Consider the following 72089-nt stretch of genomic DNA (forward strand, 5'->3'; position numbering starts at 1 on the left):
CAGAATCCCTAAACGTGTAGGACAACACAACATTTTTAGTCATAAACCTTCTCTGTCTTGCAAAGAAAACAGATCACAAATTCTGCTGTCGCTCTCACAACGCTTTAAACTTTGGACTTCCAGCTCTTGATGGAACAACAGTGGAGCATGTCCCGTCCCTCCTCCCCAGGGCTGAAGCCAATTTCTCTTGTTTCGAGAGCTTCTGGACCTTCAGTGGCCATCACACACGTCCATCCATCTGCCGGCGATGACTGATCTCATCCACCAAACTATCAATTTGTAACCGCCTCTCCGCCACTTCATTCTCTGGCTATTTTGTTGATGAGTGGAATATGATGAAAAAGTGTGTGTGGTTCACACTTGACACGGCGACGTGTGAGAGCAACAACACAATCAGTGTTTAACCTCTGAGGACGTTTAACTCAGACGCTCATCTGTCTGAGCGTTTGACGCCTGAAACTTGTCACCTTCAACAACAAACACGTTATTTGTCTCATTCATGTGTAGTGCAGCCGTTTGTATTTGCAAGCCGTTTCTTTTTCTTTGTTGTGGCGACGTGAAACTATTTAACTGAGCCAATGCTGATCTGTTCAACAAGCTCATCCTTCATCTCATGAACCTTCGACAACCCACCTCCTCCCCTGCCCCTCTCGTGCTCTTGTCAATCTAACACAGGCAACCCACTCCTGCTTTCAAAAAGCTTTTCTTGTTCCGTCCGTCAACTCAAGACTATTTATGAATTCTGTTGGCAGTAGTGAAGATGACATTAAATACATTTCTAGATTCCCTGCTGTATATTAAACGCACATAAATTCCACATAAATTGTCTTGGCTTCCCAGAATCAGCCAAATAATTATGAGAATAATTGCATAATATTTCTGTACATGGCCAAAGGTCATTTGAAAAAAATTTGTTGCTCTACTTTCCGTCAAACTCACTGACACCTGCTGCCAAGTTGAAGAGTGTATGAAACTATTGTGCATGTGTTGAACACTGAATATCAGACACCAGTCCATTTCTTTCACCTCATCCATCCATCAATAATATTTTGATTTTTTTGGATGTTCCAAATTCATTCTTAACATGCCAAAAATGTATTTAAAGCTCTTGAGGACGACGCATGAGCCCTTATTTGGCCCCTGGGCCCTCAGGTTGACGGTGGTTGACAACTTTAATATGAAAAAAACATGTATGTATAATTCCGTTAGCGGCTAACCACTAAATGTTTTACGCAGTATAAAATATTCATTGTAAACAGGTCATTTTGTTGTGAACACCTCGACTTTAGGAAGAGTCTTATAAATACTAATAACAAGCTCAGTATTTTATTGATATCACTCATGCCATTTGTCATCAAAACATGCACCTAACACTTTTTCAAAACCCCTAGCATTGTGAGTGCGAAAGCGTTTTTGTTGAAAAAATGGTAAGCCGTTTGTGGTCCCTGCTTGTTTTGAATGAGCGCTGTCATCTTCACAGGTGTTGAAGATTGCCTTTAACCAAGGTGATAATAGCACAGAGGAGTAACTTCCAGGATGCCGCCGCACTTGTGTGTGCTCAGTGCTCTCTTTGTGTCATTCATTAAGCTGTAATTGGACATGATTCTGGTTCAGGAGAGACGGCGGCGGCGTCAGATTCCTCCAAGGCGCACGAGGTGATGATGGCAGCGTTAGAAAGAGCCGTTAATCTATCTTGTAATTGCAGCGAGCAGACGGCAGGGCTGCGTCTGTGAACACAGGAACATTAGTCACCAGACGTGAACAATGGGAGACACGTTGTGTTTGTGCGCCGCATCCATCTGCATGTGCACTGAGAGGTTTTGTATGTTGGTGAGGGAAGTATGTTTGTGCATATGTGTGCCCACGGATCTCCATGCTAATGTCGCGCTGACGCGCGCGCGCGCGTGTGTGTGTGTGTGTGTGTGAGATGGCCCTTCTTCTCTTTGCTATTCAGAGACAATTTGTAAGGCCGGCTGTTGAAGACAGGCCGAGGCCTGTGGAACAGCTGGAGCCCCTCCGTGATTGATAAACGCGGCAGCAAGAACTTCATCTCCCCCTGAATGAAGACAAAGACCCCACAGCCAGCGTGTTACGCCCGCCTGTCGTTAAGTGTGGACCGCAGAGCCGCTCCGGTCCTCAGCTGGGGGAGTCGCGCTGCCAAGAGGGGAGGTCAGGACCCAAACTCATTACCATTTTATGACAAAACGCTTCTTTTGTTGCTGTTATATAATTGATTTACCTTTCAGGGGGAGATCATTATGAAGTGGCTGTGAGAGGCTGCGAATAAAAGAGGTGAAGGGGGATCAGCGGTCCACTTTCTCTGTGACACGAGGTGAGAACCAGCGCACGTGTATGACGTATGGATAAAGACTCCATCCGGGCTTCTTTCAACTCATTTCAAGGTGATTCTTTTTCCTATGAATTCAGTTTACAGTGACACACGTGAATCCCTTTGATGAAGATGATGACTTTCAATAGAATCCCTGGTGGATATGTAGCCTCTGGCACATTCACTCGAGAATGTTGTCGTCTTGGTTTATCTGGATTCAACTAAATGATCGGGAAAATAATCTGGTATTTTTTCTGTCATATAAGGTAAATATATTAGGTAACATTCACTGTATTGATTGAACAACAGCTTTCAAATTATTTATTTGTTATGAAGTGAGAGGCCTGTGAGCAACTTCCATTGTCCCTGAAGAGGAAATATTAAAATGATTGAGGAAAATAAATAAATAAATGAGTTCAATTTACATTACTTCATAATGTAATTTATAAAATTGTGCAGAAAAAAAAACAGAGAAAAAAGAAAAAAACTAAATAATTTCAAAAAGAAGTAGTGTTATTTTATTTTACAGGACATATTAAGGCAAATTTGTATTTTTTTATTTATTTATAATTTTAGTTATGTTATAGTCATTACAATTAATAATCTATGAATGTGTCTGTGAATGTAAACTGAGAAATCAATAAAAGATCCATGATGTAGTCAAAATAACATATGGATGTAGTTTGTCAATTCATTTTCAAAAATCCATTTCATATGATTTTTTTTCAACTAATAACACACACAATATCCGACAAAACTAATTTAAAACAACTACTTTAAAAATCAAAAGTCAGCAACATACATTGTATAAGAGTCCAGTATATTGCCGGGCGGGTATCAGGGACCCTGTGGAGCGGCGTGTGATCTTTGGGCAACTAAGCGCATCCACCATGAAAACGGCTCTGAAGTCATCATCAATTGCAGATGCTTAAGAGTAGATCACTACATGGTATCGATCACCGACTGATATCATCACGGTTCCCACACACAGATTCTAACAGAGACACATTTAGGGGTCCGTTGCCTCCGTGTCATAAACTTTTGCTTAGTTTGTGACCCATGCAGGAGCAGGTCAGTGAGTCACATCAGGGCCAGCTCTGTCAAAGTCACCAAGGGGGCCATAATCGTAATATTTGCTGGTGATGAAGCCCACCCAGAGTTTCCACTGGCTACACACCAACCTGGAATCAATATGGATTCACCTCATATTGCACTGAAATAATGATAGCTTGATGAATATTGCTTGGGGCGAGCCAGTCAATTTTCATATTATTTATTGATGCAACACCAAAAAGAAAAAAGAAAAGGAATCATATGGTTTATGTCATCATTTTTAGTCCAGAATAAAATATGCCGCTATTTTTTTTGCAATTCTTGCTGGGAAAATACTTTTTTTGTTCAAGTACAAGCATGATATTTTCTTATGAATCATGAGATCAAATAAATTGTGAGCTACTGAGCGGCTCATTTTGTTTTGTGTTTTGTACTTCACTTATTTCTTTCCTTTTTCCTGGTTATGATGTTTATTCTCATGTGACCCCATTTATCGCCCCCCTATACTTGATAATGGAACAGCTCAAAATGAAATTTCTGATACTTTACAAACAACTACATTAAAGTAAATCACTGGTTAATGTGGCTCAGATCTGAACAGTGAGATTGTCCTTGGAAGAAACTTTGCTTGTCCTAGCCTTGTAGCTTTAGGCACATCCATCCTTGACCTATTTAATGGCTGGCTTCTGTTGAAGACCCTGCGCTCAAATTGAAAAGTTTTCAGTCACTAAGTGAAATATATGGCTCTGCCTTCAGTCCAGAAAAAAACGGCTATTGTTCTATTTTAATTCCAAACTCAACCCCAGACATCCTCCTCCGTGCGACAAAGTGGTCCATCCATTGCAGCGAGCTCTCGGAGATTTCATCTGCCAGCACAGACGATGAATGAGTGAATATTGATGAACACAAAAGATGTTCCCGGGCCATTTTTTTCTGTTATTGTTGGCGTGGAGGTGGGGAGAAGAGAAGAGAGGAGGCGCCGTTCGGATCCCCAGGGGAGTGAGGAGCCCCTCTCCATATTCAGAATGTGCCCTGTGAAGTTCACAGAGAGATATCAATCTCACTTTGAGACTCTGGGCCTTCATTTGTTTGTGAGAGATGCGCAGCGCTGCTCACATGACTGTGGCGATTCTTCAAATCCTACTTACAGTAGGAGTTTACACAGACGCTCACACACACACACACAGACACACACACGACTGTCTGATCAGCTGCTCTTTCTGGGTCTGAATCCACAGCTCAAAGAAGCAGAGGTCTGAACTTTCCATTAGAGGAGGTGAAAAATATTGCCTTAAAGTAGCAAAGACTTTCAGGGGGAAAAAGTGAGAATTTGAGGCTTATAAAAAGTAACTGACATAAATGATCAGCTTTAGTTTGAAGACTGGAGGGAAACCTTCTTCACTCTAGGCCTGAAGTGGGAGGCCAGGTGGGATTCTGAAAAACTCCCACTTTTTTCAACCATGGCCGTCTGGTACTCTGCTGCAACCACCTCAAACAAGACCACATTTTCACAGGGAAGTTTCATCCCACCATATCAGCACATCTACATAGCGAAAGGAGGAGGAGGAAAATCCTCGTCGTCTCATGAGAAGCTGCCTGCACGTCTCTTCCCACTTGATTTGCTGGGTTCCTGCTTTGGAGGTCAGATGTGATAATCATGATCAGATGTAAGAGAGCAATTTGAGGCAAACACATGTTCAATTGCCACAGTGGAACATTACACTGCTGCTGCTGTGTGTGTGTGTGTCGGTTCTCAGCTGCTGACAGAACAGCGACCGACCCGGTAATGACTGTAAGACGCGAAATAATTACACGCGGCATCCACTCCAACACGACTATTCTTCACCACGATGAGCTTCTCCTCTTGCTCTCTATCTCTCTCTCCCGATAGAGCGTAAAATCTTGATCCAGGTTTTCAACCAAGTCAACAGTTCAAGCCGGTCTTCCTCCCTGTTGTGGACCTCAGTGAGTAGCTGTTGCCCAGGCACACGTCCGGTTGGACCTGCTTTACCAACACTATCGATCGCTGGTGATGTTCTGGCCCCTATCCAGGCGACCCCGGGGCCAGACTCAGATGCATCATTGTCTGTGCAGGAACCTCCCGAGAGCCAACAGAAGCTCCACACGTGTTCAACAGCATGACTTCATCCCACCGCTGCACCTGTCAACAGGCGGTTTCGGAGGAAACCAACTTGTCCGATCGACGCTCCGCAGAAGTATAAGGCTTGCTGTCGACAAACACCCGCAACCAGGCTTCATCCCTTCACCTCTGCCGGCTCATTAGAAACCCTAATCTGCAGTCATGTTAACACTGAGCTCTAATTTGTGCATCTTTGTTTCTTACACAGCTCACAGCGGTTGATGGATATCCAATAAGAGTTCCCGCTCCTTGGTACGTGACACGTCGCCCAGGCTGGCGGGGAAGTACGCCTTAAATTAATTAGCAGCGGACCTCTTGTAGCGGCTCACTTCTGTAAACAAACATTTTAATATGAAGTAATTAATTCAATCTGCCAGGCTGGGCCCCTCCTCTAGATCCTCCTTCCACCGCTCCCTCTCCTTCTTGTTGGAGAGTTGAGGAGAGCATTGCAGCGAGAGACCAGACGCTCACAACTGGCAAAGACAAGTGCGCTTCACTGCAATGCTAAAATGCTTCAAGGCTTAGCCTCAAGTCTAAAGTCAAGGTTGTCTAAAAACACCTGACTGACATTTTGCAAGTATTAGGTCGGAAATATATATTTTTTAATTTCCACAATACACAATAGTTTGAGACGGGCCATAAATTATGGAAAAACAATGGGAAAACAAATGTCAGTTGTTTTTGGGGCATCACTATTTGTTGTTATGATTACAAAAAGTAGTAATTTTGTTTGCTTGTGATATAGCCACATAGTGATGGCAATAAAAAAAAATAAAATATCAGTATTTTATGTACAATATAGATATTGCCACAACACAATATATTCAATACAGCACACATCTCATGGAATAAATGTACTTGATTATTGTATAGATCAAGGCAAATATTCCAAGGGAAATACAAATTGATGAATACCGACCATATATATATATATATATATATATATATATATATATATATATATATATATATATATATATATATATATATATATATATATATAATTTTTTTTTTTTTTTTTTTTTTTTTTTTTAATATATAAAAAAATATATATTACAAATCATCGCGTCCACAGTTTGGCACTAACCTTGAAAGACCCAGATTAATAGGGGCACAGGTCCACATGTAACCTCCGTGCCGTATTTGCCAAGTCTCAAAGGGTCTCCAGAAAGTACTGGAACTCCTCTTTCTATCCGTTTGTTATTATTGTTGGGCCTCAACTCAGTCCTTTTGGCACGTGCCTCCAGAATGACTTGAATTTAGTGTTTGACCAGATGAAAATGACTCAAACATTTTCAAACCTGAAACATATGTGTCAGTATGTGTACAGGCTTCTGCAATCTAATAATTTTCAAGTCTGAATCACTAGCTTTTATATTTCATACAAGGTGAACGATATAAGCAGCAAATGTAACTTGGCACTTGTGAGGAATGGACCAATAAATGGCACGTTGCTCCGGCCCTGCCTGCTCTAATAGCTTCTGGGTTCTGGCGGTGAGGGAACAAAAAGGTACCGGAGCCTCTTGGGCTTCTTTTGAGCAGCTGCAATGAATAATGTTTGCTCTGACAGATAGTGACAAATGTGTGTTTTTGACACCCAATATACTACATTTGTCCACTGTATGTGTGTTTTTGCCACTGATTCCACGCTACTAGACGGTGTTGTTATCGGTCATGCTGTTTTTCTTTCACTTGTCCCTTGTTTTTATTTCTACTTTTGGGAGTTTTCATTTCATCATGTGCTGTCAGGATCAAATTCCGACCGCAAAAGCTTGCAGTGAATTATGAAATGTATATGTTAAGTATTGAATGTTAGAGCATCATATATGTATGTTACAGCATGGGTGGGAAATTATTTTAATAGGACTTGTGTATGTTAGAGTTTTAAAGTCATTCTTAACACAAACATTAATGTGACAGAATACTGGATACTGAGTGTGAATAATGAACAAGCATTAAAATGCTAGAAAATAGAATTTTAGGGATAATATTTTGTGGGCGGGAACAGCTCAGAAATATGGTACCATTGCATGACAGATGGAGGTGATATAAGTGTATTTTAAAAACACAGATTTTGCGAACAGTTCATGAATTAAACATTCAAAATAGTAAAATATTTTTTAGAAAACACAAAGCAAATGCAGTGGTGAAGATTATGGCTGTAAAAGCATGGCATTGCCATGTAAATATTCATGCATCGGAATACATATTTAAACATTTTTTTATTTCAATGGGAGGCCATACAGGGAACAGGAAGCACCGGCATATTTAAAAGTTATTCTCTATGCAATAGTTTAAAAAAATGACACAGTACCTGCTTCATTTTTTATAGTGTTTGGGATGAGTTGGCTGTCAGTTTCCTTTAGTTTATACACTGATTCATATTGCTGCAGTAAATTGTGCTTCGAACATGAAGTGGAAATTGTCCTGCTATTTCCTGCCTTGTAATATCACAGCTGATATTAAAGACTAGTGCCACAAAATTTCTTATTCACGTAAAATATATTCTAATAAATCCCCCAAATTATCTACAGTGGGTAGTTTCGCCTTTATCAGAGATGGGGAAAAGGTTGCATGAGTTTATGGAAATCCACATCAGCAGGGACGGGATTCGGGCTCAAGGGGCATCACTGCACAGGTAAGCTGCTTTTGGAGGGTTCATGTAAATCCGAAAGTCCAAAAGTCAATTACTGGGGCATCTCAAGCGTGTGTTACTGAAAGACTCTGATGTTTTATTGAAGAGAGGCTTTAATTCATCAGGCTTTCTCAGCTCCTTTTCATGCAGCGCTGAGAGGGGGAGCGAGGCACCTCCTTCAGATGGCCAGTGTCATATATCACACAAACATACAGAGGAGAGAGAGAGAGAGAGAGAGATGCCCAAAAACAACTCTCAGGTGGTCTGCTTCACTTCACTGACCAGACCATTACCCGCTACACACACGTACACATGCACGCTCCTCAACACGGACCACACAGACTAAACAGGAAAGTCTGGGCCAAAGACGCACTGAATAATAGCAAATCACACCAGTGTCGGCCTCTGATGATCTGTTGCTGTTTTCTCTGAGCAGATTGTAGTAGTGTGTTTCCTGGTCTAGGACAGGGAGGACAGGCAGGCCTGAAGTCTTCAGATGCAGGTCATTATACAGTGAGATGTCCTAACTATGACATCCACAATGAAGGAGACCGAATGAGATTGAGCTGATGGACAGAAACTTTACTTAAACCTTAACTTAATGTACAGTACATTAATGATTAAAGCTAAAATTCATTAGATTCATTTTGTAGTCAAGTGTTTTTCAACCTTTTTCGAGTCACGGCACCCTTGGTTCATTGAAAAAATCACACCACAAGGCACACCACCAAAGGAACCTCGGCGCACTTGTGTTTAAAATCCTATAGAAAATCTCTGTTCATTTGTGAAAAACTGCTTTTGCCAGGCTAAATGCAGAAACACATTGCAGAAAATATATTTGTTTCAAATGTGTCCAGAAAGGGGCGGGCAATGTGGCAAAATACATCATGATTTATCTGTTTATTGACTTACTTTAAAAAACTGTTTCGATTTTATCACTTCTCTTTTGCATGATTTTATAGTCGTTTTGAGTTTCCAGACAAATCCTTAGCATTCTTTACCTGAACTTGCTTCATAAAAACGTCTTTCTTCCTTCTCATTTTGGATAGAATTAATTTTGTTGTGCATTTAGTTTTTCGCCAACAAAGCAAACTTCAATTCATGAGTATCAATAAAGTTTTAAAGTGAGACGTCACATTAGCCGTGCAGACAGTCTTTGGTGTCGCGGGTCCGACAAGGATCCCTCCCTCCATCGTTCTGTGGTGAAAGTGTGTGGTCAGTCAGTTTTAAAAGTAGCGCATTTGACCGGCATCTTCGCTGCGAGTGTGTGGGAAGTAGAGTGCCGTGCACCACAGCGGCTCTGCTTTGACGGATGGACAAGTCAGCGCATCAACACACTGTAGCTCTACAGTATAGTATACAGAAAGAATGCCAGCGAATCCATGTGATCTCCTCACCTTGGTTGCTTGTCAACACCTTCTAATTGTCATGATTTAACGTCATCATATCGCCCACCTCTATCTGCGGACAAATGAGGTGAAATTGGATCATTTTCCCACGGCACACCTGACACTCTCTCACGTGGCCCCGGGTTGAAAAACGCTGGTTTATAGTGCCCAACATGAACTGTCTGGGAGCTACTTCATAACCCTCCAATTTCTGTCTGCAGATCTTTGCTTTATTCCTCTAATAAGCCACGACTGTACGTAGCTGCCTATGAAAACAGATGAAGTCCTTCTCTCTCTAATGTCGCCACAGCTGGAATTAAGGCTCATGGTGGTGTTGCCCACAGTGCAGCAGGCAGACAGCTTATTTTTCCACAGTGATTAGCCAAACTGTGCTGCTCATATACAAATGGAAATAGGATGTGCATGAGTGTCCCTCTCTGCTTACCCTCGCTCTCCCATCTGTCAAGACAATAGATTTTAATCTTTAATCCATGAGCAGCCAGTGAATACTAGAGAATTACAAATTACAGATGTTTTACTTTGTTGTTTTTTCACCCCTCCCTCTGTCTGGCGCCATCACCTTCTGGCCGCCGCTCGGTTTGTCTGTCCACTGGCCATGACACACAAAGGTGTTTGCCTTCGCTACAGCGAGGACGAAACACACTCTCTCACTCTGTGCCATCATAGTACCATATGACACTGTCATCATTTGGTAATTAAACCCGTGCTGGCTTTAAATATGAAAAGCTGGCAAGAGCTGATGATGATGATACTGGCTGTCGCTCAGCCCAGATTTCCAATAAACCATCCAGACTCCAGGCAGGAACCATATTGTCTCCTTGTTGTCTTTTTTTTTTTTTTTTATCTGGGGAAAAAAAGGGCCGTCATGTTTCCTCAAATGTGATTCATTTATTTAATAAGAAACATTTCAGTGGCATATTAGAGCTCCATGAGGGGGAGATGGTCGAGAGAATTCTGAATTAATGCTCATGTAAATGTCAAGCAGAAAGTGGCAGATGCAAGTCTTTTCAACATTAATAGTCTTTTTTATTATATTAAAACAAAAAAAAGGTTTTACATCCGCATTTTCACCTGAATTTAAACTTTTCAACTGAAACCTCAACAATAGATTCACCTGTATTTAAAGTGGTAGTTATTAAAGAAATAACTTTTGAGGGTCCACGCTGGAAAAGTTGAGCCGCACGTTGGACTTCATTTGGCCTCTGAGTGGGAGGAGGAAAGATGCCAGGCAAAGATGGAGGGTGTGGAGGGTGAAGGAGGAAGCTGTAGTTAATGTTCAGCCCATGAGCAAGTGGGACACTGGTATGAAAAGAGAAATAACTCTGGGGGTCTGGGGGGGCCATCCTCCTCTTCCTCCCAGCCGCCCTGACTAGTCCCGGGCCGAGCTGCTGCTGCTGACCACTCTAATGGACTACATACCATAATAACACCGCCTGACAAAAATCACTCCTCTCAGGTTTCAATCTGTGGCTGCTGCGTGCCCCCGGTCATAACCCTTAAATGTGGTGAGAGGCTCAGAGAGAGGAGTCGGGGCTCCATTACCGACAGCCCGCACGGATTTATAGCTGTTTAAGCGCCTCAATTTGGGCTCCTCCCTTTTGGATGTTGCTGCAGAGCCCTTGTGTGTCACCTGATCGGAGAGGAAGAGACAGTCGTGGGGACCGCAGACGTCAGGACTGCAGAGCCAGACTTCAGCTGGATTTGAAAGTCTGTATGTGGAAAATGAACGCTACTTTTTCCGGCTCCTGCTTCGATTAAGGACAGAGGCGGCGGACACCCTGCTCATGTCACTTATGAGCAGACTGCGTGTGCAACCGCCGATAATTTGGAGTCATCCATTAAGTTTTGGGGAACCAAAATTCCCAAGGAACTAAAACTATATGGTTCCAATTGTAACAAACCGATGCTGCATCCCTTCTTGTGGCTGAAGAGTCCTACAGAGCAGAGGGAGCCCTACAGGGTGGAGTTGTCTGTTTGTTCTGCCTAGCTGGAACTATAGACTACTATAGGGTGACATAGCTCAGATGGTAGAGAGGAAGGCCTGTGACCAAGAGGTGCTCCCGCTCCTTTGTGTCCCTGAGCAAGACACTTAACCCTGGTTTGCTCCTGACAGCTCAAATGGCATTGTTGCCTACTGTGAATATATGTGTGTGAATGAGTGACTTTGTGTAAAGCACTGTTGTATATAACCACTATATAAGTAAGAGCCATTTATTTTACGACTGGATGAATGAATAAATGCATTATAACATATCCACTCTGTAAACAGAATGTTTCATTTGTCTCTGACACAAATCTTTCATATTAGCGAACAAAAAAAATGGAAGTGGCTATGATTTTTGACCAACAGATTTTGGTATTTTTGTTTATGTTCACTTATCAGTGATACAAACATTCATGCTAGCACTGTGGGTGCCAGATCCACTGAGTTAAGTTTTAAAAAATCTTACTCCCAACGCCATATTGCACTGCAACAGTTGACAGTTAAATGGGTGAAATGTTTACATTAAATTAGCCTTATATTCATCACCTGTTGATAAATTAATTCACTTAGTAATGTTCACCATAATTCAAGTTAAAACTAAAACACAATATTCTTTAAACGAAATCCTCAACTTCAACAAAAAAAACTGCACAAAATCTGGAAAACATTGTGGGAACAAGCGCTTCTTTAAACCAGCTGGTTTCATTGGCAAACGAAAACAGCTTTTTGAGAAATATGATGAGCTTTTTGTGGCGACATTGGATAGTGTTTTACAGTGTCAAGCCAAGAAGCTCTCGGCTTCATCATTGATAACCGTCCATGTCGACACGATTCTCTTCATCAGTAACCTCATCCATACTGGTCATTGGTTGTGTGCCTCCTTTCAGCTGCATCTCCGTCTCTAGTGTCCCTCCTCCGCACCTCTCCTCGTGAACAGCCAATGTGGTTTATTAAACATGAATTTGTGTTAAAATTATTTCTGTCTTTTTTTGTTTGTTTTTTTAATACCAAATAGTGAGTCGCTTATTTTAAGCTGGTGCTTTTGGAAGCATGGATCTATAAATGACAGCACTCTTTATTCATATTTTCAACCTACAGATGCTGTACATGCTACTCAGAATGGAAACTTCAAGTTTAACAATGTGAACTGAAACAAGAAAGTCCATAGCAGAGTATAAACCTTACTAACTGGAACATTAACAGATGAATAACCAGTAAAAATGCAATATTACAATATCCACAAGGACAACAGAGCGTGGTAAAGCAATAAAAGACAACATTAAAAGATTATAGCTTCTCTATCGGCTATTTAACAAACACTTGCCATTATAAGACTCTTTTACAACGCTTGAAGTTGAGAAGTGGCAATAAGGTCGCCACTGGACCAAAGACCAGTAATGGATATTACAGAGGACTTGGTATATAAAAGTCTGTCTGCAGATAAAACGCTGCTTTTAACCAGCTGGATGGAGCCTGGTTTTAGGGTCGACGGCAAATGGACAGTGTGATTGAATTAACTGAAGTAAACATATAGAGATAAATAAGAACAATTGAAGACAGAGGTTGTTTTCAACTTTGGACTGTACTTTTTCAGTCACTTCATTAGTTCAGCTGTTTTTTAAGTATGATGATTTATCAGTCACGTTCCTCTCGTGTGGATTTGGAGACCACAGTCACACAATTGCATATACTGTAATTAATTGTAATAACTAGGTTTTAAGTGCGGGATAATTTTCAGGTCTTTTTGCTTTTATTTTGCTTTATATCATCTTCTGGGGGTGAGAGGCAGGGGACAAAAAAAAAGTCATTTATTTATTTTATAAATAAAAATTTAACTGGGATTAATACATAAACTTGTTTTGCTATGCATATTAAGTCATGAATAAACTCAATAATTATGCCATGTTCATTCCACTCTTCTAGTGACGATTGTTAAATTATGATGATATGATCACCTGAAAGTTATTCCTTTACTTTAAAATGTTACTTATTTCGTCATCTCCTTTGTTGCCACTGCTATGATCATAAACTCGACTATTTATTTGTTTTACCACACTTCACCTAGCAATGACTAGTTTAGTGTTTTCTCTCCCTTTATTATATGCCTCTTTTTTTAAAGAAAGTGTTTCTAAATTCTGAAAACGTAATGTAATGCTACTGCCGAATTCATTTTACTATATGTATTTTTAAGATGGGAAAAACTGATTAAAAAGAATACTAAAATCAATAGAGTTTTTCCCTCAAAAGAAAGTAAAAAAAAAAAAAAATACCGTGACATTTTCTAAATTCTCTCCAGGCCTGCTTGGACTCAGAGACTTGACTGCTCCTCCTGGTTTTACCATCTCTGCATCACTGGAGCATTGGTGGTTCTTCCCTTTTATTGTTGTCGCCTAAACCGTTTAGTTGTGGATGATCGCTCCAGGGTCGAGGAGAACCAGCGGGGAGAGGTGCGAGGCGCAGCCGGAGAGACAGCGTCAGAGGCCGGACACATGCAGTGGGCTGAGTCGGTGAGACGCACCATTAAACAGAAGAGGAGATCCACGATGCTCGAGCAGGTAACGAGTTCGCAGCTTCCTCCCGGTGTTTGTTTACAGGTGCGTCAGCGCAGGTTCAGGGCCAGTATTTATCCAGTCTTGGCTTCGGCCGCACTGATTCACCCCACAGTACCGGGCTCGGACGGGAAGATCAATGGCGAACTGTCGTAATGATCTAATTAATTATGGCAAAATTAAAAGCGAGTACAAAATCAATCTGCGAATGTGTCGGGGACGCGGACTCAAATTGATATCCATCTGCCGCCTGCGCAAAGCGCATGAATAAGCAATTCCAGGGCCCAGCTGATCTCCTGCAGGGTTGCCAGAGTCGGCCCATATGGCGGTGGTCGTCAGGAGACCCCCGGAGTCACGGTGGGACGTTCACGGACCTGATGTGACGCTGATGGCTTTTAAAGAGCGCGAGAAGGAAGCCAACTTGGCTGCACAGGGCTGCTGTTCTCTGCATGGCAAAACACAATAAAGAGGCGAAGAACCGTCTTACTTTTTTTTGTTCGGATTCAAATCATTTGAAAATTAATTCAGGTATTAAATAACGTTTGAAATGAAAATGTAATGAATAGATTTCATATATTTAATTATTGAAATGATGCTGAACAATGTTTTATTGTTTTGTGTGTGTTTGTTTTCTTTTTTTTAAAGGTTATGGAAATAAACTAACCCACTTCATTTAAACAAAAGAGCGGAAATTTAATATGAAAATTAACAGTTTAAAAAAACGAGTCATTTTATTCATCTTTTATTTAATTATCTGTTCTTAAATTATTTTTGAAAAATGAAATATCGATGTCTTGTAAAGATGCATGAGTAAAACGGTGATCAATATTTGAATGCAGCTTTGGTCACTGTCCTTCAGTATAAACGTGTCTACATGTATTAAATACATTTAAAAAAAACAGCGTCCATCAACTGTCATTCCCTCTGATCGCATGGTTCGGGGACTCAGGCACGGAGCAATTACGTCATCCGAATGCGAAAGAGGCAGAGGTGAATGGTGATGTCATCCCGCCCGAGACGTCGTGGCTTTTCATTGAAGTCTCCTTTAACCGTTTTAATTGTCACGCCGTTTGTTTCCATGCGCGCTGACACGATCACGTGACTCTGCGGAGGGAGAGAGCGAGAGAGAGAGAGAGAGAAGGGGAGCAAGAGAGAGAGAGAGATAAGGGGTACGGGGGGCAAATCGGGGTGTTGCGGGGAAAATAGCAGCAGCTTTAGGGCAAAAGTGCAGTGACGTGTGAAATTACAGCCCATGGTGCTACATATTGTACCAGAAGCTCCCAAAATACAGAAACAAAAAAAAGAGGAGTCATCCTTTAATGTGTCCTGGGGCAGCGGGACGCCGGCTTTGAGCACATGACCATTCAATAAGAATAAGAATAATATTATAATTGAGCTGATATTGACAATAATAAAAATAACAACAACATTATAATAATAATAATTGTTATTATTATTATTATTATTATTATTATTATTATGTGCAAAAAAAGGTTAGCAGTATAATCATAGCGCCACCTGTGGGAGCAGTACCTGCAGCAGGGGAAGTTGTTGCTTCTCAGGTAGTACTGCTAATTTTACCTGAAAGTTCTCTTTCTTTACACAGGTGCAAGATGCATGTTTTAATAAATGCATGCTAAATGGTAAATACTGCAGTATTGGTCACTGAATCAATGTTTTATTGTTAAGTACGATTCACGTAGTGGTGATAGTAGTTCTACAAGTGGATGGATTTATTATTGGATGTACGAGGAAAAAGGTACATATCATAATTGTAGAAGAAATACTAGCAGTCTAGATATTGGTAATGTAACAGTACCTCTGTTACATTACCGATATCTAGACTGTGTTAGTTGAAGTTCTCAAAGTATTTGTATTTGTTACAATAGTGCAGGACTCAGATTTTTACAATGAGCGAGGTATTGACAAATAGTTCATGTGCTTGTAAAATTCAAGTGAGAGTATTTGAAATTGTATTCATCATTTCGAAGATGTAGAAGTTTAGTATTTGATGTAGAAGAAAGAGTGAAGAAAGTATTAAGTATTAATAAAATTTAAATGATTGAAAGCATTAGTTTTTGGTAATGGACAGTATTTGTGATGGGAGACTGAGTAATTATCAGAGGTTGTTTTCAAGAATAAACGCTGTTATGTGGTACTAGTTCAAAAGGAGAGTAGAAATAGTGGGTGACTGTTATTAGACAAGGAACTGAAATATTCAGAGGTAGTTCAGGTTTGTAGTATCAGAAAGAGGCCTGAGTCGTCAGCTGACAAACATCCACATGAAGACATTTCGGGTTCGAAATGACTGGAACTCAGACCAGCTTCACTTTCCTCTTTGTTTTCTAATGGGATTAGTTCAACCGGAAGAGATTAGGGGAATATAATTCAGCTACAGTAGCTTTAATCCACAACCTTTGACCCCTGCACCCTGAGCTGCAGCAGCCTCCACCTGCTGGTTTAAACTACTGTGTGAGCTCCATCTACAGGCCCTGGTGCACACTGGAGGGGGAGTGAGGGACGATGATGATGGGGGAGATGATGATGATGGTGGTGCTGAGAGCAGGACCCAGTGACACACTCTTCTGCTTCTCGTTGCTGTCTGTACAGACTGCGCTGGATTTAATGAGTAAAAACAAAAAATCGATACCTATATTAAAATATGTTTTTGTAGTTATTGGAAAGTCAAAAATTGAACTAGGTCTATTCAGGAAATTTTGTCACAGAGATGCTGGTATAAGCAGAGCCTCATGTATAATATGATACAGATCAACAACCAAACCATGAATATGATTAATAAATACATATATTTTAAAAAGAAGAAAGAAAGAAAAATAGAAACATGGAAGATTATATCAGTTAATGTCATGCTATTGTTTCAGAATATGAAACAATTCAAAACGTACCACACAGATTCGATTCTTTAGCTAGAAATATATTTATTAAAATGACATTTATACTTCGATGCGAAATATATAATTAAAAATTGAGTTATAAAGATAATAAGTTAGTATTAAGAAACATAAATTACAATAATTTAATAATAAATAAATTGCATTTTAAAAACTGAAATGTGCAATTGAAATCGACAGAATGATATAGTTACATTTTAAATCCACCTTTACACAAACGTACAACAAATGAAGAATTATTGAAAAAAAAATAATGCTGCAATTTTTCACCATACAAAAACAAGAAAATTATATTTAAAATATTTAAACCATTCAATAAAACTGGAAAATTGGAACCAGTCGAAAAAAAATACATGAAAACAATGAAAGAATTTTAAGAGTGGCCTCTCACTCTCATGCTTTTGTGCTTCTTATTGACAATCAAGTAAACAAACGTCCTGACAGTGTCTCACCTCTTCTGTCTCTCATTTCCTTGATGGTGGAGCCCAACTCTCATCATTCCTCCGTCTGTCTCTCTGCTCTTCCTGTCTGTCGGATGCAGGTTCCTCCTCATTTGGGCTGCGGGTTTTTTTTTTTACGTGGGCGAATCACAAAGTGTTGGAATCTATTGCCTTTGTCTGACAAGTCATCCATCTCTATGCGAGGGGATCTGTGGGATGTAGGTAGAGGAGGAAGAGGAGGAGGAGGAGGGGGGCGGGGGCGGAGGGGGTGATCTGCGGGACTACAGCTTTTAGAAACAGACACACACTCAGTGGGCTTTCATTCTCAGCCTCATCGTGGAGAGGAGGGGGACGCACTCAGCTCTGAGGTGACTCCACGCAGGACACGGATTTCTCTCCCCCCTTCAGAAGCGTGGAGAACCACTTTGGACTCCGCTCATGTTGTCGCTGGGAGAGCAAATGTAGCCGCGTCTGGTGAAGCGGCGGCGGCTCCTGCTCTGCACCTGACTCCCCTCACCGACACCGACCACCAGGAGGACAAACTTCCGCGCAAGTTGGACTCGGCGCGGACGCTGCTGCCTCGCGGCCGAATTTGCGCAAAACCCCCCTTTTTTCTGCACATTGAACGCTGCACCACCGAGGCGAGACGGCGACCTCAGTCGATTACCTTTCCTTCCTTTGCTATCCGATGGATATTCACTGCAAAGCGGACCCCTTCTCAGCCATGCACCGTGAGTACCCGGAGATAGTTTACTCGCCGCGCACCTACATTACCCGCTTCTCAGTCACACTTAAAGGAGATTCAGGGAACATTATACGACGGTGACTGAACAAAAAATGATGTCAACAAATCTGAATCTTTGGGCCTTTAGTAGGTTTCTTGCAAAATCTATTCCAATTTTTATTAAAACGCTTAAATGAAATATGTATTAAGTCTGTTTTAAGGCGTAGTGTTGAATGCAGGACAGTGTGAACTGTCTTTTATTCGGAGAATGACTTCCGCAATAAAAGTATTTTTCCTCAAACATTAAAAAATAACCTGGATTTGGATCAAATATTATACCTTCTATTTAATATTATGCACCGTAAAATGAAGTATACAGAGAAAATTCCATCAATCACATTCTTAAAATTCAATTATAAATCGAATGTACTTCAGAAACCGATTTAGTGTGTTTTGTATTTTGTAGAATCATAAGTGTTTTTATTTATTCATTTAAACTAAATCACCCAGTTTTCAGAAATAATTTAATCATTTGCACAAGTTAATAAGGTCTCAGCAGCAACGTTATTTTATGGACAGACTTCACAATTATTTATTAAGACAAATATTCTGTTCGTCAGCAGCGTTGATTCATTTGACAGTTCGTTTCAAAGATAAATGAAGAAGGTAATGTTCCTGATAATAAAGGATGTATATATAAAACACGGTAATTGCAGATTAGAAGATAATAATGTTCGTAAATCCAATAATATGACTATAACAGGCAAAAACGATTATTTCTATATATTACAATATATATGATGCAGGTATTTTAACTGCACCTCATTCAAAAGTGTGAAAACAACCCTAAAATCTGACGATGCTTTTGCAGTCAGGTGTGACTTCGCATTTAAATACAAGCGTTTTATTACCCGCCACTATATTTAGCGAAGTCAAAAAGCGACTGTGTGCAAATGACCTCTTCATTCTTCACCGCTAACTTCAGAGCGCAAAACGACATAACTTGTCTTCCATTTATGCTGGTAAAGAAAACCCGCGCTGGTGCTTCAATTATTTATTCCCCCTCATTCTCGCCATCGGCGTTTGTAATATGAGTTATCAAAGCTCGTTTGAATTATTTACGGTAATTGCGCAAGGCAAATTAAACAGGCTGAAACACAATATGGACGACATGTGGGAGGCTGCGCAGGAAAAAAATGTCAAAATAATCAGTCACACACACACTGTGTCATTATTACTGAAGCGGAGGTGAGATGTTTATGACAATAAAAATGCTTATTTCACACGTAAACGCGTGGTGGAATATTCTAACGCGTCAATCCAATGAAAGAGACTCAATGAACGGCGCGTCTGAGGTCCAAGCAGGTATGTAATGTTATGCTCTCTCTTGTGCTGCTGTTGTATCCCACGCAGGGCACGGCGGTGTGAACCAGCTCGGCGGGGTGTTTGTCAACGGCAGACCCCTCCCAGACGTGGTCCGGCAGCGGATCGTGGAGCTGGCCCACCAGGGGGTCCGTCCTTGCGACATCTCCAGACAGCTCCGGGTCAGTCACGGCTGCGTCAGCAAAATCCTCGGCAGGTAAAAGCGGAGTGTGTGTGCGAGCGTGTGCGTGTGTGTGTGTGTCAAACATCAATCTTCTGCAGCTACGCTTCTGTCAGGCCATTTTTTATTTTTATATTTTCATATTTTTTCAAACACAGCAGTTTTTTTTTTGCAAACAGTATTTTAGATCCATCACCTGCGGTAGCTTGTCAGGACAAGAAAATCACTGACAAATACACAAAAGGGTTTTTATATTCGTATTTTTATTTAAAAAAAAAAAAAAAAAAGAAAAGAAAATGAGGAACCGCAGATGCGCGGGGTTAACGCCGAGTCACAATCACAACCATGCAAGATCCACAACATAATGGCCGATGCTTGCTATTTTTGCTGTCAATAAAAATAATAACTATAACAAAATACCTTCTTTGACAAGTATATAGTAAATTATAATTTTTGTTTCTTTTATTTACTTATTTTAAAGGCGTAAATGCTGTGAGATAATATTTTTGAAATATTTTTTTCAGCTATCAGAAGGCATTTCAGAGGTATTCCATTTTCCACACACTCAATGTTTGTCACCATTGCAGCAGTGTTAATATAGCATATTTAAAAGTCACGGTGGCATGTGCATGGAGTTTATTTAAAAAAAAAAATCTCCATCTCACAGCTGATTTTCATTTTCAGTTGTCATAACTGAGGGTCACACACCGACACGAGCAAACGAAAAGTTGTGTTTTTTTAGGTGTTAAAGTTGAATAATGAGAGCGTTTGAGGTTGTCAGTGGTGATGCATTCAGGGACCTTCGTTCTCTTCCCCCTTGCAGGTATTATGAAACTGGCAGTATTAAACCCGGGGTGATTGGTGGATCCAAACCCAAAGTTGCAACCCCAAAAGTTGTGGATAAAATTGCGGAGTACAAGCGCCAGAACCCGACCATGTTCGCCTGGGAGATCCGGGACCGACTACTGGCGGAGGGCGTGTGTGACAACGACACGGTTCCGAGCGTCTCCTCCATCAACAGGTAGGTCCGCAATATTGGGCGCATTTGCGCACTTTTGTTTTCACCCGGGTGGTCTCAATGTTGCAATTCAATCTCCCCCCGCGACCCTCCGCGACACTGTAGCTGTGGCTCGACCCTCGAAACATCACATCTGTCTCGATAAAAACCGATCGATAACTCGTAACCGGATCCGCAGGCAGGGAGGGGAAACACACCATTCAACACGACCACACATGACGATTATTATTATTATTGTTATTATTATTATTATTATTAGAAGAAGAAATATAATCATTAAAATTAGCCATAGGTGGCTGTATATTGATTGTATTTTTACCCAAGATTAATTAAGAGATGAAGTTATGAACATTTATCGATATGATAAAATCATTAATATTATTTGGATGAGATGCAAAATTACACAACCCAAAAGGTGAACATTATGTTAAACAAAATGAAAGCCTTGTAAATGAATTATATATATATATTTTAAAATGCTCACTCTGTTCCAAAGGAGGTACGTCATAGAGCCAGACAATACACAAAAATAACAGCTATTGTTTGAGTTGAATAAAAGCCCCATCATGAAAGTGAAGCTTCCTGAGCTTCCCCGCCTCAGTGGTGTGTTAAGGGCAGCGCCGCCCCCGCTGTCCTGAGTGGAAAAGTCCCCTCAGCGTCTGGGAGTGATGAACTTTGGTTAGGAGGCAACGTTCCAGAGAGCTGGTCATCAGCATTACATTTTAATGAGCTGAACACACTCTCAAGGAAATAAAGGAGATGGAGGAATCCACCAAAAATAATGAAAACCATGTTGCTATGGAAATTTGGCTCCAGCGCGCGGCCCCTCTCTGTTGTGCTCCGGTCGTTGTTTGGGGTCGAGCTGCGAGCTGTTTCCTTGTTAATCATTGACTTGAATGCTTTTTCTTAATATTTCGAGCATGGCCTTGCAAACAATAACAGATCAATCATTAATTTGACCTTTAAAAACACGCTGTTCAAAATGTGTCTTGAGAGAGAAGTTGTGCGGTGGCCTGACCTCTGCCCTGTTGACTAAAGAAGTCCTGCTTTTAAACACCTTTCCCTGCATGAATTATTAAATATGACTCAGAGACTTTGTTACCGCGGTCAGGAGTTTCCTCCCACAGCTCCGAGCCCAGTGGAGCCCTCAAAGCCCAGGAGCTCCTAAGCGGCTTTCAATCATATTGATCCCCATTTTAATATTTCTTTGGGGATCCTTCACCACCACCACCTACAAGAACACAAAAGTCGTTAATTCAAGCATCCAAATTGCTTATTCAATAACAACAACATGGACTGGAAACAAAGTCCTTGAATTTATGAGCCTCCCTCGAGTCATGAGGTCAGATAACTGTTGTGGCGAGATGTTGGAAATTCAAATAAAATATTGATGTGTGTTTTCTGGAGGAGCCTTTGTTGCCCCGCCTGGAGGAGAAGGTACGGAGGACACATGAGATAGCGAGGGGAATGAAAAGAGTCTGATGTACATTTTGCCCCCTCAGGGTGTTAACCCCTCGCTGCCCGATTCAGATGTGATGGATGTTGCGCGTGAGCGTCGACTACCTCTTCTGTGTTACCTTGGAAGAGCAGGTCAAAAGAGTCACTAATCTCATTGTAAAAAGTGACTTTTGGGGAAAATATTTTGCCTGCCTAAGATGCTGCTTGAATGGTAGTTCAAGATGTTTTTGGCTGATCTCAAGCACACTGTTTTATGATGCCATGGTTAAGTTAGTGGTCCAGCCTGGGGTTTATTTGGGGTAACTCCACTTGATCTGCAAAGTGTTTAGATGTCTGTTTGCAACTCATTTTGTCATGTGCTGAAACGTATTTATACTTAAAAATAAGTTAATAAAATATAGAAATGAAAACTGAGCTCATGTTTGACATTTGACGATTAACATTTTATTTCATTTTTTTTTTTTTTATTTTGTTTTTCTTGACAAAATGATCAGAAAAGCCAAGCAGCAGTTTTATGTGAAAATGCTTAATTAAATATTATTCCAATGGACCAAATTAATGAATAGATTCAGGCCCCAGAACACACATATAGATAAATAATCCAAGATATATATGGAAAATACATATTTATATTTTAAAATAAATTCATTTTAAACCTATTTTATATTTGTTTTGCTATTAAAAATATTTATCACAGGAAAAATTCAGTTTCTTTTTTATATTAGTATTCATGTAGTTTGAATAATACTACAATATAATGCACTTTTCTTGTCATTACATTTTTCAGGCATGGTAAAGTCAAATGTGTCGTCCATTTCTTCTTTTAAATCATCAATTAAAAAACAATTTTCACTTTTCTTTTTGAGATAAATGAAGTCCATCAAATCTGCAACTTCACTTTATAATCTCTATTTTAAGGTAAACTAATTACAATTGGAGGACAGTGTCATATATATGGCAAGGATCCAATTCAATAAGCAACTATTGCTTTACTGTCACATATTATTTATAGATCACCATTTGCATCAACTGTTCCTGCCATTCCATGTCAACTTTTTCATCCCCGAGTCCCAATCAATAGACACTGATCTTCTGTGAGCCGGGAGGATTCCTCTGTGTTACCCAGGAAAACAAGCAGAGGGAAACTAGAGCAAACACAGAGGAGAGAAATGGGAACAAAAATGAGTCAGAGGAGAGGAGAAAAAAAAAGATGTTGTGGAAAACAGACAAAGTGGCAGCAAAACAGTGAGCACATTGGACAGTAGGGAGAGAAATGAGAAAAGGGGGATGAGGGCGGGAGTGAGAGAGGCACAAAAAAAAAAATGGGGCCTGAAAGACGGAGAGAGAAGAGGGAGCCGGTGAGGGAGATTATTAGAGTTGGCCAGGTAGAGTCAGTGAAGCCGATCATTGAGGTGAATTGATGTGATTTCATGCTTTGTTTGCAAGATCATTCAGACCAAAGTGCAATGAAGACTTTCCCGCCACCTCACATCTTACTGCTGTGCGGGACTTTATCATATTTCTAACCCCAGAATCCAGCGAGATTGAATCCACAATCTCAGAGGGCAGCTCCCTTTCAGCCTCGCACAGAGGTCGAGAGATTGGCCCCAAAGCCCCTGGTATAAGCTATTTGCGACAGGAGCCTGAAGATGAGGATACAACCGCCAGCAACGGCGGAGCACTTGTACATGCACGGGTGTCAGTGGACATGGTGTGATGTGTTTAGGTGTCGCCGGACTGCGTGGAATCTCCATGCTCTGGAAACTGTATTGATTGATGTGTTGCTCACTTACCAGGATTATCCGCACCAAAGTCCAGCAGCAGTTCCACCCGTCCCCTGATGGATCCGTCACACCACTCTCCACGCCGGGCCACACTATAGGTGAGTAACATTATGACCACACACCGGGCCACAGGAGTCTGTACTCTTCTTCGCTGTGCCTCTCCCTTCAACTGGGTGTTGGTCTGTCCGTCCAGCCCATGAGTCTGACCCAGGACTAGTCCGCCTACTTTGGCTTGGGTACATTCTTCAGACCCCTCTAAGGTTTTAGCGTCGCTGTGAGACCTATCCTGGCTATTATATATATATATATATATATTATATTATATATAGCTAACAAGTCTTCCTTCCTCAGTGCCCAGCACGGCCTCCCCGCCCGTAACCAGTGCCTCCAACGATCCAGTAGGATCCTACTCCATCAACGGCATTCTGGGTATCCCCAGGTCTAATGGCGAGAAGCGGAAACGAGACGATGGTAAGAAACGTCGTTTTATCTTCCATTCATTTCATTCTTTTTTTTTCTGTGTGTGAAGCATTTACGACAGCGCTGAGGCCCAGTGTGTTTCTCTGTGCGTCTCCAGTGACTTGTTATGTTGTATATCAGGTCAGTGTGAGAGTTGAGAGTGCGATTCAATCAGCTTTTGGTGCTTTAAGTTTTACCATACGCCTACAGAGCTGCATCTCAATTTTACACCGAGATCAGACTTAGCGCAGATATCCCATATAGCTGTCATACAAGTGTAATCCCCTCTGGCACGGCAGCATCTCTGCTTTGCACCTCCACATCATAAAAAATAAGAAAGAAGATTTTATGCTGCCATAATCTCGATCGAGATAGAATTTTAAAGATGGCAGAGGGTTTGTTGCCTCTTGTAAAGCACAGATGAGTATAGACTCGGTTAAAAATGACTTGTTTTGCATTCAACTGAACAACAAAGGTGCATTCCATTACATTGCCTGAGTATCTTTTTCATGCTACACCCAGTTTGGCATAGCAATGACTTCACTTTATGGCCCAATTTAATTAACTGGTCAATGAAATATGTCAGAATCAATGCAACATCTGACCATAGATGGATGTTATTATACATGTATACTCAAACCACAAGTCCCATAATGCCCTGCAACAGCTGTAGCTCTTGTAAAAGAACCAATATTTAGAACTAAAGTAGCATGTTTTGTTTTGTTAATTCAGATAGTGAAGGGCTAAAAGAGATCGGATGACATTTGAATCCTTGTTTTCATATTTTAAGCCTCTATTTTTAGTTGTTTAAGTATGCGCCACAAAGGCAAGCAACAGATACACTCAAAGATTAACTGAGAGCAATCAAGTCCGAGCCAGAATTTCTCATTCCAGGAGAAGTGGACACGCTGCCTGAGGGCTAATAGATTATCGGTTGGGCAAACAATTGGCTTTTTTAATGCCTATGAATTAACATGTCCCTGGTGGAGGCCCAAACAGGTGTAGGAACAGACCGGTGGAGAGACAGAGCTGCACGAGTGTTGTGTGTGCATGTGTGCGTGTGTCCATCTCTATGTGTGTTGTACTGCTTTAAGGTGGCATTTTGGATGTCTTTCTCAAAGAGCATTCATCACAACAGGCCACCTCTGTCTTTTATGTTTCTGTCCTTTTAGTTCTCTGGACTGGAAACCACTTGGACGGCAGGAAAATAGCACATTGTAAGTGTTTATTTAGACATTCTTCTCATCCTTCATGCTTGCCTCATTCTATTGTTGTGCTTAAACTGTCATGGTTTTTCTGTCAGAAAAAAAGAGGACGGATGCGTCAGCCAAGCAGATCATTGTCTAATATAGGCTTCAAACGTTCAGATGGAACAGAAATTATAGGAGTGAAAATATGTCTGAACATGTTGAATCCAGTTGTGATGCGCAGCTACATTGATGAAAACAGGTCATAGCTGTGATGCTAATGTAGCATTAGCATTGTCCGTGGCCCTAGTGAGGTACCAATTCTATCAATTGTGTTGTACTTCGGGGCAGCCCACTAAGTAAAGAGACCCCCCAAAAACACACCTCCTCCAGTCCTTCTGAGTACCAGTTTGGGTATTTGTACTTTCAGTACTGGGGCGGTAAACACAACCCAGAGATGTGCTGAGGTTGTAACACACACTAGCACACAGCAATTGTGTCTATTTACGTCCTCATACTTTTCACACGGTGAACAGTGACATTTGAAAAAAATTGCATTTCTACAGAGGAATGCTATTAATTCACAAATTAACCCCCCTTTTCCCTCCATCCCTCTATCGTGAGTGTGCAAGCCATCGCAAAGACAAAAGAAATAGCCTTAAGGGGAGAGAAGAAGAGAGCTTTATCTGAAGAGAGATTGGTTTGCATGTCTGCGAGCGGCGATACCAATTATGCCAGAACTGGGAGAGTGTGTCTCAATGTCCCCACATCATCGCCGCCACCGTGAATCTATCCATAGCCAGATTTATTTGTGTATCTCATTACAGGAAATGGAATGTAGTGCCTGCCAAATGCATTAATAGTGAAGTGGGGAAATTAGCCTGTTTTACAGCTAGGGCTCATTGAATCATTTACATCTTTGGTGCAAGCAAACCGGCGATTGGGTGACAACTCATTCCGTTGTGCTCCAAGATGAAGGTTTCTTCTGACCTTTGTGAAGATGGCACCGCCAAAAGAAATGGAGGCGACCTCATATTCTTTTGGAAATGCTGTACTATCCGCTTTATTAATGTGTGGTCAGTGTCAGCTACCTCTCTGCTGACCTCGCTGCTGTTTGTCGGCAGGTTGATGTGACCTGACTGTAAGTTTCCCCCATCGCTGGCTCACCACATCCTGAATAGAGCTGTTGGGAGGACAGCCAATAGGGAGATACGGTGATAAATTACACAGCGAAAGCAAAGGTCATCGCTTGTTATTGTAGCAAGGGTGTGGGATGAGTGCGGTGGAAGTTGATGAGTGTGAGCTCAGAGCAGGTTCATAGCTGAGTGTCGCAGAAGCGAGAACGTTTTGGGATATCCCTTTACATTATATATGTAAAAAGTAGCTACTGTAGAAACAAACTTTCTTCCCTGATGCAGCCCTCGTGCCGCACAACAAACCCCACAGGTCGAACTAGAGGTTTGCACCACATGCACTGCCCTTATCCTGACCCTGATCCTGAAGCATCGGAAACATGCCACAATATCTCAATCTATTCTTGAACTTCTTTGGTAATTGACTTTAAATATTTTCCATGATTCTGGAAAAATTAAAGAATCATAATAGTGCGCCCAAAAGAGTCACCACAACATATATTGTTTGAGGACATAAGCATCCTCTATTTATAATGTTTGGTTATTAAGACCATATGATGCCCTTAGTGGGCAGGAGGGGAAGTCCCTTTTACTATTACTATATGCTGTAGATTAGAATCCTAAAATCATCAGTGCTAGAGTGGGAGTAACATATTATTGAGCCTTTAAAACACTGCTAATCTTGTTTCGTAGTGGTCATTTTTCTGGAGCAAATTAGGTTTTTACAGTTGCAGTTTGACTTTATGCTGCTAAACCTCAACTGAAATGGCTGCTGTAGTGTTTAAGTTTTGCGTATTTGCTGAGAATCTTCAGTGTTGCTAGTTCACATCCTAACAACAAATCGTTGTTTATTTGTTGGATTAAGTTTTTGAAATGTGGTTCAAAGCCTAAGAGATGGTGATTTAAAATGCGCCCCTTTTTGTGACTCAGTCAATTCTTTTTTTTTTTTTCATGCTGCTATACTTTTACATGGATATCCTCGGCACATTCAAAGTTTGGATGGACAGCCTCCCACTGGCAACATAATTGACAACAGCTAGAAATTGCCATTCAGTTTTCAGGAAGAGCCTGTCCAACCCATATGGCACATTGGAGGAGTTGAAATCAGTTAGCGTATGGATTTGAACCTGGGCCCACTCTGGTTGACTAGTCAAGCCAGTCCATGACAATGAGTCAATAACGGATCACGTTCAAAAATAAATGCATCCACCGCCGAAGAGAAATAAATGTTATCATGAGCAGGATGATGGTGGCGGTGTGTGAGGGAGAGAAAAGCTCAGGTTTAAGAAGGTCCATGGACCGTAACATTGAGACAAGAAGCTGTTAGGACTACGATGACACAACTCCCCCCGCCCCCCCACATTGCATTTCTCCCCCTCAATCTCTCAAATTCTTTTCCCCCAACATCCAATTTCTTTTTGGAGTCTTGCGACTTTCCCATTAATACTCGCTAATAATACCATTTCCGTCATTCGGTGCAGTTGTAAACAACTTGAGTTCTGTCCCAAAAAAATAAAAGATATTCACTCAATGGAAGCAAATCAAGTCAATTACCAGCTGCAAGGCTCGAATTAATGGTGCGGCACATTACTCAGCTTGAAGAGGGAGCGAATGCAGGAGTAAAGATGCGATATGTTAATTGATTTTCAAAATACTCTCAATATGCCGGGCGAAAACACAGTGGAAGATGGAACAAAATGAAGCGAGCTCTCTTCATTATGGAAGACTTGATTCAGAAATAGTCATTTATGTGCTCCATAAATGTTGCGGCCATCAGATCAAATAATGATCAACATTAAAGTCAGAGCAATGTTTCGATCTGTTTTATTGGTGGATTCATTTAAAGTTTGCACTGCAACAACCCTCAATATAGCTACACTGGAGTACATTGGAGTAAACGTGAAGCAGAGATGGTCCTTTGGGTGCTTTATTACGCCTTGCTCAAGGGCAGGCATCTATCTAATCCAAAGATTTGTCGACAGATACTGAGAACCTGCAACTGTGTTTCAAAGCCATTGCAGACTGAGGAGCCGTGAAACGGATCACAGAATGCCATGTTAAGGCTTGACAAACTCACAAGGAAGCTGTAAACAAATGAAAGTAATTTAACAGAACAGCAACCATTAATATGTGTAATGTAAAATATGATGATTGTAAATACATCTTTAAGTGAAGGATATATTTAGTATTAAAAATCTGATGTGCTTTTTGAGATTGGGTGGCTTTCTACCAGAGAAATAATGTTGCAGTCGTTTCCAATTTTTACTTACTACCACTGAAGATGTTTTCATAATCCGTATGCTCCCTTTGCAATATTCAAACTGTTCCTATAACCTAATGAAAGTGTGGCGCTGATGCAGAGGGCAAGTATCAAATAAGTCTGCCTGCTACTGTCTGACACTGGTTGTTGCTGCTAAATTGAATTAATAAAGCTCTTAAACACTCTGCAACATAACAGGATCTTAACAGCCGTGCTGGGGTTGCTGCCACACACACACTCACACACTCAGACACACACAGCACCCAGCGCTCTTGTTTCCGCTTCAGAGGTTTCATAAATATATCTAGCTTACAGGGAAGGAGTGTTCACCCTCTGGGTATACCCGTTTGTTTGCGTGTTGTTTTCTTTTTATAACCTCGAATGCATTTAAAAAAAAAGCTCGACAAATGATCCACAATTTGCGAGGGCACGATTTCCAAGTAACAGCAGAGGACAAATCAGGGAAGGCTCCACTCCCAGCCTCTGATCTTGGAAGGCTTGATTTACAGCCAGTCAGACCATGTTCAGGAATTCATTTGCCTTTCAAACAAGTTCCCACCTCGCTCTCTCCCCGCTGAGTTATCTTATCAGTGGAACATGAAGATGAAAGAAGGACATGAAGTGGCACTGTGCCACCGTGGGATGCAAACATCTCCCTGAGGAGCAAAGCAAACAGCTTTCACTTCATTGTGGTCTGTCGTTCCTTCTCCAACAGTGTCTCTTCAAATCTGTTTATCAGAGCTGCAATTAAAGCAGCACTGAGGGCAACATATGAGCGGTGTTATTCCAGGCTTTGCTTAGCAGCGTGTTGACAGAGTCTCTGTCTTATCTGGGTTGATCGCCTCACAGTTTGGTGTTAAATCTTAAAAACACAGTCAGCCAGGAGTGATAGCAGAGAACCCGCGGAGACAATGTGCTTTAAAAAACCCTTAAGAAAAGCCAATGAGACACACTCCCCCTCACATGCACAAACACACTGACAGTTGGGCTTCACACTCCACTTGACACGTTGACTGTCAGAGGATGAATCTGATTTATAGCAACGATCGTGTGATGTGTGTCAAACATGAAGCGCTTACGCGAAGATCGGCAGAGGAAAGACCCCCTATCATTCAGACTATTAAAGCAAATCAGTATTTATGTTAAAATAACTGCACATGACTTAAATATCAAAGATAAGATCTGTTTTTTTGTTGTCATTATTATTCAAAATGTATTTTTCAAAAATTGCTTTTTTTTTGACAAGCATTTCCCACAACCTGAAACTATTGGTTAAGTTTGGAGCCTGTCACAAATGTGCTGACTCAGGTGAATTACTGATTCCACTCCATTATCGCGTGTTTCAGGGCACAGACTAAGAGCAAAAATGTTCTAAATGGAAAGGAAATCAGACTCACAATGCCATTATGCACTGCAAATAGAAACAAACATAGCATTGCTTTCTGAAACAGTCACATTTGGTTACTTGATTTGACATTTAAAATGCTGCAAATTACTATTTAATCTCGTGATACAAATATACACAACATTTCATACTGTATTTATTTAAAAGTTAAGGCACTCTCATTCTCACCACTCATACTACAAGTCCCATGATGCACTGCAAGCTATAAGAGGCAAGGATTCAGATAAAATTTGTACTTCAATATGGTAATTTACAGGTCAATCTATGAATATTAATGATAGATTGAAGCTTCCATTGTTTTGTATCGGAATGGTTCTGGAGGTGCGGACCTTTTAGTTGGGGAAACCATTGTTCACAAGGATATTTTAAAAGTGGAATATAAATCTGTGACAAACAGCTAAACAGCCAAAGAAAAGTTGCTGTTAAACAAGTGTATTCGATGATAGCTAACACTTAAAAACCCAGACTTGATCTTAGTTTCCACCCGGACCTGTTCTGCAAGGACACGGTGCCACACGTGACAACATTTCCTCTCAAATGCTGCAATATTAATACACTATAGCCTACACTTTGTTCACACATTCCATCCCGGATTGTGGCCCTCCACTCCATTCCCTCCATGGATCTATTTCTCAGCGCGGCTCGGGTTCATCCTCTGGCCTCAGCCATTGAAAAAAGGTCAAGCAGCCGAGCAGAATGGCAATAACGCCCCTGAAATGGTACCATCAGTGGAACATGATTGATCAATTGAATTCCATAGCACAGAAAAATGTGGGATTAAGTAGAGTATTATACGCACAATGAGTTGAGGCATGATGTTCATTCCAAGTTCATTTCGCCTCCCTCCTCTGCTGGCAGATCAGGCAATCAATAGCAGCCTTGCATATCATATATCACCGCCGGCTCGCCCAAGAGAGAACATAATCTGCTGCAAATTTAGAATGACAGATTTGTACGGGAGCTAAAGCCCTCATCCGCTGTTGGCGGCGGGTAAAGAGAGGAGGGGAATTGGAGCAGTGTGGAGGAGAGGAGGTGGCTTGCTGGGGGATTTTACCTGAAGAGTATTTTTTTTTTCATCGTTCAGGATTTGATGAGTGTGCAAAGGGAAAGCCAAGCAGCAGTGGGCTCCCCGGCCACTGCGATGGGGTCAGGGTTCAGATGAATGGGAGAAGCACAGGCTCATTTGTTTACATAGAGCCCCAGTGAGGACGGAAATGCATACGTTTGCCCTCCATGATCCGGTCCCATCCCCACTCCATTCTGCTTTTGAGAGGACAGGCAATATGTGAGGGGGTAGAGGAAGAGGTAATACATCCAGGGCGAAATAGTACAGTTAAATGATGGCTCTCCATTTCCTGAGAGGCTCCGAATGTAATCACCATCCCTGAAACGCTCTCTCCTTCACTAGTATATATTTGAGCTGAAAGAGATCCATCAATTACTACACCCAATCACATGATGGCCACACTGATGGTGGCTGTGAAGGAGGTGGGGTCCGATAAGTGCCCATGGAAACCAAAACAGATAAAACGCAGGAGTTAACTGAACCTCTGCACCTTGTCACTCTTGCACCCGCTCAGTTTGATATTTCTCTTGTACTTATCTCTCATTGCTTTCAGGCTAGCGTGAGATCAAGAACAGCCCAGAGCTTCAATGTCAAACACTTTGCCCCCTCCTCTTTTTCTAGGTGGTTCTGAAGGCTCCGGGCCTGGAAGCGACTCCCAGGGCAGCGTGGAGAGTTTAAGGAAGCACCTGCGAGCAGACGCCTTCACCCAGCAACAGTTGGAGGCACTGGACCGAGTTTTTGAGCGGCCGTCGTACCCGGATGTCTTTCCTACTTCGGAGCACATCAAACCTGAGCAGGTAACACAAGAACATGCTCATAACTTCAACATTTAACCATCTAGATTTAAAGCACAGTTATGATGACAATCATGAGCAATATCTGAGCAGAAAGTAAATATTTAACGCTCAAGACTATTAACAATTTATAGCAAGAAATCGATAATTTATTTCAAAAAGTGTTTGAATCCAGTTATTATTTATATTTTGTTAAATAATATTAAGCAGTTTGACATGTTTTGAGAGTAATTGTTAGCTCTCTATAATATAATATAATAATATTCATACAATGCCACATCAATGCTAGCTAGTACCAATATGCTAGCTGCTGCTTTCAAAACTAGAATCCGGATTAATGAATGATTTCCCTCATTAATTTGGCAAAAAACAGGTACTTTATTGACATTTGAGTAATTCCAGTAAAACAGTAAATAATATTAAACATTTGACATGTTTTGAGAGTAATTGTTAACTCTCTATAATATAATATAATAATATTCATACAATGCTACATCAATGCTAGCTAGCACCAATATGCTAGCTGCTGCTTTCAAAACTAGACTCTGGATTAATGCATGATTTCCCTCATTAATTTGTCAAAAACCAAGTAATTTATTGACGTTTGAGTAAACCTAATACAACAGAGTGAACTGCGGCTGTTTTAAGTCTTTTAAAATCCTCTCTCGCTGCTACAATGCAAACAGAATTGAGTGGTTTCCGTACGGCAGCCTCTTCCTTTAATTCAGCGCCGCAGCGGATCACCTTTATTTACATTCATTCGCCTGTTAAACAACGAGACTGTTAATTTTTTCATGTGAACTCTGTGCGGGTGCCGGCGCAGCCTTAGCTGTGCCCTAATTGAGTTCATTTTCATCTCTGCGCTATCGCGGGGAATTACAGCGGCGATAAATCAGAGGGACAGGCCCTCAGCCGGCTCTGCGGCCCCTAATGCAGCTAATTACCAAAGTGATTTCTACGGCAAGATCAATACCAAAACCAATTGGAAATGACTTGCAATCACAAAGAGTGGAGGAGAAGGTATTAAAAAGGCAAGAAGACGATGGAGGAGGGGGGAGCAAAACTGCATCAGAATGGTCCAGAAAAATCAGTTTTAATTTAACGTAATATTAATCAGCCCGCTTTGCACTCTTTCGCACCCCCCGCCCTCCACCCCCTTCTGTTTCTACCACCCCCTCCCTTCCTTAAAGTGGTGAAAAGGTGGGATATTAGGCTATTAGGGGCTTGTCTGGTGTCTGCATCGGGGCATTAAAAAGCCATTTTGAAGAGGCCAGGCTGAATAGGCCTCATCCCTCCCACACTTCTGGCAGCCATGTGGTCAGGTCATTCAGGCCCCACTGCGTTTGCCACTCGCCCTCCACCCGGCGCTGCCCGGACCTGCCCACAGCCCATCTGCATGACAAAATGGCTCTTGTGCTGTTGAGGCCCGGCGGAATAGAGAGGAACATCCAGCTCTGTGCCAGGGAACAGTTGTAAGCAGACAATTAGAGTTTATCTGTGATAGAGGTGGACAAGGCCAGGGTCACCAGCTCGCCCCTGAGGGACCCCGTCCCATTGAGGCAAGCAGATGCACACACGCACTTTGATAGTAACACTCCAAAACACAAATGTGAGCACTCACACTTATCCTTTTAAAGAAGGGGAAGGTCAGGAAGTGTCATCTCATTGACAGGATTCATCACAGCTGGCAGTAAGTAGGAAAGCCATTATCTGAGATTAGCTTGTTTTAATGGCTAGAAATCCTCGTCTGAGGTCCTTAAACATAAAGGAATTCACAGTGGATGAAGAGCTATAGACTTGAGAGCGCAGAACCTGAGCTCCAAGCTTAACACAGACTAAAAAAATGCCAATAAATGTTCAATATATAGTGGCCTGTGGGGATTAAATATGCCCCATGCCATGTCCAGTCAAATACACGTAATTGACTTATTTGTGGATTTAAAATATTAAAAAGTACAAGACTGATATCTACTGTTGTATTGACTACTGGGAGTGCAATACGTCAATTATGTGATAGTCAAATCTATGTTGGAAGTCTTTAAATCCACTCGGCCCCAAAAAACCCTCCTCCGAGAGACTGTTAGCTTTTTAGAAAGCACCAGCATTTGTGAGCGTTGACCTACACTGTCGAGATTTCAGCATGAGACACATAATATTTTATCATTTTATTGACCTTCCTGCGCTTCGTAAAAGGCGTGAATTTTGAGGTTGTAGTCTCCTCTCAAAAAACACCACATGTCTCTCCTGTAACAAAGCCCTGAATGTCTCCTCCCTTGACTGGTCACAGGGATGACTGCAGTGGAGCACAAAGAGCCAGCTGACACCCCGTCCTTTCACTCATCTCCCAATCCCTCTCTCATCCCACTCTCTCCCTCTGCCTTCTCCCCAGACCAGCGTTAATGCATGCATACATCATAGGTCTTGGTAAAGGACAGCCAGCCGAGACAGCAAGCATTCGCAGAGTTCACAGGAGACCGTGTGAGGGACACGCTCTCCCAGTGTGGCAGGGTTTTCCTCCAGACCTGCTGGATATGTAGCGTGTAAAGGGAGAGAGTCAGAGCTCTATATGAACATAACATATGCTGTGCTGTTTCTGAGTGTGATGTGCGCATGTTTGGTGCTGCAAGACGCCTCTGTTAGTGACGCTAGCTCGGTTGGAAATACATATGAATTAACACATTAGGAAACTGTGAATTGAAAGACATTTTTGCACTGTCATGATAAGACGAGGTATATCGCTTGTATTTTATGGAAAAACTGTAATGACAAATGTTTTCTGACTTGAAAAACACAACTGTGTTTGTAGCTCAAGTAGCCTGTAGCAACATTTGCTAAGCATAAGACAGGAAGCTGTGGGTGGCTATGGTGTAAATATGGCAGAATGTCACCCAACTTGATACGCAAATGCAAAGTGCTCTCTATCACCAACATGTCAAGACAGTCAAAACAACGCAACCACAATTGTGAAAATCACCTCACGCTTGTGTTCTAAAGCTCAATTATGCAGCATCAAGTGAGCTCCTGGAATGTTGCTATGCATCAGAGTTTGCAGTATGTGTTATTCTTTCATATATTTTTTGATTGAGAAACATGTCAAGTAAAATTAACCGTTGATATACCATCTTAAAGTGAAGCCTTGCTCACAAGCTAATATTAGAGCATTTATTCGTGTCGAAAGATTCATTTAAACACGGGCCATAATCGTTCAAATTAAAATCACTAACTGTCTGTCGTATGTGGTGTTCATGTTTACAGGCCAATGAGTACTCGCTCCCGTCTCTTAATCCCGGCATAGAAGACGTGAAGCCGAGCCTGTCCTCCAGCGGAAGCTCCGATCTCGCGGCCAGTGTTTCCCAGAGTTACTCTGTTGTGACAGGTACGATTTGAGTCATTTGATGCACACACCTGTGGCTAGATGATGCCAAAACTAAGCAGGAGGTTCAAGGTTTGGAGTCCCAAAACCAAAACATAAGAACTTGTTAAGACGCAGTAGGGGCAGGAAACCCAGGTTCTATCGCTCAGTGTTTTCAATGAAACCAGACTAAATGTTGTGGTTAAGCTCCCTTTAACACCCGCCAACGACTTGCTCACCCTTTGTGTGTTATCTTGGATTGGTCTGCGAACAGATTGACTGGGAGCGATTCTCATATCAGACAGCTGCTGTTCTCGCCGCGACAGGACGTTGTCATCAAGGGCTATGATGGCCTGTTGATTGACAGCGGCTGGAATGGCTGGATGTTTGGCTGGCTGCCTCACGCTGCGTAGCCAGGGAGGAAGGCTGATTAAATAAGGGAAAGAAACGGTGAAATTACAGGTGTTTTCACGAGCATGAACCAGTTGCTGTGCTCAATAGCAAGCGCGACAGCGCTGCCAGCAGGTAATTGCAGGTGCAGAGTATTAAATATCTGGTGGTATTAACTATCTGTATCATGTGACTCGCCCAAGATTGCACTTTGGCTTCTTTTTCTCTCCTGTCTGAGCTGATGTCTTCCCAGTTAATTGAAATATTGTTTCATTGTGGCTTTTCCCATAGAGGTCAGGTTTACCGACGGTACGACGGAGAATAATATGCCGGCCTTTAATAAAAGTCCCATAATTATGCAGCGGGCATTAAAGTCAATGAGTCCACTGTGTCTGTAAGATAGAGAGAACAAGTCAAGAGAAAGGCAGCGTGATTGAAAACGGCAGTGGCCCTTCTCAAATGATCCCTACAGTCTCGCCCCGAGCCCGGACGCGGCACTAAGGGAAAAGAAAGACCCCTTTTCTATTCCCGAATATGTGGGAGGTGGATTTACCCCCAGAAAGTTGGGCCTCAAGGAGAAGAAAGGTGTGTTTTTGTCTTTCACGCAGGGCTCCTCGTATGAAAGCGGTCTCGCTCTGGGGAGCACACTCGTAGCAGGTGGCCTCCAAACCACCTGGGGGTCTGGTGGGGTGGGGGGGGCGCATAAAGTGATCCATGTGAGGGCCACAAGATTGAACTTTTCTTGAATCGGACATTAAGTGTGGCAACCACTTGTTTTTGAAAAGATGGTTTTGAGCGAACAGATGAGCCTCTTCGGTATAGTTTTATGACTTCATTTTGGCGATTATGCAAAGTAATACATTAAGAATTTGATTGCCTGTAGGTTGTTAGTGGGGTTTTTTTTCCGCTTGCCATTAACAAAGGCAGTAAATATGAACGTATGCCAGAGCGGAATACAATTACCTTCGTTACTTAGGCTGGGATCCAATTATCAATAAATTACACTTCCATACTGGATGCAGGCGCGAGATCATATTCGTTCTTTAAATGTTTTCTGCTTCCAATTAAAATTTACACAGTTATTGATCTTGTTGATTTTTATGTCCTGGGATTTGCATAATCTATTAAAGATGAATGATTAATGGAGTACTTAGTTTTACATTTCAAGGGCACGCGACAAAACAACGCTGGCCGTTTTTTTTGTCACTTCAATTATCTTGATGTAAATAAAGAATCTTTTATCTCTCAAAATAAGAGCGAGCCAGCCGCTAATACGCTGCTGCTTTTTTACCCGCTCGATCTTGCCCTTCGCTTGTTCCGGTATTCCGACAGGGAAAGTAAATAAATGGGGCACTTTGTTCCCTCATGAATGCAAACTGCGCAGAGCGGTTGCAACTTCAGTACATGAACACTGAGAACATGTTATCGGTCACCAGCGCTCCCTGACTCTGAGCCAACACTTGTGCGTCTGAAAAGCTTTGTGTTGTTGTCCAACAAAACATGTATGACCTTGCAGATTCCCTAATTGCTGTCATTTTGATGCAAATGCGTTTGATAAAAGTATCAGCGGAGTACATTAAGCCGTGGTTCATACGTCATGTGAATTCAATAGGTTCTCTGACCTAGATCTCCTCAAACGTTTCAGAAGAATGACGTGTTGGAGTGCAATGTTTTATAGAACAGATCATCAGACAAAAAAACAACATCTATGAATCAGTCAGCTCGATGGGCATCACATTCCTGATGGTGGTGCTGTCTGCGCTGTAGAAAGGTCAGTGGTGCACCCGGCTTAAAAATGCATGAGGGTCACTTCTAAACTAGTTTTGAAAACAAGGTCCAGCATGGAGACTCATGAAACGCTGCAATGTTCTGAACTCCTCAATCTTTTATTTACATTAAAGCACTCCAAATGCGATGTTTTCACCATGGTGTCCGAAGTTCCAAAACAGCTTTGAGGTGAATAAACCGCCTGGGATTTCATCAATTTGATGTGATTTGATGTGATGTATTAACCGCGTCGTTGTACAGGGGTTGGACAAAATAATGTAAACACCTCAAAGCGTTTTTAGCTTTAAGGTGTTTCCATTATTTTGTCCAACCCCAGCATATATGCATGGTTCAGACTGGGCGAAAATAGCGGCTTATAGTCCGGAAATTACGGTACTTATCTCTGTCTTGTTACTCCTGACTACTTTCACCCAGGAATGGGCACCACAGGTTCACTGTGAAGTTAAGTAAGTAGTTTATTAATAGTCAATATGTGTTCCCAAATCTTAAGAGTTATGGGTCATATGGGATAATTTTTACGTAAAAATACACGTAAATGAAGCTGCAGCCTATGTGCACCATACCGGATGTGCACCATGCTAGCATTCATTTAATTTGACCGTGAAAAAAAATCATCCTGTAAAATTGTTCAATGACTAATGCAGCACAATTATTGTCTCACTCTGCAAAGCTGGGGCTTCTTCTTCCTCACCTTCGTGATGGTGACTGTACAATCCGTCAGAAAATCACACGCCTTTGCTACAAGGCTAATGTATTTTATTTTTTCAGCTGTACAGCGTGTGCAATGCAGATGGAAGTGCAATGAAACTTCCACCAACAAATATTTAGGAATATTCTAAAGGCCTTTATAAAAGAAGCCTGAGAGCTAGCAAAGTTGTTGACAACCAGGTGTCGCACGAGTAGTAACTCGCGTTTAAGAGCTGTTTTCTTATCCTAATTTTCCGGCTGACATTTCCTAAAACGGAGCCTGACAAAGACTCACCTCTCTCAGCCTCCACCCAGCTCACCTGCAGTGCCCAGTGACAAACGACTTCCTTCAGCTCACATAACGCCTTCAGCCCTGAGATCCCAAATTAATGTTTATATCAAACCCCCCTCACGATGGCGCATTAACCTTTGAGCACACATTTGGCGATGAGTTATTTGAGACTCATGGGCAGAGAATTGGAGCTTTCCGTGCTCACTCTTCAGCCTTGTTTGGAACAGATCTGGCGATGTACTGTCATGCGGCTGAAATGGCTCAATAAAACTAATCCCACGTAGTTGTGCTTGAGTGGGAAAGTTAGATCGTATGAAGCCCTGTCAGCGTTCTGTTGACGTGCCTGACGTGACGTTCCTCGGTGTATGTTTAAAAATAAAACGCTCGCCAGAGAGCAGCCTGTTGTGGCTATATCTGAGGGCATCGCTGCTGCTGGTTCTTAACAGTCCATTTCTATGCTTGATGGGGTCTGCAGACGTGGTATCAGTGGTGGAGCTCAGACAGAGGTTAGAGAACTCTATACAGTCTCCAGCCTCTCTCCGAAGCGTTTGCAAGGGAGAAGCGTCCCCAAGGACTCTGAGTTTATCTTCCATCTCCGACATCAGGGCCCGTGATTTGACAGGCTCCCGTTACCCGGGCGCTGCCTCGTCTCCAGGACAATAAGCAACACCATGTCTGATTAGTTTCAGAGTTCAGTGATCTTGAACGAAGCGTTTGTATCGGCTGTTGTTGCGTCGTAACCCCTGTCTGTTTGACAAAGGTTGCTCAGGCACAGAAGTAATGGTATCATACAGGAAGTATCAGAGGCAGGAGAAAGTTTCAATTCATTCCATCTTTAGAATAACTCTTTATGAGCTGGTTTTGTTTCAGACAAGCGGTCTATATATATTAAGTGTGATGTATTATGTATAATTATTTCCCCAAATAACGCTTGTATATTTTGTCATTTCCTAAAATATTTATTGTATTTTTTCCTCTATTTAAGACATACAAATAAACTCCCTTAGCTTCACCCCCGTCTGTTTCTCAAAGTAAGTTTTCAGCCATTTTTAGCCACATTTCTGCTGTAGATTTATTTTAAAAAGGAAAACATTTTTGAAGGTTTTATTTATTTTTATTTTATACATTAAATGTAGTCGTGTTTGTTAATTTTGGCTTTAGATTTATGTTTTCCCACCCCAAAATTACATTCAGTGCTGTTTTTTGTTTTGTTTTGTTTTAGTTTTTTGTCATAATATTCCTATGTTATTATGTATAAATAGTTTAAATGTGATAACACACCTTTTGATATTACTTTTCTCAAAGTTTCAATTGAAACGTAGCATGTTGGCAACCCCTTATTTTCATGTGGCAGGTAAATGAGTCAATACTCCTTTCAGTACTTGTAGTACTGATATATTCTGTTTTTAAATCTATAATTTATTGTTGTTTTCATTTCAATTTAATTTGTATTTTTATTTATTGTTTTGTGGAGTCCATCTACAGACAGAAACCTACAGACAGAAGGCTATTTCTTGGTACACTCTCAACACGCTTTTGTGCAGTATCGACTGAAAACCCAGTCTAACATCCATTTCATACCATAAGTTATAATTGGCTTTTATACTGCCCCTTAAAAAAAGTGTATATCAGTACTCAACACGTAATGAGTTCCCACTCACCACTTGGTATCAGCCTCTGTACTACATCCGTTTCTTGTTGAAGAACTGTAGAACTTTAAAGTAAATGTAAGCCATAATGAACTGGAGAACAGAACAGAGCATCATCATCTGACAAGACAGACTCTGGACGAACAAAGCGCGTGACAAACTTGAGGTTCACCCAATTAAAAGCTGATTCATTATAATACTTGTGCCAGAGACTCATGAGCGCCATGTTGTATAATGAAATGATGGTAAGTCCAGTTAAAAACATTTCTATTACAATTATCTTGGCCGACGGCTCTTTGTGTTTACTGCTCTCACCGAGACAAAAGAGGAAAAAGAAGAGATTTGGAGAAGCTGCCACGGTTGTCGATGGGAAAGCAGTCAGTTATGTTGTCTGTTTTTTTGGCAGTAGGTTCATAGGGCTGACAGGGTTGTATCCCACTTCCGAAGAACAGACCTTATCTTAATGAGGAGTCGCAGCACACAGTCTTGTTGTAAAACAACAAAGATGGGGGAAACAGCTAATGAGGCTATCATGGTGTCGGGAAAGAGCCATCTCTCCCTACCGGCCCCAGAGAAAACAACAGGCTGTGCTGCAGACGCGGAGAAGTCGGACACAGTGCTCACATTGATTGCATAGGTTCAAGAGGCAAAGCCGGTGAAATGAAAGATGCCAGGACTCATCAGCCAAATTAGAGTCCTGAACCGTCCGCGGGCCGATTGTTTGTGGGAGTGATGCGCTTGTGAGAAAGCAGCTCGGAGATTAAGCTGTTTGTTTCCCCCCCAAAAAACCTTTGGGAAATTTTAATGCATTTGAGCGTGATTGATCAGGCGCGATTTGTTAGCGCAACAGCGTCCGCCGCCACTTAGCTCCATGAAGAACAGCGCTTGGATTATTATAAGCTATTTGATTAAGAGCTGAATATGAGTCGACTTATCAGCTCAGAGTCACTGAGATACAGAGGGCTCGACATGAAGCAGGAAATAATGAGTGCAGTAGTGGTGAGTGCGGATACAGCAACAGCAGTGCTATTATTCAAATAAGTTGTGAGAGTAGTTTGAGAAAGTTGTGTCGAATTCTTGCATAAAAACTTTCATATGGCCAATACTTTTTGTCATCTATCATTTGTCATCTATCGTAGCATTCTCAGTAAATAGCCTCAACAAAGCAAAATCCAGTTTAGGATGGAGCAGGTCATTTCTCGGCTGTGTTTGTATGTATATGCTGGATGTGGTGCCACCAAGCTCCCTTATCATCCACCCGAGCACCTAAATAAAGTACACCATGGCAAGATATAGATGAGTCGGTTAAAGGTAGGCTGGGTGGCCTTGAACGATAACTGGCAAAAGCTGCCATTTGAGTTCAAAGACCGAGCCCTTTTCCTAAGACTCTCCCCCAAAGATACGAGTTGCGTAGGATGGAATCACAAAGCTTGTGCCATTGAGATTGTGAAAGCAGAGCCGGGACTTAGTAAGGGGCGGGACAACCATTTGGAACAGGTCGGTTAATATGATTGGATAGTGTTTTTTACTGTGAGGTGAATTTTAATTTCAAGGTACCTACCATACCTTTGAGTATGCACAGTTTGTGGTCACAAGAAGCCAGTGTCTGTCATCACATTCCATTGGTATAAAGAACTCCCATCACTCGTACTAAAGGTCTCACAATGCACTGCAACGGTTGAAACATCTTGTTTTCCAGAATAAAGCTTTAAGAAAGGGTGATAAGTGTATTAAGGGTACTTCTGTTTTGGCTCCCTACATTGCCACCCTCCATTCATTCCATGCATCTGTGTGCCTGAACTGACTGTTTGTACGTGTGGACTGGCATCTACATTCTACTCTTCTCTTGTCCCACTCAGCAGACTCTCACTCATCATATCCACCATCCATGTGCGTAAAGCGGGAGCCCCATGAGGCGTCCTTTGCCCCCTTCACTCCCTCCTCAGTGGGGGACTCTGCGTTAGCTGACATCTTGTCCCAGCAGTCCAGCCTCTCTGTAGATGCCTCCACTCCCAGCTACCCTGCTCATGCCCAAGGCCCCTGCTACAGCCAGTATACCAGCCAGCAATTTATAGCAGGTACAGCTCTGACTGAAGCCAACCAAATCCAAGCAAATCGAGATCAACTTTATTTCCTCCTTTGTTCTCCTTGTGAATCTCTCAAATCCAACAATCCCATCAACTTCTTTCCAGCTCCACTGTTTACACCGCAGTGAACTGACTGCTTGCGCCTCATTAACAGCAACTCTCCACACTGCGTTTCTCCTGCTTTGACCTATCGCTTGTCTCTGGGGTTAACAATAGGCCTCTGGGTGCTTCTAGCCTCGTGATGGGCCCACGTTCTGAGGGGGTCGGAGGAGGCCATGGTGAAGGGGCGGGGGGGAGATGCAGAGGCGGAGACGTAAGGCTGATGCTGGGTCCCGCTTTGGACCCGTAGCACTCTGTCCTCGCTGCCCTTTCATCCAGCCAGACCTGACGCTGTCACTGTCAATTACGCCGCTGAATGCGGAGCTCAGATCACAGAGTGTTTTGGGTGCTGTCGGTTTTAAAGCCGGTCGGAACGTTCCGGCCGCAGTTGTGGCTCCTGAGCAATGTTTTGATATTACCAGCGATGGAGTCACGGAAGGTTCATCTTTAACAGTAAAGACAGGACTGAAAAAGAACTGCTTCCGTTAGTGGCTGATTTTAGCAGCAGCAGAAAACATGGCTGGTTGAGTTTGACAGGAACATTTCCGTAACTTCGTGGCTTTATTCCTTTAAAAGTACATTTCATATTCATCTGGAATATATGTGAATAGGCTCCGAACTCTGATTCAGCGGGTGAACCTCTCTAACTAACTCGCATGGCTGGTAAAGATCTTTGCTTGGAGGATGTGGCACTCACATGATTTCATTCATCTACATTCAGCAGACAAAGCCACGACTGCACGTTCCATTCCCGAGCCTCTATAGCAACCGCTTCATTATCATCACTATTATTTCATCCAAAGTGCTGTTGGTTCCTCATTTCCAGTTAATTGCAGCCACTTACTCCGCTTTCTATTTTGCCTTTTTCAAAATAATGAGATATTATTCAATATTATTGTTGTGCTTTGGCGAGATTGTGTCCCAAAACAAGTACTTTATTTACTGGAGCATAAAAATATTCCGAAGTCAAGACGGCATGACTTGATTCCAGCGAGATAGTCTTTATTAATTATGTATTATTGGTAGAATTGCTTCAATATTTGCAGTGTTTTGAAACTTACCACTCCCTCTCTCTCTCCGTGTTTCAGGTCGAGACATGGCCAGTACTACCTTACCCGGCTACCCGCCTCACGTCCCTCCCACGGGACAAGGCAGCTACCCAACTTCTACACTGGCTGGAATGGTTCCAGGTACGTGAAACCAGGTTCTGCTTCAATTTAAAACAGACGAGAACTATCTGAAGAGGCACCCATTTAAAAAAAAAAAGGCATAGAGATTAAAAGCTCAATAGTTTAGCACCCCGAGACAGAAAAAAACAACACATTTAAAAATTCTTTTAAGGGCTTAAATTGTTGGGGGGCTTGTAGTATGATAAGCTGGACAAGACTGCTGGGCTTTGAGCTGGACTTGATGACCATTTCAAAACAATTCACTGTTTTATATTCCTTCCCAAGTGTCTCTTGAGAATAGTTTGCAATATAAGTGACAAATTTTGGTGGTAATTTACACAACTCCTGATAGATTTGGACTGGATTACCTATACTATTTGTGTCATAAATGGTTGAGAATCCAATAATTCTATAATTTTCTGGAAATTTCTTCCCTTAAATCGTGGAAAAAGGTTGTGGCCGCCATTCAAACATTATTTTTGATATTGAAAGCGGATATAATGGTGACAAAGTTGTAAAATAGCCCAAAATACATCCCAAAAAAGCAAGCATGATTGTTCATGCTCACGTCGGCAATTTAGTAGCACTAAACCTTCAGCACAAAAAACGTTATAGTAACAGGTTTCCTGTTCTACCTTTAAGCTAATAAGAGGGTTAAGCAAGTCACAGAACCCACTGGTGGCCAGGCAGAGGTGGCGCCAGATCAACTTTTGGGACTGGATGTCGGTCAAACATTCTACTGGTGCGAAGCTGTCAAAACATTTTTATGGCAGGAAGTAGACGCCCCCTTCTGTTGGCGCTTAACTTTCAAGGCTACGACCAACAGTTGCGATTAGGAATGACCAGCACTGCAACGGTCATAATTCAGATCTGCGTGTACCTGAACTGCACACATGTAGCTCAGTGCTCTTCCTGACTCAGGAGTGAAGCTTATTATAGCGGTGTTTGGCTGCGGTTAGCATCTGCGGACGAGGACATTAGCTGAACTCAATAGGCGATCACCACAATCAGTGGCCGTGAGATAGGACAGTTCCTCTCAGTTACACTCCAGCTCCCAGCGCTCATTACCCTCGTCGTGTCCACACAGCGCACTCTCACCAACCCCGTCGATAAACACTGCTTTTGCTCCTCTCCTCGCCTCCCCGGACGCCCAGGGCTGCCGAGCGTATCTCTTTCCCCTCTACTTAACCCGCAGTTCAGGTTCACAGCAAACAGTTAAGGGTCAAAACACAGAGGCGTGGAGAGCCTGTAAATATTTAAATCACTATCTCTCTCAGGGATGAGCTCCAGTTACCACCGCTGCAACCGCCGGCCTGTGTGGACCCCTGCAAACAACTGTAAACACAGTTGCCTGTCTGTGTGAGGCGCAGGTTTCACACTGGCCGGTGATCTAAGCCGGCCTTCGACTGGCTTTTTATCTGAGTCGATTCACTTAAATTGATTCAATGTTTATCACCTTTTCCTACATCTGCTATTCATAGCGACATTAATATTTAGAGACAGCAACATATTTTGGCTCCAGCAAGCTCGAAATAAAGTGTACAAGATCCATCCATCATATTTAGCTATGCGTAATTTCCCATATGATTATGTTCATGGACTTTTGTCATAGTAATTCCAAATCATAAATTGATGTGCAGCATTTTGTGTTTTCCATTGCAAAATATTGTTTATACCTAGAAATTTAATATTCTAAATATGCTTTTATACATACTCAACATAGCACTCAATTTGTAAGAAAAAGAAAAATCATAAATTATATGATGATGTGAATGTTTCAGAAATTTTAATTTACAGTTATTACTATTGAACAAATGGTTCATAGTTATAGTTTTAAAGATGTAATTGAATATTTAAAAAATATATTTGATGGAATGATTTGCCATTTTTACAGACACTAATTTCTACTTAGGATTTCTTTTTGTTTTTCTACTTTGTCTATTTTAAAACAATTGAATTGTTGAATTTATTCATTTTGTGCTGTAATAAGGGAGAACGTTTTTGTTTCTCCAATAACATCTTTGACTTGCTGTTATCCTGTTAGCATGTTAGCTCTTGACTAATTTCTCTCTTGTGTTTCCGTCCTTCAGGTGGAGACTTTTCTGGAAACCCTTACTCTCATCCACAGTACACCACGTATAACGAAGCCTGGCGGTTCAGCAATCCAGCATTACTAAGTAAGTTATTCTCACTTTTTACGACGCGTTCAGGAAAGGATCTTAGAGAGGCATCAATACCACATGTCACACACAAAGTTTGACCTCGTGGCTCGTTCTTCTGTTAACTTTCAGGTTCCCCTTATTATTATAGTGCCGCATCCCGTGGCGCCGCACCTCCCACTGCTGCCACTGCCTACGACCGCCACTAGTTACCATGGAGACCAGCACAAACTGCAAGACCACAGCTTCGGCCTCCATATTGTCCCCGTCTGAGTAAAACCCTGAGGCCGAACGCGAGCGAAGAGGAGCCCCGCCATGTTGCAGAGGAGGATCCGGCCAGGTGGACGCCATCGCACCCGGACCTGCTTCAGCGTGACACACATTTGGGCTCGAGTCTGGTGTTCAGAACTTCATGAACAATTCCAGAAAGACTTTGAAGAGATTATATAAATATAAATATATATATATATTATAAAATACAAAATTGATGAAAACCAGTGTGAAGAATACCACGTGGACAAAAATGTTGTGGGTTTTTATTTTTATGTTGCTGTTGGTGGTGTTTTATTCATGTTTCCTCACATTCCTTTGAACTGCAGTATTTTCCATTAAGGCTGAGATCGGTCCTGATGATGTAGAGAGTTGGTTTGGGACTTTGGCCTTTTATTTATTTCAACTTTCACAGAAGACTTGTACTGTTTAGATCTTTGCAAACAAAACATTTTTATTTTAAAATATCATTTTTCAGTAATTCCAAATCCAATTTTCCAGGTTTTTTTTTATCCAGATTGGATCCATTTAACCCATGATAAATCATTATTAAATGCTTTTCCGAATCAGTTTTCTGGTACAGGGCTATGCCACAATTATTAATGAATTGACTGAGAAATAGTCTTTTCTGTCACTGGAAGTGTAATGTGCTCCTATTGTGGATGTTTGTAACTTCATTAATTTCCATTTAATAATTTGTTCAGTCTGGTAATTCATTGTTTGTGGAGGACTTCTGTCAGAGACTCAGCATAGATCTTCTGCCTGAGTCAAAAATATCTACGTAAAATCAGCCAGCTGTGATCCATTGAAGGTTAACTGGAGCCCACGCTCAAAAAACACAATCACTTCCTGTTTCCCGACGACTCTCAGTATAGTCCTGACCATAGTTCCTGTGGCGTATCAAAGCAAAATCCCTTTGATTTTTTTCCTGTAACTTCTGATTCACACAGATGAACCCCCAAATCTTAGCTTCAAAACTGACTCTGCAACTGGAAGTGAAATAAATACATTTTTGCCTTTAAAACGTTCATATACCCTCATTTAATTTTATGCAACTCTCTATGTGGACTAACAGTTTTTTGGGGGGAAATAATTTTGTGAATGTACTTGTAACTACATTTGCCAAAGACTTAGGTTATTATTTAATATTTTATTTACAGTCTATGTACATGAAGCAGTATTAAGACAACATGGGACTCTTCAAATGACGTGTTGCGTTTGACTGAAGCGGTGACACATTCAATATTACAACCTGTAACAGCAAACGCTGCTTTGTAGAGTGATATGTGAATAATGTGAAGACAAGTCTTCTCTGTAAATATGATGACGCTCACAACAGCGGTACGACACTGTCTATCCGGCTCTTTTGTAGATAAACAGAGAAAAAAAATCCATTACATTTGTGTCTTAATGTAACGTTGTGCTGTAGAGAAAAGGCACAACGCCGCGTGACCCGCGGCTGCGGTTGTAGCCAGGTTCAAATGCTAACATCACATAGTCGTCTTCGTCCTTTTGGTTTATTTTGATGTCATTTTTTTTTTGTCACTATGCAACGACTTTCTGTATCAACTTTTGTTGTTGGGCAAGAAAAAAGAGCGACAAGTTTCATTTACTGACGTCACAATCAAAAGATATCACGATGTTTACTGTCCAGTCGTGTGGTGATCAGACGGATATCCCATATTAAAGTAATAACTTATTCCCATGAACACCCTGGCCAGGTTTTATTTTCATCCGTTACCAGATGATGTCACGGTCCTGCTCTTTATTAAATTGCACTTAGGACAAGCTTTTCTCGGTTGTTGTACTCTACACTCAAGTTTTCATCTTCGCTTCAGTTGGCGGAGAAAGCCCTTTGTTGGTATCTGGACTTTCGCCCTTGTAAAGAAGACACAGGACAGGTGGCGGACTTAAGGAGGATAATGGAAAGCCTTGTGGCCTCAATCATTGTTTCGTTTCTTTCCTTTTTTGTGCACATGAGAAATAAATTCTTTTTTAAGTCAGTTGTCGTCCCATGTGTTTTGAATTGTGTCTGAGTGAAGGCTCGGAGGCCAAATCCGGCCCACCTAATCGTTTCACGTGGCCTGTGGGATCGTTGGCTGAAAGGTGAAGTCAAACTAGCATAGCAGTTGTGAGCGATGAAGATACCAGCCTCAAAGAATTACTCGTGATCAGACTCATATCACTTACAGAAAGTTTTGTAAACAAATGTTTTGTTCGCCAACCACTAGTTTTTAGTGTTTTGGCCCTTGTGTTATACAAAGCTGTGGGTTCGAATCCGACTTTCCGACTGCGTCACTAGGTTTGGAGTGAATCTAGTTCATTCCTGAGTTGACACGTTCCTTCTGGCACTCGGGTTTTTCCATTGTACGAAAACATACTTCGCTTAATTTACTTTAAGTGTAGATGAGTGGTTGACTGTCCACAACAACCCTGGGATCTACCACCAGGATGAACCACTTTTTTGACTGGAATGCCATCATTGCATTTCAAGGTTGTGTCCAGAATCACAGGACGCTGAATCCGTGTGTGGGATTTTACTGTCGGATGGATCAAGATATTTTGTTCCAGTGTCACTTAAAGTGTGACAAGCCAGAAATGCATCCCACCAAGGCGGCCTCCCTCACTAAGTGTTCTGTGCATGTCCAAGTGGAAGGAGGCCCAGTACTCACTCAGGAGACTATATCTCACAGTTGGCATCACAGGAGGAGGATGGAGGAGGTTTCTGGGAAGAGTCTGGACCTCTTTACTCCGGCAGCTGCCCCCTGAACCATGGTTCTTGCTTGGGTTTCACGATTCCGCCTATATTCACGGAAACTTCACTTGATGCGGTTTTGCTAAGATCAAGAGAACTTTACTGTTTGCAGTAAAAGAAAAGCATCATAAATCAATAATAATACTAGAATTTTGCTTTTTTTTTTTGCACCGATGATGGTAGCAACGGAAACGGCATATTAATTGAAAGCGTTCCAAGAAGGCAAAAGTAGAAGATGTTGACTCCAATTCATTTAATGATGGGTTTGGTTTCCATTTTCCTCCTCACCATCTTTTGCCATATTTTTTCTCGGCCTATTGTTTATTCCATGGATCCCCTGTGAAGCATCAAAAGCTGCAGTTTCTGTCAGCCCCTAACTGTCCTACATGTTTGTCATTCAGGCCTTGTTAAAAGAAGAAAAAACACGGCTCTCATGCACACGCTGGCCCTCCCTCCCCTCCCAGCTGAGAATTCCCAGTGGTAAAATTATTCCATTTAGATGGGAACTTTTTTGTCACTACCCTGTCTAAATTGGCATATCTGGCTCACTTGGAGAAACCAATAAACTGTGAACCCGGATGCATCTGTCAGTCAAGCTCATCTTTACTTTAGCAGACCAGATGACAACAACAGCAGAGAAGACGCACGCACCAGCAGAATGGGCCGCACTGATTGGCTCTCATCAGTTAGGCATTACGAAAAGCACCTGTCATCCTCGGGGCTTCTCAAAAACCCACATGGAGAGGCCCCTGCCACGGGGGCCGAGGGGGCCGGCGCAAGATTTACTGAAAGACTTCACCCTCATTGTCAGCTTGTGATACGCAGCGAGACCTCTGCGGGCTCCTCCACTGTCACTGTGTGTGTGTGTGTGTGTGTTGGAGACCCTGGGAGACTTGACTCTCCACATTGTTTTGCACTCTTTTCTTTCTCTTTTCCTCTCTTTCCTAAAACTCATTTGGCAAAGCTGTAAATCAGCAACAAAAAATGACGCTCACAAGGTAAGCCGGTGCGAAAATATGTCACCGAAATAGCAGAAATTGAATTAAATATGCCTTTAAAAATACTATGAAATTTCACATATTGAATTATTTGGTGGAAATCTGGTGTTTGGAGGAAAAGTGTTTTGTCAGACTTTCTATTAGGGAACATATATTACCATAAATATTTGTACATGTATTAACAGCACATGAGCCTGTAATATATCATTATGAAGTACTTATTAGTGTCTTGTTAAGCCTGACCACATTTTACCCAGGAATGACCACCTGTCTACTAAACAGCATCAAAATGACTGAGAATAAGCAAGTTTAGTAATAGTTTATAAGTGTTCACGTCATGGAAGAAGCTATTGGTGTTAGGAACAATTTAAAAAGACATCTAAAATCAAACCTTGTATATGGGAATGTGTACGGACTTGGCTGCAGTGACTGTCATCACCAGGGGGCGCTTCATTCAGCATGTCTTGTTGACTTGTTTTTGGCTGTTTTATGAGTTCAAGTCATGTTATATGAAGCTGGTATGCACTGCTTTTGCCCCAGTTTTAAATCGCACTGCTCGCTCAATCCCCGTTGCAAAGTGGTCGATGTGCTTTATATGGTAGATTTAGTACAGGCAAACAGGGATCTTACTTTTTTTTTTTTACATTTGTCATCATTAATATTATTATTTGGTCAATATTTCTAGGCAATTACGCTCTGGTGAAGCCTGCACTCCAGCTCAACTTCATAACGTCTGCAAAGGCTCCATATTTTGGTGATAGTTTTTAGGCTGCTGGCATGGGAATGGGTGGGTAAGGTAAGGTAAGGGTAAGGTTTGTTTACCTTACTTAGTTGGCGTGTGGTGTTTTGGGTTTTTTTTTGGTGTTATTATTATTATTATTATTATTATTATTATTATTATTATTATTATTATTATTATTATTATTATATCATTATTTGTGATTTATTATTTTTCTTTTAATTTTTCAAATTAGCTCAAATTGTAATGTACATTCAATATTGCTTTTTGTGGCCATTTGCATTAGAACACCAATAAAAACATTTTCATTAAAAAAACAACAACTTTCAAGCTGCAGAGTTAAGTTTATATTTAGATTTAAGAAATAAATCTGTACAATGAGTGTCTACCCTGGTTAGAAAATACAGGATCTTAGGTGCCTTTTGCAATATAGATAAACCATAACAGAATGTATAGTGCTCAGTTATTATTGAAATCCTGCTCCACGTTTTCTAACACAGTGTGTGATTTTTGATGAACGAATGAATCTCATCCTCATATGAGGACGGCTGAGATGTGTGTGCTGACCTACATGTCCTATAAGACTGAGATGCATTTTTCAGGTAAACATCCCTGAGAATGACCAAGACGCTCCGCACGTCCCGGGGTGTCGTGTCGTTCGGGGAGGTGGCACGGCGGTGGTCCAGCACTGACGTCCTGTCATCCGCGAGCATGCAAGCCTGTCATCAGCCTCATCATGTGGCTGTCATAGTTGATGGCGGCGGGGGGAGAGGCCAATGCTGCCGTGTCAATCAACAGGCCCTCATTAGAAGCGGCTTTAATTAGTGGCTGCACGGGCTCAGTATTGTTACAAAGCCGCCTTCGTTAACTCTGTTAATCCCAAATGGATTGGTCGGGAAAAGGGGGTAGCAGCGCTGGGCCAGACGCTGAGACGACTTAATGTGTAAAATGAACTTGTGCGCGGAAAACATTCTTCGCTCGCCGTATACTCGCTGTTCGCCATCACTGACAACGTGTTTGTCATATACACTTGTCCACCTGTACTTACGACCACGGCCAGCAGATGCTTTTTTTTAATTCAATGGCACCGCAGCACGTAGCAGCCGGGCATCGCGTACGACAGTTACGGCAGCACAGTATCCCAGCATCTCACTCTCACACAGCCATCTACCACTACAGTAGTAGCTATAACCCTCGCGTCGGCTATTTTGAATGGCATTCCACTTACGTCCAATCTGACTTACGGCTGTAAGTCAAATGTTACTTGTATTTCAATGGTGGAAAAGCTATGGTTGGTGAACTGTCAGGAATCCCTGTCACATGTGGGAAATAAAGACCAAAATAGAACCAATGAGACCAACATAGGAAGGAAGTGAATTCCTTGCTTGATGAAGTATCATATCAAAATCTTCTTTTTATTGCCTGAAATTTGTCAAAAAGATTCCTACCATTTATATCAGCAGAACAGCTAGCCTATAGCATGCAAAGCTGGCAAAAGACCCCTTCAGAGTTTGTGAACAGTAGCGACTTATGAATGTGAGCGCGCACATTTTGCCATCGGAAGTATGGTGGGAGTACGGTTGTTTGAGGCTTCTTTTATGGTGCATTCCAGCAACCAGGGAAGTGCGAAGTCAGACCTGGGAATGGTGTTACAGCTGAGTTCAGCATGTTGCAAATTTCCAGTGATTCAAAACTACTTCCTGTTTATGTTCCAGGAGGCCATCTTGGATTGCAAAATCGGGTGGGGATTGTCCTTCTTTCCAACTGCGAAGTCCTACATCAGGAGACGTCACCTAGAGAGAGCGTTACAGAGAATTTCCTAGTTCTGAGCACAAGTGCAACACAGCCTTAACCAAGGCTTTCAAGCTTAAAACACATGAACCAGAACATAAACTGAGGATGCAGTGACCAAGACTGAGTTTCTGTTTCTTCCCATGACAGATCAAAAACTGTGGCGTCATTCGCAAATTAACCACTTATTTGCTCAATACTATTTTGATTTGCTGATGTGGCATTAAAAATGATATATTTGAATTCACAGTCACATCACCAGAAAACGGGTGCCATACATTTTTTGGTTAACAACAAATAAGATATCACAGGAGGGAGGCAATATCGTTTTAACTTGTGTCAAAGTAGCTGCAGCAGCTTGTCTGGGTTTGGTTGTATAAATATTTACACTTTACTTCAGTAATATATGACCCACAGTGTTGAATATTGAGATTCATAAAATATTGTGGCCCCAACGATGTACATCCTGAGTTTAGTTAGTTTAGTGGTTGATAATATTGAATAAAAGTGGTTTTAACTGTCTGTATATCTCAGCGTGGATATACAATGTGTGAAATAAAGGTCCAGATGTGGATGAAAAATTCGAAAGCATGTATTAAAGTGCCAGTCTAAATCTAGTTCAACGAAACTGAGCGCGTGTGAGCTGTGAAAACAAAAGCTTGAGGAGTTGATCTGCTCCGGTGACCCTGTAAGAACACAGACACCAAATACAATCTTCCCATAGAAAAATGTAAATGGAACATAAAACATGGGGAAAATTATTCAGAGCCTTCAAGCCAAAAAAAAAAAGAAGTCAAAGAGTTCAAGACCCGTCTCTGATGATCCAGTTCCTGACAGAAGGATGATTATGAGGTTATTTTCACTGTCGGCGGGTGAGACCATTCAGCCGACAAGAACATGACTTTGTGATGTTTGTAATGAGTGAGCATTGATTGATTCAACACTGCTTAAAGAGGCTTCCACCGTGTTCAGGCTCGACGGAAGCCGCGTGCGCATCCTGTGCCCAAGTTCACAATTAGAATAATGAGCAGTCACCGAGCTGTCGGGACGAATGCGATGGCTGCGTTTCTCAGCCCAACTATATGCTGTTATACCACCCCAGTCCCTGTTAGATCAGTCAGCAGCGCAGAGAGTTTCCCTTCAGGAGGCAAATGAGAGTTTTGAATGGCCTTTGTGCCACACATTGTGTAATTACGCACTAAATATGCTTCACTACCTGATTACATCACGCAGGGAGGACTGCTGTGCTGACCAGCTCCGTAGGACACTCGGGGTCTGTTTCCACAAAGCCTTTAAACGAAAGGAGATTGTGTTTAAGTTCATAGTGGGAAGTCAAATGGTTCACAGTGGGACTTGGGTGATGGTATTGAAGGTTTGAATGGGGGGGCATTTAATCGAGATATGGCCCCGATGTGGCATCCAACCTGGGCCGGCCAAGTACTTTCAGCCAAGACCTCCATCTCAGGATTCGCATTTTAATCGCATTTAATCATTTAATTTAATCTAATTTAACAGTTTGCTCTCCAGACAGCAGGGAACCTTTGTGGGTGCAGGAGTTCCTACTGATCACACTGATGCACAAGACACGTGGCAGCTAGGATGATAACAACAACAACAAACATGGAGGAATCCCTGAACAAAAGCAAACAAAAGCATCTGTTTGCTTTGGTTCAGGGAGGTTGTTCACTACACAACGGCCAGGGTTTCCACTACTTTGAATGTACTTGAAATTCTTATAAAATTGAGATACTTATACAAATATTATCAAGACATTAAAAGAGCTTTAGTTTAAATAAGGCGATAGCGACCGTCATGATTTATTGTGCTATTGCCAAACTGATGAAAATAAACAATATTATTATTATAATATAAATTTATGTAGGTCCATCATTAGTTTCACTTTCACAATTCATTCAAATTGAAAAATGTGGCTTCTTGTGGCAAATATTCTTATACCATTAAACTGATTCATTGAGATTAATTAATCACAAATTCTCCAATTAATTAGATTATTTTTTTAAATCGAATCCCACCCCTAATAAGAACAGAACCTGACGCATGAGCAAACAAAGCTTGTGTGCTAATTGTTAGCGCTGGATAGCATAAACTGATCGATTGACAAGAGACATTGAAGTTTACAGAGCTTCAATTACAGTCAACATTGAACTACAAGTCGTTGGAGGCAAGAGAAAGTGGCCAGGGACATGTGTATTTGGTTGTTTTTGGCAGCCCTGTGGTCAACTGTGTGGTGCTTCACCACAGGCAGTACTGTACTTGGTTGGTCATGCTTTGATGAAAATAAACGTTCGCTGAAAAAAATGTTGTGTTTGTGACTGGCTTCTCTACAGAGTGGTTGCCGCAGCATGTCTAAATCCCAATGGTAGTCTGCTTGCTCATACAGTGACCGAGTAGTTGAAGATTTCCTGGTAATATTTACCAAAAGTGTATACTACTCTCCTCTTCGCAGGTATGTTTATGAGGTGGTGACTTTCGGCGGGAGAGCCGAAGCAGACGCGGCCGTAACTTCATGGTCTTCAAAACTACTGGGATCCTCTGTCCACACTGAGAAGTGTTTCTGTATCTGAATAGGATTCTTGAATCTGGGACCCGGTTTACTACGGTATGTTGGGAGGATACATTGGATTTGTGGCATGAGTGGATGGCAAGGAGTGTACAGCAGCTGGTGTATACGCACAAGGCGTCATCGCCTCATTATAATGTATTCCACCAACAGTGTCTACGTGGGTGAGAATCAATAGACAATGCCGAACATAGAGGAGGAGGATGCGTCCGCCTTTGTGTTGTGTGGAATTCACACATCCGCATCAAAAGCCAATGACAACACTGACACCAAATGGTTAGGGATTATCCGAACAAGTGGCAACTTTGGTTGAGAAAAACCTTGATGTAGTTAAGAGCAGCATGTATTTTCACGCTTGTATCAATTGTCTTGCTCAGTTGAAAGTAGTCGTTACACGTTACGCTTCAACACGTGCATCACATTCTCTTGTGAAATTCCTTTATGTTACTATTACAGTCAGAAGCAGGGTTCCAACCAGAGTTGGGTCTCCTGTCTGTTGAAATATGGAACCGTCCCGAATTTGACGTGAAATTTTGGCGTCCCTTTTTGCACTGATACAGGATGCGATTTGGATTTTGAGGACTCCTTGAACGTACTGTGCAACTGCCAGATTAGTGTCTGTGGTGGTTGTGAACAGCCACCACTTCTGAATCAACCTGACTAATTTTAATGCCTGGTATGACAAACAGTAGTAGTGTGCACAGCAACTACCGAAGTCACTAGTCAGTTGTGCGGATGTTCAGGGCAAAAGCGAATGGTTCTTATATAATGCCTTGTTTTCAAGTTGCGTTTTTTTTTTTTGTGAAAACTTTTTGTGGTTGATGTTTATGAGACGTCTGAAGAAGATGCAGTGGTGGTTTTAGGGCAGCAGATTTTTTTTTTTTTTTTTTTAAAAGGGGGCAGACACTGATGCTTCAAAAATAATATTACTCTTTGGATTAATCACTTTTTGCCAGGGCTTGTAAGGCATCCTAACCCTAGTAATTTTCAGTAGTATTGAAAATTCTGAGACTCCTGAACGCATCATCCACACTGAGAAGTAGACAAGCGCTTTACCAGAGAGAGAGAAAGAAATTTAAAAATGCAGCGAAAACTCACCGCAGCCATCTGTTTTTGTGTGTAAACCAATGAACCAACCTGAAAACAAAGTACAGTGGTACCTCGGTTCTCGACCACCATCCGTTCCAGACGGCCGTTCGAGAAGCCATTTGTTCAAAATCTGAATCGATTTTTCCCATTACAATGAATGGTAAAAGAAATAATGCGTTCCAAGCCTTAAAATAGTCTTTTGTAGGAGTGAATGTAGAGTGTCTGCTGCAGGTGCGCTGTTCCTCTATGTGTGTGGCCGCTGCATGTGGGAGGGGTTGCAGAGTGAGTGACGTCTCTCCAGAAGTGAAGAGGTGCCCGGTGCGTGTCCAGCTCTGAATGTGCGCTTCTGTGCAGTTTGGCTGTGACAAAGTCATAAACCAAGTAACTTAGCTCTGTCCCAGACTCGCCTCATCCCTGTCCCAGCTCCAGCCCACAACAGGACATCAAACCCTGGAGTGAGCGCTCCAGCCTCGGAGGTGTGGAGAGCGAGCACCTCCCCTGTGACACTCTACCACGGTCCAGTGCGGAGACAGAAAAGGTTTTACACCTCAATATGAAGAAAAAACAGTCAGTAAATGTAGCTAACGGGGCACGTCTGCATACAGAGGCTGCGTTATACACAATAACAAAGCGCGTCATGAGTCAGCTGATCGGTCTGCGCACCTTATGTTTTTTCCTGCTTTTTTTCGGGGGCGTTCGAGTTTTAGTTCCAAATCAGAAGCAAAAAACTAAGAAATTTTTGTTCGAACTCAGATTTCCGGGACGTTCGAAAACTGTATTTTCTGTATTGTATAACACTGTATTACTATGAATGTTCCTCGTTTATTTTAGCCTAGCTAGCTAATCAGTTCAAGCAGGTAGTGCATATAGCTTGATCTACGGTGGCCTGAAGTGGACAAAACGCAAGTCTCGTGAAAGAAGGAGTCATGAGAAAAGATTCTTTTTTGAGTAGAAGGTACTACAAGGTGGCATGAGGACCACAGCAGAGGGAAGCAAAGCAAGACTGGAGCTATGCCTGCCCCATTTTAGGGGGATAGTTTTGTAAACACAGCACCGAGAAGATTCAGTGGGCAAATGGAAAAAGGGCCAACAAGGGGAGCAGGAAAGCGGGAGGCCACTTTCACCAACCCCCACCAACCTCTGACTGTCTCCCTAGCCTCCACACCGCCCCCCTCTCACGCACACCCTCACCCACACGCACGTCTCTACACCCCTTGCCCCCCTTTTTGCAACACCCAGTCACTGTCAGGCCAAACACATGATGAATTGCCCTGTCAACAGAATTCATTCAGGGACCAATTAATTCAGCAGAAATGAACTAGAGCCATCAGTCGCTGAAAAACTCAGAGCAAAGAGAGCAAAGTAGCCCCACTTCAGAAAACGAGGAGGCAAGGGAGGGATGTGGGAGAGGGGTGAGACAGGCTGGAGAGAGTAGCGGAGACGAGAGGGCAAAGCAAAAGAGAGAAAGGGAAGGAGCGTGGTGGAAGTTAGTCTGACAGAAATTGGTCATTTAATGCTTTAGCGCACTGGAGACAGCCCCTGTCATAGACGAAGGCATGGCAGGGCCTCCCCTGGTATTTTATTTATTAATTATCCTATGCAGCAAGGGGCCTTTAACTGTCTCCGTCCAGCCCCGTCAGCCCGACACGCTGTCATTTTCTCTCCGCAAACAGATCCTTTAACACTGTGCTCCAGGTTAATGGAGACAAAGCCAATATCCAACCAACCTTGCCGTCTCCCCCAAATACAGTATTCATCTGTACCTCATCCGGTAATTATGTCTCAGACGATCTCCTGAATATGTCGTGGGGATGCTAATAGACCTGGAAGGTGGCGCGCAGAACAAGTCCGACCTTTTCAACTCGCTGGTGGCTACATCTGGTGAGAACAACGGCAATTATTTACAGCTGATAGTGACCCCAGTGTCGTCCCGAATAAACACAGATAAGAGGAATTTAATGAACGCGGGGTGAGAAGTGAAGAACAAGGGTGCGACCACCTGAATCTTCAACCGTATCTGTGAACCAAAAACAAAGCAATAATAAACAAAAAAGTCTGTGAAAACAAACACATTTTCTTGTAAAACTATAAAATATAAAAATGTGATATATTCTTTTCATGATGTTTTTTTTCTTACAGCCCGTGTGTATGTATAACTCAACTTATGGGAACATAATGCTGTATAATTCTTAGAATAATCTTAAAAAACAGGCACCACATATGTGGGTTTGCAAAAGGCTGGACCCTGAAATGTTTTGGACTTACTTTTTAGGTCTTTAATCCCCTTTTCTTCTAATGGGTGATGCACATTTAGTAGTTTTTGTACCACAAAAATGGAAAAAAAAAACTTGTCTTTATAGCGTATTGTTTTCCCCATAGTTTCCAAGTTATTCACCATCTCTTACATTGTGAGAATCTTTGAATTAAAAACTATATATGTATTTGTTTTTTGTTTTTTTGAAGGAGTAAAATCTTCACAATCACAAATGTATGGCCCCTCCTCACACAAGTCTCAAATAATGTGTATATAATGCGGCCCCTTGATAAATGTAACTGCTCACCTGTGTCTTTAAGTCTACCTTTCTTGGAAGTAAACTATTGAATTGATAAACTATGAAAATATAGTCCATTTCACTAAACAAGATTCGACGTCAACATGCTTCAACTGTGCATTATGAGTAATGCAGGACGACTATGAACAGTTGACATTTTGCATTGATTTCAACATATCTGCGCTGGTTGGCCCGACTTACTGTGTGGTTAAAGTTTAAACATCTGGTGGACCCAGTTCTGAGCTACACAGAGATAATAGTCCTAACAACATTTTTGAAAAGAGCCAATATTAGCGCCGCGATCATTCGCACTGCCGATTATTTTGTTTGCAAGGACGCATTATTTGGGTGAAGGGCGATACCAAGCCCAGATCATTAGTGTGTCATGTGATTTTGGGCTCAAGATCAAGAATCTGCTGATTCATCCCACGGGTGATTATGATGTCCATATGGTCAACGTACAGCGGCGACACAGGGAAACACTATCAGCCCTGCGGCGCCGCTGCCTTTGCCAAGACTTTGATCCTGTCTTTTGTAGCGGTGTTGGGTGCCGTTCATCCAATCCCTGAATTATTAACGGCACCTTTTCTTTTCGCTCGGGATACTCTGGTGGAAAAGACGGGATGAGGAGCAGCTGCGAGGCTCTGACATCAGGAAGTGAAATATAACGCTGTTTCCACTGTCGCTCATTGATAAGCGTGTGCACCTTGGATGCCCTCTCCGCCGTCACATGGCATCATCACAGCCAGTGAGGAAGCGAAATCTCAGGGACATGAGCCAGAACAGAAACTTACAGATGAAAGCTCATGCCTACCTTCAATACATCAGCCCTGGATTGTTTTCTTTCCTCCTCCATCGCTCCCCTCTTTTCACCGCAGTGCTACGCTCAGTAAAAAAAAAAACACGCCAAGCAGTGGCATAGAGGCCAAGTGAACTTGACAAATGGAACAGAAAAGCTAACCGAAACGAAAGAGCTGCTCAGAGCAACTGTCACGGGTTAAGTGCTCTCCTTATTTCTGTTTACTCACTGATAGCTTGTGTTCCTCCGGGTTACTGTCAGGGAACCAGTCAGCAATTTGTTCTCAGCCGAGCCCCAGCACCACCGACTTGTATGGTAACTTACCACGGTCATCATTTCAATGGCATGACACAGCAGAAAAAGGCAGATAATAAATAATGCTGCATCAAATTATGAGTGAAATGGATAATGATAATAATAGTGGTTCAACCTATAGACAGAATTTTATATTGGTATTGAAGTCAAGAACATACAAATTATATTAAAATAAAACAAAATAGTTTACATTTATGTTTAAATGTATATATAAATGTAAGTATAAATTAATAACATTCAAGTGCTGATTTATTAAGGGCTTATTTTGCATGTATAGTCCGCACAAGCTACAAGCCAAAACAATTGGGAATATGTAAAATAAAAAGAATGTATGATCTGTTCACGTCATCAGCTGTGTTATGACATCGATATCTACAATCACTGCAGCCATATGTGCACAATTACAAACACTTCTACACCTACTTTCAAGTTGGAATTTCAAAATGGTTGGTGCAAAAATAAATGAATTAGCATTTTCGCCTCCCCCGAAAACACTTTAGTAACCAGTAGTTGCACAGAACAAAACTGCATATTCTTCGCCACCAACGAACTCACTTGTCTGTACATGCTACTTAGCATCTTTAAAAGATGCAGATCTTTCTATCGTGTGCAATGTTTCTTAATCTTTTTGTGTTAACTGACTCATGGCTACGTTCTCTGTAGCTGATGAATACAATGTGAATGTTTACTCTTCCAGATACACAAAAAGGAAACTTCTATCATATACACAAATGCTATAAAATATTACAGCTTACAAAATCTTATAACAAGATTGCATCAAATATTTAGTGCTTTGCTTTAACAGGATGCAACACAATACCGTATGCCATTTTATTTTAGTTAATTTTATGAGTTGCTTCTTGTTGTTGCTTGCAGAAATGTGAATGTAAATGTGAGCATAAATCAGTATTAAAGGAGAATTATGAAAAGCGAAGGGAAAAAAAATCATAAAAAAAATGTAGGGTTATTGCTGTTACCTGGTTGTGTATGGCACGTGCTAGTCAGTCAATAGAACCAAATTTAGCGGCCAAAAAAATGAACAATACTTCAGGTTGACCAGCCACAACGATTCCTCATTACGTTTGTTTGACGTCATTGTACATTAAAGACCTGGTTAGTGATCTATGAGTGGCCTCTCCAGTCGAACAGCACATCACATTCTATCACGTATTTATTATAAATTAACTTGATGTTGACCACAAAGATCATTCGGTGGACCCTGACAGAAGAACAACAGGACAATACTTCAGGGAATTACAAAGATGAATTCATCATAAATGAATTCTTCCTGAAAAACAAGATTCAATTCACCGAATCCCAACAACACAAGGACTGAGAAGCTGAAGTGACAAGAGTGAGACCAGAGGAGAGGAGTGGAACAGCGAGGAGATGCGCTGTGGAATATAATTAATTCAATGAGACTAATTAGGAACATAAGAGCAGGTGCCAGGCTACGAGCTGACAGAGAAGACAGCGCGACAACATGCCAGCGCAAGAAAAAAAAGTCACACAAACACACTCGCAGAAGCGTCTGAAACACACAATCAAACACACAATCGCACCAACACACAGCTGCGGTTATGAGGGTGTATCGTGACAGGCACTGGGACAAAACAACTTTCTGCGTTTTGTCATGTGAAACCCCGCAGGAATACTCATGACAGGAAGCAGAGACCCAGGCACCGTGGGGGTCTCTTGCCTTTGTCTCACACACGTTCCCTTTATTATTTTGTTCTGCAATGGTGGAAGGAAGTTTGCACCAGGCGTTTTTTTTTTTCTCGCCTAATTATTTCCGAGTCTGCTCACATTGTAAACTGTGTAACTCTTAAGAGTCGCCAGAGCTTTGTTTATAGTTTGGAAGATATCTGGGCTTCAATTCTTTTGAAATAATTTTCGTACGATTACTTCTCGAATCTATTTTTTTTCTTTCCATTGGTCTACGTTTTGTTCGACATTGTGTTATGTCACATATAAGAGCACATGAACATGAACATGTCATAATGTCTAACACCAACTGACTGCAAGTCCCATAATGTACAGCAACAGTTGACAGGCTCATAATGGTTCAAATAAAATGTTTGAATCACTATTATACACCTGATTAAAAATGATCCACAATTTCTGTGTTCCCTCGTACAATACAGGCCAGCTAATCTAAACTATTTATTTATTTATTGATGATCAATTTTTGTTGCTGCCTTACATAGCATTTGAAATAGAATTAAGAGCAACCACCTCAGCGGAACCGCAGGTGGCAGCAGCGTTCCTGAACTCACTCGCACAACACACACAGTCGAAGTGAAGAAGAAAGAGCTGCAGCTCCCTCCACAGAGTGATGAATCCAAAAGGTTCGCAACGGTGCAGAAAACCACCAAAATATAAGCATCTGTTTCTTGACTCAACAGCTTTGGAATGTTATTAAAGTCCATCCTTTTTTGCTAAAAAACTTGTTTATGGCATTTACTTGGGAAGAACGTGCACACACCTAAATAAAGGGAAGAATCTCTTCAAACACATAGGAAAATTTGACTTCCAATTACCTGCACGTGTGAAAGCATTAAGCCAAACAAAAGGAAACGGATGCTGAGAAGCAGAACTTGAAGAGACTCCCTCTCCTGCCATCCATCACTGAGGATCTATAGCCAACTTTGCTCCACACAACACAACAGCATTAAGGGTCTGTGTAGTCCTGCAGGCAGGATTCTGCCAAGCGGACAGCTCAATACCGAGCCTTAGAGCGGCCTGTCAATGCAACACCAAAGCCAAGACGGAGCGAGAAGAGGGGGGTGGACGCGGCGAAGGCTTTTTTAATTATCTGTGGTTGGGTCGGACTGTGCATCATCATTAGAGAGACTAAATAGCAGTGGTCACTGACTCAGGTAGTGGTAAACGGCACAATTAACAAGCTGAGGAGGGAGAACTGTATTCAATTTGAAAGCCTTCTCTCCTAATCCATCTCCAGTGATCAGCAGTGCTGCTGAGCTACGCCCTTTTACATTCAATTACATTAATCAGGTTATTACCCTGCAAAAAGTCAACATTTTAATCAGGAACTGGAAAGAAGTAGGGCACCTCAGACACCTCCAGGTGGAGACGTGACAGTCGAGGGAGCCGAGCCATGATAGCGTCTTGAACAAGGAGTGAATGGCAAACGAAGAGTCAACACACCTTCAAAAACAGACAGGAGGAATGACAGAGTGGTGGGTTGTACCTACTGTCTGTCTTCTACTTCATATTTCTCATTATTCAAATAAATACATAGATAAATGAAACATGTTGGCTGTATGACGTGTTTTCTTCGAACATATGTATGTTTTATATTTACATTTTTTTTACCTTGTTGACCCATGCCATTTGCCCACTGTAGCAGGTTTAACCACACAATTTGTTTTTCACATAAAAATGAGTACTTGGCGGACAACTTAGTCACAGAATTGGATCATCTAGAGGTGAAGGACACATCCAATGACGACAAACTGGAGTTTAAATGATTCTACAATGTCATCTTACTCCAAAAACAACTGTAGTTATTGTGCAACACTGATGCCTTTATTCCAAGCACCTCTGATTCCTGGATGCGCTCCATTGATTCACTTTCGGCACATCTGCCATCATATCAACTCCATTTCGCATGCAAGTTCATAGATCTGGTTCCATAACTTAACTGGACACACCCATTGAGAACAGTAGAGAACACCTTAACCAACTTTATGGTGAAGTTGAAACTTGCTACTAGCCAAGACCAAGTCCCCCATGACTCACACCAAAAGCATTATTGTGTTGCACGATGCCACTTTTGCCGCGTGACAATCCAAAAACGGAGAGGCTGTTGAACCGCTCTGCGCTGCTTGAACTAGGACTGAGTGCTATTGTTTTGCGGTTTTAGTCAAGTAGCATTTGTGTCATCATTAATTCAGGAAGTCAGTACTTCCAGGAAATTTTCAATAAAATAGCACAACGCAGTGACCTGAAATCTTGTTTAACTTTGAAACGTAAACAATACACCACCGTGCATACGCCAACCCAAGCGTGTTATTTCACTTGTTTTGTCTCTTTAAATGTGTTATTTATATTATAATGTTGAGTGAACTGATGACTCGTGCCGTGTCTAGTGTGAGTCACCGCATGGTGCCATGCAGAGCTGCAGCATACCGCGACCGCTGTTGGTGTGAGTTCAATGGCCAATGGCAGACACCACTCATGTGTGGTCTGGCTTTAATCCATACACCAAGACAAAATACAAACACAGTAACAATATCTCAAGTCAGTGAAAGCCAAGTGTAGCAGAACTGTGTATCGTAGCACAGGGCAGCTAAGCAGCTCACAACAATATGGTTGGACTTATTGCGTTCATCGCAAAACCATCAAGCTCAGTCATCCACTAAGCTGGATTGTGTGTCTGCTTGTTGGCAGGGACATAACTAAATAGCTCAGATTTTGATGGTACTTTCTAGAGATTTCAAGACAATGAGGCACAAGTGCTGTGGATCACCCGCCGAATCCAGCATTTTTTTTTTTCGTGATTTTTTCCCCTGCACTCTATGCATGCCTTGCTTCCTCGATTTGGAGTAAGTGTTCATTCAACATTATTTTATGCTGTATGGAATTCTGTGACAACTGAATATTCCTTCATCACCAGTAGTGAGGATTCCAGGTTCCGTTCCCTGTCAGGGGTCCTTGCAGTCAACCTACAAAGACTGTGTGGAGCACAGCTCAGTTTTATTAAGTCATGTCTTACAAGCCCCTGCACTTATGTACTGCTTTGTAATTTATGTCAACTTATCTCATGACACTCTAACTGTAGCTGTCTTCTCTGATATGACCATTTGTTGAACTGCACTGGTTTGTTTTAACCTCACCACACTGAAGATTAATATTATGCTTTTCTTTTTTTTTACACTTTCAAATAGCCTTACACATTTTACCTTTTCTATATGTTTGATTCAGGCTTTTCTTTACACTCTACAGTTGCTTTTTTTCACACATCTTCGTAGAGTAGGCATCAAATCCTCTCTGTAATAACCCATGTCGGGGTGTTGTTTCTCACAGCAGGTGTCTTGCAATTGAGAAAAAAAACAACTGCAGGGTTCACGTCACAATAGCTAGGAAATCTCCCGACACGCCAAAGAAAATTCTGTAACACCAGCCATTATTCATGTATGGATGGGAACATCTTGTATAAACCTATGTAGAGTGATCCCCCATGGTCAGGTGGAGGATTATTTCATTCACAGCACAAAAAAAAAAGCCAATTTGTATGAATATGTGCTTACCACACAGCCGGGGAGGAGGTGGACTCTGCTGACTGATTGCTGACTGCACACACAAAGTGAATCTAATTTAGTAGAACCTCTGGCTAAGCAGTAGTTTCTCCCCCATTTTCACCCACTAACAGGCAAGAAATCAATTCTCAAGCCTCTATGACGTTTGGAAGATTCTTGTCTTCCGTTCCCTTTATTTTATTTCCTCCGGTCTGTTTTGCATTTGGGTTATTATGCGAGTGCTGACCGACAAACAGGGTGCTGATTATGGAGGGAAGCTTGTGTTGTCCAGCTGGTAATGAGAGAAGACAGAGGTGAGAACAGCTCAATACAGAGAGATAACCACTCTTTGATCCAAACGCTCATGCAGAACCTGGATTTGCTGCAATGTCAGTAAATGCGCTGTCAAACTCCTTGTTTAAATCTTCGCCTTTAAAACTTTTTAACAGAAGACGAATGCGCTTCAGCAGCCTTCCGCTCTGCTGCCTGTTATGAAGGCTGGTACACCTGTGTGTGTGTACCACGTAATATATGCTGCTTTTGGATTCTATCTTTTGTTTGTTTAAAATGCTGCATGTGGGGCTCTCAATTAAATGAAACATTTTCCCATTTTGTACCATTTTCTGATGCCATACTACTGTCAAAAACTCATTTTTGGGGGGGTTGGGTCAGTCAGTTGCCGCAATAATTGAACTTCATATTCATTGGCTTCTCTTCGCATGTAGGAGGAGTGGGAGGGGCCAACTGAAGGTACCAGGGGTCTCTCTTCGCACGTCACTGCTCAACACATTAAAAATAGACCGGCAGGGGTAAGGGTTAACTCATGGGTCGACTTTCCTCCAGCTGCCACATTTTCGGCACCATGAGTCAAGCTCACAGTCACGTACAGTGCTGCAATTACCAAGCAACATCACAAAAAAAGCGATTGTCGGCCCCTATCCTCATCCTATACCCAAACTCTCATGTCGCTGGACGGGAAACCTTTGATTCAATTGGAAGCAGAATGTGTTAACTTTGGATGCTGAAGTCCACTGGACAGCCACCGTTTTGTGTGTTGACCAAAGCTACTCAAAATTCATCCTGCAGGCCACGTCCACCCTGCCAAATTCTGTAGTACCCAAGCGCTTCCTCCACTAAGGCAGTGAGCATGAAGCAGTAGAAGTACAGCGAATGGACAGCGAAATATGGCTGAACATACAGAGGGTAGCCTGTAAGTTTGCTTTGTAAGTGCTGGCTTAAAGGATGTAAATCTGAGGTGGTACTTCCTAGTGAAACATCTCAAATTTGAGCTTATCTCCACTTGGAGTCTAATACACTCCATTCATTCTAAATACTGGTGTGAAACTACTTATAAGACTCAGCACAATTATTGTACAATGATATGGATGTACTTTTTATTACAGTTTCATCGGCAGCTCATTTTATAGGAAGATTTTTGGGTGCAATAAATCACTTTGAAGCAAACTGTGTGTCACCCATGTGTAATTTGTACAATGGAGGGGCCTAAGATGTTGTTTATTTGATGTTAGCATGAGTTACATTTTTAATTATACAGAAAAGAATTACTGTTCTGAGGGGCGTGAGGCATTTATCGTAGCTTCTCCTTTAGTTCTGCCCTTAACTATTAATGAAGGAAAATGTGACGGCAGATTCCAGACACTTGCATTACCAGCGTGGCCCTAAAATGTGCGACATCTTTGCTCAACATATTAAAGGCAAGTCACCCGATCGTTGTCCAGCAGTAAGCAGCAACTGTCTGACTTCTCACCCACCAGCAGCGGCTCGGCTCCTTCGCAGTTTCTCATGATCTGAACACTAAACTGTCCAAGTGCCACCTCCAGATCCCCACTAACTAGACCCATGGCAGCTTAAGACGTCTTGTTAAATTGAGACCTCGTTCCCCAGTGGTCTTAAATGTAAAACATATCTCTACCTTTGACAAGCGATGTTAATCCATTTAGTGTAACGAACTAACACGTCTCTAATTAAAATATGCCTTCTAATGATACACACTGACATCCTGGAAAACACTGTCACGCTTTCCTCTCCTAATACAAGAAGATGCTAATTGCTTCGGCTACACTGGTGTTCAAATCCCAAGGCTCATGGAAGCTCCTGCGGGAGCCAGTGTTGGGGTTTGAAACCCTGGTTCAAAAGAAGGGCCCTTTGCCATCTGTTACTGCAGGATTGTTTTCTCTCTTCAGGAGGTGGATGATTGACACTTGCTACATTTACATGGCTTCAGTTATTACGGTTAAAAGTCATGATTTGATTTGAGTTTCGGTAAAATACATTTTTGATGGTTTGAATGTATGTAAACATCTAAAAAAAAAAAATATATATATATATATATATTTTTTTTTTTTTTTTTTTTTTTTACATATGTTTACATGCACTGGCTGCCTGTGACTTTTAGAATTGATTCTTCCGTTCGTTCTTAAAGCTTTAAATGGTTGCACCTCAGTATCTAGTAGAGCTTTTAACCCCTAACGTTCCTCCGTGGTTCTTGAGGTCAGCTGACCGGCTGCTCCTGGAGGTAGAGACCGGGCTTTCTCAGTCTGTGGCCCCCAGATATGGAATGCCCTCCTTCCCCATGTTAGACAGGCAGCATCACTGTCCACTCTGAAAACACTTCTAAAAACTCACTTTTAATCTTTGGCGTTTATACAACCGCACATCTGCTCTTTTTTTAGTCATTTTACCGTATCTGCCTTGTTTTAATTTTATGCATTTGTTGTTTTCAATGTCTGTTTGATCCTGATTTTACAGTTGTACAGCACCTAGCGTCGATCTTGTATTGCTTCTTAAGTGCTTTATAAATACATATGGTATGGTATATAAAGGCCCAATAATGAAATATATTTTAAATATCTTTTCAATTTCATTTTGTGCTTTGAACCTCATGAGGGCCACATAATTACGGGGAAAGGCCCCGGGGTCACTCTCCCTCTTCTGGTGTTGAAGGATCATCCCACTTCCAACACCATATCTGTGTTGCGCTGCCTCACCCTGCAGAGAACTAACTTTCTCAACCAGGTTTGACCCTTTCTCTTTGAATGACATGGGTGTCCTAAAATATGCGACTGCGTAAAGTGCGTTGTAATATATAGAAAGAAGATTTCCGAAATGATGCTGGGGCCTGTCAAGTCTTGAAGGAGAACAGGGCACAGGCAGTTAAGAGAACCAAGGTCAAATGCAAGACCTATTTTTGGTCTTGCTTTTAGATTTTAAATCCAAACCAATAATAACTTGACTGTTGTTCATTTAATAGCTACTCTTTGTTCACTCTCCAGCCTACTTTTGTTTCCTTGCTTGTTCTGTAGATGGTCCATGTGGGTGGAGCAGGTAGAGCTCCATTCTGAATGAGAGTCAGACGTTAGTTAATAGTCTCTCTGTGGACAGATGAGCTCCATTAGGAGGTTAATTTAAAAATGAATAGAGGACATAGAGCAGGAAAGGGCAATGGAGGCAGAGGGAACCCACACAGTTCATGCAAGGAGCAAAATACCAAGTCTAAACATTATTTCTTTTTATGAAGCAGTGTGGTTAATTGGGTCGGCGGTAATTAAGCAGAAGAGGAGGGCGCGTTTAAATAGTCATGCTAATCACCCATTGAAAACAAGGCAGCCGATACCAGCCGATACCAGCAAGTCTACCACTTCACGCCATTTTTTTAAACGTGGAGCCATTGTTCAGATGCAAGAACTGCAGATCTTACTCCCAATTTCCATTTCTTTCCCCCCTGCAGAAAGGCTGAATCTGATCCGAACTCATTGGTGTGTGGATAATGAAGGGGTTACCGGGAGCTGGAAGAGGCCCAGTAATTCCCCGCACCAGGGGACGGGGTTTCTTTTTTTTTTTGGGTGGGGTTTGGATGAGTACCCTTGCTCCGTGATGCATGCACTCATGTGAGCTTGTGACAGCCTTACCCAAATCCAAGACTCCAAGTCGACGCTGCATGCATTAGCTGAAAACGCAGTGCAAAGCCATGTCCAATATTTATTTATTTATTCCATACATTTTGTGACCAGAATGCGTTTTATTAATTTAAATTATTATTTACAGAAAAACTTTTCTTTCACTCACATAAAAGAGATTTAGTTCAGTGAGGAACCCACATAAATCTCTTGCTGCTATATGTGTATCTAGATTTTTTTCATTTTTTTTAACTAATATTTATCCTACACTGTCATGTCCTTCAAATGTACAAAACAATATAGAATAAAATTGACAGAGAAAAAAATAAATAAAACCGTCTGCAATTAAGCCAAATACATTTATTGGAATTAAATAAAAAAAATATTTGTAATGAAAATTGTGAATATGAATTACATATATTGCAAATACACAGTTTTAGTTCAATTAATCTTTGTTTGTATTACCCTTTAATATAACAAATGGTTCTAAAATGTGTTTCTAACAAAGAGCCCCAGGATGACAACAAGAATATACAATGAAACGCATGTTAAAATCATTTATCTCCCATCATGTCCTTGCTGAGCTCATCATTTCCCCTTTTTCCATAGATGTGGGAGTAACCCAGCTCAATTTAAGGTCATGAAAATTTGCATAAAATGGCGATGCAATGTGTGGGCGTCTCCCAGAGGGGGGTCACCTTAAGCATCAGTGTTAAGACACAAAAAGACCCCAATGTACTCCAGGGTTAAATACCCCCAGTTCATTATGATAAAGATGTGAACAAGGACTCCAACTACCAATGCTGTCAATAGACATTGAGTCGCGGCCCCAGACTCACACTCTCCCAGGACCCGGTACGAGCCGCCATCCATCATCTGAATACTCGCGGCCTGAATCATTGCAGATCATTATAGTAACAGAGAGAGCGACGGTGATTGGCTGTGATTGCAGGATCACGGGGATTTGAGGGGTGATCCATCACACCGGGTGGCACACTAACACCTCTCTGTGATGGGGTGCACCCGGGGGGTCAGGGCCAGGTCAGTCTCTGAGAACGACGGCAAATATTGCAAATCTGAAATCTGGTCTATGGCCTTCAACATTCTGGGGTTTTACATCACCAGTGTCGGAATGGAAAATGAACTCAACAAGAAAAGGATTGTTCAGTTTATAGCACATCAAAGTGTGTTGTAACATTTTGTCAGGAAGAGCATGTGATAATAAATAAATAATAAAATTCACAAGTTAAAAATGTAATTAATAAAAATAAGGATATAGGGTCCAAGTGTTGACGGTGGTAGTATTTGTCTATTTATAAACAGTATTATATTAAATATACAAATTATTTTATGTGCAATAGCCAATGTGCAGATGCAGCAGGAGAGAGATGCTGTGGGACCTGGATTAAATAACCAGTATCCAACTACTTTCCCTGCAGTTTTACAGCGCAGAACGACCATCGATCGCATAGATGGTGATATTCCAGTATCTGTACTGAACAGTGGTTAGCAGAGAGCGCTAACATGTTAGCACAGGGCTCCCAATTCTCTTGTAACCAGCATAAAACTCCTGCAAAAGAGGCTTTTGTCAGGACACACTTCCCATTTGTCTGGGCTTTCTGGCCAAGTGACTTATGAATGCAGTCTGTGGTGCGCTCGCAAGATGATACTGTGGAGTGAGAGTTGGCTGCCTTATGCTAGCATCAGTTACGTGAATCCAGTAGTATTGTAAAACATTGATACAGCATAAAAAGGAAAACTTAAATGAGGCCAACTAAAAATGGAGTCAGCTGTCTTCTTTTACAAGTCTTTCTTGCAATACACGACCTACTCCACGACTTGGTTGTTGAACATGTTGAAGTTTGGTGGATTCACATTCAGCCACTTCTCCACTGTGTTCATACCAGGAGTGGAGCCGCTGACCCCGTACAGATTGTTTCTCTAAACTGGTGCAACATAACCTCCGGCAATGGGTTGTCATCCAAATGAGATAAGTTTATTTTCCTGAGACTAGCATTTGTTTCATCAGCCTGTAGGGTCGCAGACCACACCATCAACCAGTAGGGAGTCCTTCTCAGCACCTGCAGCTCCAGCGCGGTGGCCCGCTAGCGAGGAAAAAGCTTTGGCTGCGGCCCAAATATCTGCCTGCACCTTCTGTGCGAGCACACGCGCCTTAGGAAACCAGGAGGCTGCAATATTGTGGAACAAATGTCCTCTTATCTCTGCTGATTTGGTTAACCACCCACTTTTTTACTCCAACTGTCTGATGCTGCATGGGGGTCAAAGGTTAATGGGAACGTACAAGACGTTCCTATAGTGTCAAACACGAGGGGACCGACCTGTTAGAGGGCGCTCAGAGAGAATTAACAACAGATCCAAATAGCAGTCATCAAATTGATTTTTTCTTTTTTTCCCCTCATTCACAATTTGTTCTTGTATTTGAAGGGATGTTACCTCCAAGCTTAGTCACTTTCAATGTCAAGTGACAGTTAAAGAGATTCAGCAAAGGGCGGAACATTTTTCATGAACTATTATTAAATCACTTTCAGTTTATCAAATTCTATCCATGTCTGTTGCTTCTACCCACAGCACCACACAACACATCTCCTATCATGAGGCGTAAGAAATATTAGTGTGGAACCACAGTAGGTGGTTCGAGTTCCACCCAAGTTACAGTGAGCCCATACTTTCTTTGTTCTTGACAATGGTTACCAATTCAAACTTTTACCAATCTCCCAGAATCTTCATGAAGCAAAGCTGCAGATGCCGTGCTCTGAGTGTCCAGTGGTTCCTTCAGATCAGGGGTCTCACACTGATCCACAAAGGGGCTGCAGTCGGTGCAGGTTTTTGTGCCAACCAAACAAGCACACGTACTTTAACCAATCAGGCGTCAGCTGAAACAAGCCGCACCAGACAGACACTTAACTGATTACAGTTAAGCAAAAAAAGGTGACACAAAACTGTTGAATATGTAAATAAAATGGCAAAATGTGTGTCTGCGAACCAAGGCATTAAACAGTATTTGAAACCTGCGCCGTCTTCAATCCAAAATAAGAAACAAGTTTTGA

At 41.8% G+C, this 72089-nt stretch overlaps 1 protein-coding gene across 5 annotated transcripts; it reads left to right on the plus strand.

Annotated features, from left to right (window-relative positions):
* Positions 1-17792: 17792 nt before the first annotated feature.
* On the plus strand, positions 17793-48139 carry pax2a (paired box 2a). Of its 5 annotated transcripts, XM_053874716.1 has the most exons (13): positions 17793-18182; positions 19589-19754; positions 20243-20263; positions 20542-20739; positions 23991-24076; positions 24330-24449; positions 25610-25654; positions 32110-32285; positions 35538-35658; positions 42300-42518; positions 43715-43816; positions 45886-45972; positions 46087-48139. In XM_053874716.1, the coding sequence occupies exons 1-13, from the start codon at positions 18140-18142 to the stop codon at positions 46161-46163; spliced, it is 1461 nt and encodes a 486-aa protein (XP_053730691.1). In that variant the 5' UTR covers positions 17793-18139; the 3' UTR covers positions 46164-48139. The 5 variants fall into 5 exon arrangements, with proteins under 5 accessions (XP_053730691.1, XP_053730692.1, XP_053730696.1 ...); XM_053874717.1 differs by lacking the exon at positions 42300-42518 and having other exon boundaries at positions 46106-48139; XM_053874721.1 differs by lacking the exon at positions 20243-20263.
* Positions 48140-72089: the final 23950 nt, after the last annotated feature.

Source organism: Synchiropus splendidus, chromosome 9 (assembly GCF_027744825.2).
Source record: "Synchiropus splendidus isolate RoL2022-P1 chromosome 9, RoL_Sspl_1.0, whole genome shotgun sequence".
Lineage (NCBI taxonomy): Eukaryota > Metazoa > Chordata > Actinopteri > Syngnathiformes > Callionymidae > Synchiropus > Synchiropus splendidus.

Excerpts from the sequence above, each read along its gene's own strand:
- pax2a (XM_053874716.1), top strand. The coding sequence starts at position 18,140 with ATGGATATTCACTGCAAAGCGGACCCCTTCTCAGCCATGCACC. Across the intron at positions 35,659-42,299 it reads GAGTTACTCTGTTGTGACAG|CAGACTCTCACTCATCATAT; the intron begins GTACGATTTGAG and ends TGTCCCACTCAG. Across the intron at positions 42,519-43,714 it reads CAGCCAGCAATTTATAGCAG|GTCGAGACATGGCCAGTACT; the intron begins GTACAGCTCTGA and ends TCCGTGTTTCAG.